Here is a 72,089-nt window from a genome sequence, read left to right as displayed (position 1 = left end):
TGGGGGGGGGTTTAAACTAACTCTGCAGGGGCATGGGAACCCAGACTGTAGCTTTAGGGTGCAGGACCTGGAGTGTAGGGAGGTTAGGAATATGGCATCAATCTTAAAGGAGGGTGCCTGTAAACAGAAGAGTGGCTTGAAGTGTGTATACTTTAATGCCAGAAGTATACGAAATAAGGTAGGTGAACTCGCAGCGTGGGTTGGTACCTGGGACTTCGATGTTGTGGCTATTACGGAGACATGGCTAGATCAGGGACAGGATTGGCTGTTGCAGGTTCCAGGGTTTAAATGTTTTAGTAGGGTCAGAGGTGGGGGCAAAAGAGGGGGGGGTGTGGCTTTGCTTGTCAAAGATAGTATTACAGCGGTGGAAAGGAAGATGGACGAAGATTTGCCATCTGAGGTAGTTTGGGTTGAGGTTAGGAATAGGAGAGGTGAGGTCACCCTGTTAGGAGTCTTTTACAGGCCTCCTAATAGTCCTAGAATCGTCGAAGAAAGGATTGCGAAGATGATTCAGGAGAAGAGTGACAGTAATAGGGTGATTGTTATGGGAGACTTTAACTTTCCTGATATTGATTGGGAAAGCTATAGCTCAAGTTCGTTAGATGGGTCAGTGTTTGTGCAATGTGTGCAGGAGAGTTTCCTGACACAATATGTAGATAAGCCAACAAGAGGTGAGGCCATACTGGATTTGGTTCTGGGTAACGAACCAGGCCAGGTATTAGAACTAGAGGTAGGTGAGCACTTTGGGGACAGTGACCACAATTCGGTGATTTTTACTCTAGTGATGGAGAGGGATAAGTGTGTACTACAGGGCAAGAGTTATAGCTGGGGGCAGGGAAATTATGATGCGTTGAGGCATGACTTAGGATGTGTGGATTGGAAAAGTAGATTCCAAGGCAAGAGCGTAATTGATATGTGGAACTTGTTCAAGGAGCAACTATTGAGTGTCCTTGATAAGTACGTACCTATCAGGCAGGGAGGAAAGGGTCATGTGAGGGAGCCGTGGTTTAATAAGGAGTTGGAATCCCTTGTTAAATGGAAGAGGGCGGCCTTTGTAAAGATGAAGCGTGAAGGTTCAATAGGGGCAATTGAGAGTTATAAGGTAGCCCGGAAGGACCTGAAGAGAGAGCTAAGAGCAGCAAGGAGGGGACATGAAAGGTCCTTAGTTGGTAGGATTAGGGAAAACCCTAAGGCTTTCTATAGGTATGTTAGGAATAAAAGAATGACTAGGGAAGGAATAGGTCCAATCAAGGATAGTAATGGGAAGTTGCGTGTGGAGGCTGAAGAGATTGGGGAGGCGCTGAATGAATACTTTTCGTCAGTATTCACTCAGGAACAGGACATTGTTGTCGATATGAATACTGAGGCACGAATAAGTAGAATGGATGGCTTTGAGATATGTAGAGAAGAGGTGTTGGAAATTCTGGCAAGGGTGAAAATAGATAAGTCCCCTGGGCCTGATGGCATTTATCCTAGGATTCTCTGGGAAGCAAGGGAGGAGATTGCAGAGCCATTGGCCTTGATTTTTGTGTCCTCTTTGTCGACAGGAGTAGTGCCAGAGGACTGGAGGCTAGCAAACGTGGTTCCCTTGTTCAAGAAGGGGAGCAGGGATAATCCTAGTAACTATAGGCCAGTGAGTCTCACTTCTGTTGTGGGCAAAGTCTTAGAGAGAATTGTTACGGATAGGATTTATGCACATCTGGATAAGAATGATGTGATCAAGGATAGTCAGCATGGTTTTGTGAAGGGCAGGTCGTGCCTCACAAACCTTATTGAATTCTTTGAGAAGGTGACTAAGGAGGTAGATGAGGGGAAAGCGGTAGATGTGGTATATATGGATTTTAGTAAGGCGTTTGATAAGGTCCCCCATGGTAGGCTACTGCAGAAAATACAGAGATATGGCATTGAGGGTGAGTTGGAGGTTTGGATTAGGAATTGGCTCTCTGGAAGAAGACAGAGGGTAGTAGTTGATGGCAAAGGTTCATCTTGGAGTGCCGTCACTAGCAGTGTTCCGCAAGGATCTGTTTTGGGACCATTGCTGTTAGTCATTTTTATAAATGACCTGGAGGAAGGGTTAGAAGGTTGGGTGAGCAAGTTTGCGGATGATACGAAAGTCGGAGGAGTTGTAGACAGTGAGGAAGGATATGGCAGGTTACAGCGGGATATAGAGAAGCTGCAGAGCTGGGCAGAAAGGTGGCAAATGGAGTTCAATGTAGCTAAGTGTGAAGTGATTCACTTTGGTAAGAGTAATAAAAAGATGGATTACTGGGCTAATGGTAGACTACTTGGTAGTGTGGAAGAGCAGAGGGATCTTGGTGTCCATGTACACAGATCTCTGAAAGTTGCCACCCAGGTAAATAGTGCAGTGAAGAAGGCATATGGCGTACTGGCTTTTATTGGTAGAGGAATTGAGTTCCGGAGTCCTGAGGTCATGCTGCAGTTGTATAAGACTCTGGTGCGGCCGCATCTGGAATATTGTGTGCAGTTTTGGTCGCCATACTATAGGAAGGATGTGGAGGCACTGGAACGGGTGCAGAGGAAGTTTACCAGGATGTTGCCTGGTATGGTAGGAAAATCCTATGAGGAAAGGCTGAGGCACTTGGGGTTGTTTTCATTGGAGAAAAGAAGGTTTAGGGGTGATTTGATAGAGGTGTACAAGATGATTAGGGGGTTAGATAGGGTTGACAGTGAGAACCTTTTTCCACGTATGGAGTCAGCTATTACAAGGGGGCATAGCTTTAAATTAAGGGGGGGTAAATATAGGACTGATGTTAGGGGTAGGTTCTTCACTCAGCGAGTCGTAAGTTCATGGAATGCCCTGCCAGTAGCAGTAATGGACTCTCCCTCTTTATGGGTATTTAAGCGGGCATTGGATAGGTATATGGAGGATAGTGGGTTAGTGTAGGTTAGGTGGGCTTTGATCGGCGCAACATCGAGGGCTGAAGGGCCTGTACTGCGCTGTATTCTTCTATGTTCTATGTTCTAAGCTGGTGCTATATTTCCTTGAGCATTGGATGCTGAGGGGGTGACCTTATCGAGGTTTATAAAATCATGAGGGGCATGGATAGGGTAAATAGACAAGGTCTTTTCCTCACGGTAAGGGAGTCCAAAACCAGAGGGCCCAGGTTTAAGGTGAGAGAAGAAAAATTTAAAATGGACCTAAGGGGCAACCTTTTCAGACAGAGGGTGGTATGTGTATGAAATGAGCTGCCAGAGGAAGTGGTGGAGGCTAGTACAATTACAGCATTTAAAAGGCATCTGGATGGGTATATGAATAGAAAGGGTTTGGAGTGATATGGACCAAGCTGGCAAACGGGGCTAGATTTGTTTAAGATATCTGATCGGTATGGACAAGTTGGACGAAGGGTCTATTTCCATGCTGTATATCCCTATGACTCCAGGACTCTATACTTCCTCTCACCCCTTCGAAATTGAAAATATATATGGATTGGATGTAAAATCTCTCTCGATCCCTGCACTACTTAGAAGAGTATTAAGAAAGTAGGAGAATACTTAAGAGGGAAATCAGGAGGGCAAAACGGGGACATGAGATAGCTTTGGCAAATAGAATTAAGGAGAGTCCAAAGGGTTTTTACAAATATATTAAGGACAAAAGGATAACGAGGGACAGAATAGGGGCCCCTCAAAGATCAGCAAGGCGGCCTTTGTGTGGAGCCACAGAAAATGGGGGAGATACTAAATGAATATTTTGCATCAGTATTTAGTGTGGAAAAGGATATGGAAGATATAGACTGTAGGAAATAGATGATGACATCTTGTAAAATGTCCAGATTACAGAGGAGGAAGTGCTGGATGTCTTGAAACGGTGAAAGGTGGATAAATCCCCAGGACCTGGTCAGGTGTACCCTAGGACACTATGGGAAGCTAGAGAAGTGATTGCTGGGCCTCTTGCTGAGATATTTGTATCATCGATAGTCACAAATGAGGTGCCGGAAGACTGGAGATTGGCAAATGTGGTGCCACTGTTTAAGAAGAGTGGTAAGGACAAGCCAGGGAACTATAGACCAGTGAGCCTGACCTTGGTGGTGGGCAAGTTGTTGGAGGGAATCCTGAGGGACCGGATGTACATGTATTTGAAAAGGCAAGGACTGATTAGGGATAGTCAACATGGCTTTGTGCGTGGGAATAGTGTCTCACAAACTTGATTGAGTTTTTTGAAGAAGTAACAAAGAAGATTGATGAAGGCAGAGCAGTAGATGTGATCTATATGGACTTCAGTAAGGCGTTCAACAAGGTTCCCCATGGGAGACTGATTAGCAAGGTTAGATCTCATGGAATACAGGGAGAACTAGCCATTTGGATACAGAACTGGTTAGAAGACAGAGGGTGGTGGTGGAGGGTTGTTTTTCAGACTGGAGGCCTGTGACCAGTGGAGTGCCACAAGGATCGGTGCTGGGCCCTCACTTTTTGTCATTTACATAAATGATTTGGATGCAAGCATAAGAGGTACAGTTAGTAAGTTTGCAGATGACACCAAAATTGGAGGTGTAGTGGACAGCGAAGAGGGTTACCTCAGATTACAACAGGATCTGGACCAGATGGGCCAATGGGCTGAAAGGTGGCAGATGGAGTTTAATTCAGATAAATGTGAGGTGCTGCATTTTGGGAAAGCAAGTCTTAGCAAGACTTGTACACTAATGGTAAAGTCCGAGAGAGTGTTGCTGAACAAAGAGACATTGGAGTGCAGGTTCATAGCTCCTTGAAAGTGGAGTCGCAGGTAGATAGGATAGTGAAGAAGGCGTTTGGTATGCTTTCCTTTATTGGTCAGAGTATTGAGTACTGTTGGAATATTGTGTGCAATTCTGGTCTCCTTCCTATCAGAAAGACGTTGTGAAACTTGAAAGGGTTCAGAAAATATTTACAAGGATGTTGCCAGGGTTGGAGGGTCTGAGCTACAGGGAGAGGCTGAACAGGCTGGAGCTGTTTTCCCTGGAGCATCGGAGGCTGAGGGGTGAGCTTATAGAGGTTTACAAAATTATGAGGGGCATGGATAGGATAAATAGACAAAATCTTTTCCCTGGGGTCAGGGAGTCCAGAACTACAGGGCAGAGGTTTAGGGTGATAGGGGAAAGATATAAAAGAGACCTAAGAGGCAACGTTTTCACACAGAGGGTGGTACGTGTATAGAATGAACTGCCAGAGGAAGTGGTGGAGGCCAGTACAATTGCAACATTTAAAAGGCATCTAGATAGGTATATGAATAGGAAGGGTTTGGAGGGATATGGGCCAGGTGCTGGCAGGTGGGACTAGATTGGGTTGGGATATCTGGTCGGCATGGACGGGTTGGACCAAAGGGTCTGTTTCCATGCTGTACATCTCTATGACTCTCTGACTCTACTACTGAGACAAGATTAACACACTAGATATCTCTCTAAGGGAGATTTTCCTCAAACCCACTTTGTCAATGCAAATTGTTGGTATTTGTTTTTGAGAACTAGCTTACTGGGTATAGAAACTGGCTTCTTGGTGATAGTTAATTGACTGATGTTTTTCATCAAGGTCAACTTTGCTTCTTTCATTGTTGTATCAGCTGAGGGTCGGATATCAGCTCCTGAGACTTGGTTCTTCGTCCAGATCCTCCTGGATTCTGCTCTTTTCCATGTGTCTTGCCTCTTTCCCTTGACCATTGAGGAACATTGTATGGTGAGGTCATGAGGGAAACTGGAGGGGGAAGAGACAGTGGGTCAAGGTGGTACGACACGCTCTCAGAAACAACTGAGGAACCTGCATAGTATACTGTACCTCATCATTCAACCAATAAACAAAGTGTTCAGCAAAAACAGCAATAAAAACCTCCAACCACAAATCAGAGATCTTATTGAAATAAACTTCTTCAGAAAAGAAAAGGTTTCTCCACGAAGATTAGAAAACTCTAATCTTTGTAATAATCCCTGTTCACGGGCATTAATTAAATTCCTTTTTCAACAGCAAAAACAGAAATGACCTCCCAAGTGCTTTCTTTTGTTTAGAGAAGGCCAAAATATTTGAGTTTTGGAATCAATACATTTTAGATTACATTAATGGAAGCATTAATGGCATCAACTTACGCTGATGATTCAAAATAACTCTCTCTTGGATGAGGTATGAAAGGAAAGCCTTGCTCAGGTTAGTGTTAAGAACTCCAGTGGGCAGCCAGGGGCAACCTTCAATTAACCAATTAACCTTCAGTTAACGACATTGAAACTGATCACTCATCTTACTGAAGAAAAGTTCTGAAGGACGGTCACCCGACTCAAAATGTTAACTCTTCTGGTTCTGGAGCTTTACTTTAATATTAAACCACTCAGAACTTTCTTTCTCCCCCCTTGACTGTTCTGGAGACTGCAAAACTATATTGTTCTTGCAGCATCTCTCTCCCTGAGTGATGTGCCCCATCAGAAAGAAGCCTGTCCACTCACTGCTCTGCTGGATGGCCTGTATGAAAGGAAACTGTTTCTGTCTCCTTTTCATAGGACATCCTGTCAGTAGACAATCAAGGCACCTGGAAGGACACAGCAAGCCGGGTAACATCAGGAGGTGGAGAGATCAACATTTCAGGTATTAACCCTTCTTCAGGACCTGAAGAAGAGTTAGTACCCAAAGTATCGCTCTCTCCACCTCCTGATGCCACCTGGCTTGCTGTGTTCATCCAGCCCCCTGTTTGTCTACTTGGTCTCTAAAGGATGTCCTGTTGCTAGGCAGCAGCCCAATTTCTTCCTTGCTTCCAGCTTCTTTTGCTAAAACACTGAGCTATTCATCTCATTCAAACACACGAAAATAAATGTTTCCAAACTCTCTCTAACCACTCGCAGAACTCAAAAATGAAAAATATAACCCTGCCCTTCTTAACACAATAGCGAAGCAAAATTCTTTTCTTTTAAGTTTACACATGGTTCTGTCCACTTCAGAACCCAAGTTTCCCTATAATGATAGATTATGAGACTTCATCCCCCAGGTTACATGAATATAAAACAGAAAACTGGTCTGGGTACCACCAAGAGAAAAGAAGGAGCCCCAAAGCTGTACCAAAACCTCTTCTGTGCCTGAAATGGATCATGTGGAAGGGCTGGTAATGGTAATGTCACTGGACTAGCAACCCAGAACCATACAATAGAAATCATGCAACACAGAACGGGACTATTTGGCCCATCTTGTCCATGCTAACACAAAGACACTGAGATGAGGGGTGACCTTATAGAGGTTTACAAAATTATGAGGGGCATGGATAGGATAAATAGGTAAAGTCTTTTCCCTGGGGTCAGGGAGACCAGAGCTAGAGGGCATAGGTTTAGGGTGAGAGGGGAAAGATATAAAAGAGACCTATGGGGCAACTTTTTATTGCAGAGGGTGGTACGGGTATGGAATGAGCTGCCAGAGGATGTGATGGAGGCTGGTACAATTGCAACATTTAAGAGGCATTTGGATGGGTATATGAAGAGGAAGGGTTTGGCCGGGTCGGGTTGGTGGGACTAGATTGGGTTGGGATATCTGGTCGGCATAGACGGTTTGGATCGAAGGGTCTGTTTTCATGCTGTACATCTCTATGACTCTATATCCTTTCCAATCCCATCTTCCTGCACATGGCCCATAGCGCTGTGGCTTACAGCACTTAAGGTACAGAGTTTACAGTCCCTGCCTCCACCACTATCTCCGTCAGCGAACTGCAGGCACCCACCTGCCTCTTGGTAAAAAAGCTTTTCCTTATGTCCCATCTAATCCCAGGGTTCTATGATAATGAGTCCAAACTTCGAATTCAGTGAAAGGATTTAAGTCACAATTAAGATTTTACTTATGGCATTGGTACAATAAACCACTTAAGAGATATAAAACAGACTTTTCTCAATTATGGAGACACTTTTTCTGACTGAATGAATTAGATAAACTACAGCATTATATTCCCAATTATATATGCAACAACAGTGTCATAAAACACAGAGTGTGAAGGAGGGTACTTTAATTAAAGGGCTTCAAGAGAGATATGGATAATAATCTGAGGAGAAATGTATATGATCTGTAGGACTAGGTGCGTAACTTTCACAGAATCAGCATGGATACAATGGACCGAATGGCTACTTTTTGTACTGTAACCATTCTATGATTCTAACCTTGACACACTTATGTTTATGTTTATGAACATGAAAATACATCCTTTGGGAGCCACAACAATCCAAGATACAAACGGAGATTTGACAGAAGTTTCTGAACAACCTGTGTGACATCATCAGCTGGTTACCGACTGGATTCTGGGAAGGGATGACAAACAAATGACAGCAAACCCCTTAGGGATGAACAAAAGGGTCTGCAGCTTAACATCACCCTGAGATGAAGAGGAGTGCACAAAGTAAATAAAGCCTCTCTGTTGCAGTGTAAAAGGTTGATGGTCCTAATTCGTGTTGACTTTTGAGTTGGCATGACAACGCAAACAATTCAGTTCACACGCCAAAAAAATACACCTTGCATTAAAAAAAGCAGCCGATTTATGTTCAGAATGGCAGGACATCATGCAAGAGAGGGTTGCTGTTTTTAAAAATGTCAACCTAATGTGACATACCTTCACGGCGATCACAAATGGATACCAAATAGGAGCAGGAGTCGCCATTCAGCCCTGTGTCTGCTCCACCATTCAATAATGCCTTGGTCCTCAGCTGGGTCTCAAACCCCTGACCTACCCCCGCCACATCCCGATACAAGAATATAACCACTCGTCACAAAATCCATGGCAGGAGCGGGGTTAGGGTGCAAACAAAAAGTCGATCATTTCCAATGATTTATTGGAGGGGATTTGGAAGAGGCTGCTTGAGTTGTGGTCACAAGACCCAGCCCCAGGTTCACTCTCTCCGGACAACCACGATGTGGAGGAGCAGGTGTTGGACTGGGGTGGACAAAGTTAAAAATCACACAGCACCAGGTTATAGTCCAACAGGTTCATTTGGAAGCACTAGCTTTCTGAGCACTGCTCCTTCATCAGGTGGTTGGACCTGTTGGACTATAACCTGGTGTTGTGTGATTTCTAACTCTCGGGATAAGTCATTTAGTAATGAAATTTTACGTCACGACTCAAACAAAGGAAGTTATTATAGTTATATTATTAACAAACATCTTCTGCGTATAATCCTACTTTATGGCAGGAAACTGTCTAACTTTACCAGTAAAATTAAAGCAAACAGTGGACAGCATTTGAATTAATTCAGTGAAAATTTTAACAGGTTCCAACTGTATAAATGCAGCTGATTTCCAGAGACGTCTTATCTTTCTTTTATCCCCTGAAACACTACCTTCGTCCTGGTGGAGACACTGCTCTTTGAGCCTTGAACTTTTCCACCCTGCCCCTGATCTATAATTTAAAAATACTTACAATTAAATTAGTGCTTTTCACAGCTTCTCCTCGCTTGCTGTGTGAAAAGCTGAGATGTTTTATAACTGTCACCTTTTGACAAGGAGGACTGGAAGAGCGGTATATTTAAGTCCCCAAAGTGTTTTATTCAGAAAATCTCAGCCGATAATGACCACAGCTGTAGATGCTTTATGGCCCATTGGGGAGAGTGGGTGGAGGGACGGGAGGAAGAGAGAGAGAGAGGACCCAGATTGACTGTACCATCAACAAATGCAGCTGGGAAAGAAAGCAGCGGCCCTTTGAAAGCCTTCATTGCGGTGCTTAAAGAAAACAAGATAAATTATGCTCCCATTTAAAAGGATGACGTGGAATTCAATAAAGACAGACTACAGGGCATTACCAGACCCAAAGCCTTTCTTTGCTGCTAGACAGCTTATAAGAGAAATGAGCAAAATTAGCCAAAGAATAAAGGATACAGGAGCCAAGCCGAAGCACAAAGGAACCTCCCAGTAAAATGTTTGGGAATCTCACAAAACAGTGAAGTGCATTAACTCTTCCAGTCCTGGTTAACCACGTTTGGACCATCAACGCATTGTGCAAAGTTGAGAATGAAAGCTTGTAGTCTCAGGATAAAGGGGGTCAGCCATTTAAGGCCAGGACGAGAGGGACCTCTTCCTCAGAGGGTTGGGAGAAACCCAAAGAAAATATCTTGCCCCACCCCCCCTCCCATATCCCCTCTTCTTTTGACTGCAATAAACTAGTCCCATCTAAAAGGAGAGGTGATGTCCTAGTGGAATTATTGCTGGATTATTATTCCAGAGACGCGAAAGTGAGGACTGCAGATGTTGGAGATTAGAGTCGAGAGTGTGATGCTGGAAAAGCACAGCATGTCAGGCAGCATCCGAGGAACAGGAAAATCAATGTTTCAGGCAAAAGTCCTTCATCAGGAATCCAGAGACCCAGGTTCAAAACTCACTACAGCTGATGCTGGAATTTAAATGCAATAAAACTCTGGAATTAAGAGTCTAATGATGTCTGTGAATCCTTTGCTGATTGTCAGAAAAACCCATCTGGTTCACTAATGTCCTTTAGGGAAGGAAATCTGGTCTGACCTACATGTGACTCCAGACCCACATTAAGGTGACCCACATTAACTCAACTGCCCTTCTGGGACAATTAGGGATGAACTGGGCAGCCATACACTCATCCGATGAATAAATTAAAACAAACCCCTGAAAACACCAATCTCTTCTCATATTGTTGGGTCAAACCAAACCATGGTAATTTGCTTGGATGAGGGAATTGGACAAGCTACACATCGCCATATTGGGTCACAGAGCATCTACCGTCAATAAAGGAGAAGAGGCACAGGCCTGAGGAGAACATGAATAGAACTGTAATGATTTACCAGTCGCCCTACAGACACCTGCAGCCAACGCACACCAGAAGGATGGAGCAAGACTGTTATCAGCTATTCCAGTTCCTCCACCTTCCAAGAACTTCCAATGCGATAACATGCACAGTGTCTTTGCAGAGCTGATCAAGAAAGAAACGCTGTGGTTATTATGGAGGTCCATCCTGAGCAGCACTGTAACTCAGGACTCTATGCTCTGTGGTTGTTCACAGGGATACACATCAGGTACACCTGGAGAACCAATCACTCCCTCAATGTTAGCAAAATGAAGGAGCTGGTCATCAACCTCAGGAAACAGGGTGGAGGGCACACCCCTGTCTGTATCAGTGGTGCTGAGGTAGAGATGGCCAAGCATTTCAAGTTCCTAGGAGGAAATATTACCAACAATCTGTCCTGGTCCATCCACATCGATGATACAGTCAAGAAAGTACATCAACGCCTCTAATTCCTCAGAAAGCTAAGGGAATTTAACATGTCCACATTGACTCTCACCAATTTTTACAGATGCACCATAGAAAGCATTCGGATGTATCACAACCTATTATGATAACTGCTCTACCCAGGGTCACAAGGAATTACAGAGAGTTGTGAACATAGCCCCATTCATCACAAAACCCAGCCGTCCTTCCATCTGCACTTCCCACTGCCTCAGCAAAGCAGCCAACATAATCAAGGACCTCTCCCACCCCAGTTATTTTCTCTTGTACCTTCTTCCATTGGGTAGAAGACACAAAAGTTTGAAGACACATCCTAACAAGATTTAAGAACAGCTTCTTCCCTGCTATTATCAGACTTATGATTGGACCTCTCATATATTACAGTTGATCCTTCTCTGCACCTTCTCCATTGCTGTAACACTTAATTCTGCATTCTGTTCTATTACCCGGATGTACTTATGTAAGGTATGATTTGCCTGGATAGCACACCAAAACAATACTTTTCACTGTATCTCAGTACATGTGACAATACGCAAATCAAATCAAATTAGTGAAAGGCTCTCTCTTGTCTGAAATGTGTTGGTCTTCCAGTACAATGAGCCATCTATGACCATCTATGAACAATCCAAAGTCCAGGACTATGTGCTGAGGATATACAAAAGCTTGAATCAGTCTTACAAAGGGGAGAGGTCATAGTCTGTGTGATTTGGAAGAACACAGAGCTCTTCATTCTGTATACACCAGTGAATGTTTTTTTTTCATTCACAGGATGAGGGCATTGCTATCTAGGCCAGCACTTACTGCCCATCCTTAATTGCCCAGATGGCAGTTAAGAGTCAACCACATCGCTGTGGGACTGGAGTCCCATGCAGGCCTTGAACCTGGTGACTTGTCAGAGCATTGCGTAGAGCAGTTAAGAGTCTACTACATTGCTGTGGGTCTGGAGTCACATGTATGCCAGATGTGAAGGCTTGGTAGATTTACCTTGGAAGGTAAGGATGGCAGTTTCCTCCCCTGATGGACATTAGGGAACCAGATGGGATTTTCCAACAATCAGCAATGGATTCATGGTCATCATTAGACTCTTAATTTCATTTTTTTTTATTGAATTCAAATTCCACCATCTGCCGTGGCAGGATTTGAACCTGGGTCCCCAGCACATGACCTGGGTCTCTGGGTTAACAGTCCAGTGATAATAGCACGAGGTCTTTGACATAAAATGAAAACAAATATTGGAAATAGAAGATGTATAAGTGTGTTATGTATTGAAAGAAATTGAACAGCATTGCACTTTATGTCAAATCAAATTAAAAACTTATATCATGCATTTGACAATTTGAGTAAAGAATATATTTTGGAAAACTAACATGACAACATACATATGACTGGGGAGATGATGCCATCCTGCTAATGTCAGAGCCCCAGGTGAGTGCCTTGGGGATATGGGTTCAAATTCTGTCGTGGAGGAGTTTAAAATTGGATCAAACATTTCGGGAATTGAAACTAGTCTCAGTAATCGAAACCATCAAATAAAGACTGATTGTTCTGAAATCTCATTGGTTCACGACTGGCCTTTACGGAGGTAAATCTACCCAGCCTTCACATCTGGCATACATGTGACTCCAGACCCACAGCAATGTAGTAGACTCTTAACTGCTCTACGCAATGCTCTGACAAGTCACCAGGTTCAAGGTCAATTAGGGATGAGCAATAAATATTGACCCATGAAAAAGTTTATTTTTTTTAAAAATCCAAAATCATTGAGCACAAAGGGAGATCACTTAATCCATCATTGTCAGTGCCAACACTTTGAGACATTTATCCATTTGGTCCCTCTCCAATGCTCTTTCATCACAGTCTGGTAAACTTACCCTTTTCAGTGACTTACCCAAGGAGTGAACTTAAAGAAACGTTGAGTTCTTGATGGTGAAACCTGGATTGTTTTTTTTCACTCAAGAACAATTGGGTTCTTCCTCTGAAAACGCTTGGCAACAGCGGGAGCCAAAATGATCAGCAGTGCTGCACTTATACAGAAAGGAAGATTGAATACTTCAAGAACCCAAAATAAATAGATCAGAGAGCAAAAGAGGGAAGAAGAAAACAGCAGATCCTGAAAATGCCCAACACCAGCCAGAAGCCTTATGAGAACCCCATCTTGCAGTGTGTACCATCTACAAGATGCACTGCAGCAACTCAGTAAGATGGTTTAGACAGCACCTTTCAAACTGGTAACCTCCACCATCTAGGAGGACAAGGGTCGTAGGTACATGGGAGCAACACCAGGCTTCCCCCTCCAAGTCACTCACCATCCTGACTTGGAAATATATTGCTGCTCCTTCGCTGTCGCTGGGTTAAAATCCTGGAATTCCCTCTCTCAGGGCATTGTGGGTCAACCAATAGCACAAAGTCAACTCACCACCACCTTCTCGAGGGCAACTAGGAATGGGCAATTAGCGCTGGCCCAGCCAGTGACACCTATATCCCAAAATCAAACCTTAAAAACTTTTGATGTTGAGAAGTCATTTCTTTTAGGTGGGGGAAGGAGGTGTACTTAAATAGAAAAATGATCTGACAGTAGTCACTGTTGAACACCACAGATTAAAACTTGCATAGACAGAATCCAGGCAATGTACTTTCTCTAATCATCACAAAACCTGCACACATTGATTATTTGTTTCCGGTGTAGACATAAATATATTAAAAAATTACTGATGAAGAGCTTATGCTCGACACTTCAACTCTCCTGCTCCTCGGATGCTGCCTGACCTGCTGTGCTTTTCCAGCAACACACTCTTCACACTCTGATCTCCAGCATCTGCAGTCCTCACTTTCTCCCCTAAAACCTACCCAGTCATGCACCGACCCAGTTATCCCTTAACAGATAACCACCACCTGTTCTAGTTCCAAATGCTCTCTGGCGTCCCCAACTGACCCAACTTGATGATAAAACAAACTTGACCACTTAATTTATTAATATTCCTAGTTTGAAAATCAAAACCTATTTTATTATGAATCAGTTGCTCTATAAAGGACCTAAACAGTGTTGATATGGTACAGTGGTAGTGTCCTTACCTCTGAGCTGAAAGGTTCAGGTCCCGCCTGCTCTAGAGGCATGTGTCATAATTTAATGAACCCGTTTAGAAATGTTATTTGAAAGAATTAAACATTTTAAAATGCAGAACTGTGAAAGCTTGAAAAACAGGCTGTACACACTCATTGCAAAATCACCTTAATAACACTGGCAGAATTGGAGTCCATTTGTTAACTGCTTTGTCTGTAAATGCCCTGGGTACTGAGGGTTTTCACACACTGCAGTTAGCACTGCCACCAGGGAAGCTCCATTCCACGCTCAAGGTTATGAAGCGGGTGGTAAGTTTTATTGTGCTCTCTGGTTCAGGAGAAAACCCAATATATTGGGGATTGGGTAACAGAATGGGGAGAAAGTTTTAAAATAGCGGCTTTGACAGAGCAAGATATCTGCTCCATCCAATTAAATGGAAGAGGAGACGACATTTGCTGATGGATGAATGGGATTGTAACTAGAGGTCAACAAGACAGCAACAAACAGACGAGACTAAGGATGCTGTGTGCAGGATGTTAACAGAGCTCAGAGGCTGGGACCACAAGGTAATCGAGTGGATCCACACGAGAGGTGAAAATGGCCTACTCCTGACCCCATATTTGGACATTTTCTATTTCAAATCTGAAAGGAGCACAGGGGTTTACTCAAAAAGCTCTCTCAGTATTTTATATTTAACTCACACTGTCACAATTTCAGCAGACAGGGATTGCTGTCACCAATCTCCAACTTGATGACCCCGAATACCACTGTTCACACTGAAAACGGGAGATTGCCTTCTACAGGGAGTGGCTGTCCTGTGGCAAACATCACACTAATTCAACCTAGAACACTTTTCAAGATCAAGTCCAAATAGTCAACAGCCCTTTTCTGAATCCACTTTGTTCAGAGACTAAACGTTAATGTCATCACATAAAACACATTATTTCAGAATATTTCAGTAGTTCAGAACAGGCCTGAGGAGGCAAGTCAAGGCTGAAGGAAGGTGGTGGGTGGTCAGGGTGTGGTTATAGAAACAGTAGATACGGACAATGGAAGATTTTATCAGATACATGCACATTACCCCTTCCTCTTTCTCTCCTGCTCTTTGTCCGCCTTCAGTTGTAAGTCTCTCTCCCTACTCCATGGTTTCTCTCTGTTAGAAAGGGGTGCTGGGATTCTGAAGTGGACCCAGGAAAGTCAAAGAAAAAATGTTATAGAATGGCTGTTTTGTGCAGAGCATGAACTCTCTAGAGCAAGGGGAACAGGAAAACATTCATTCCCAGCCATTTGGTCCATTGTACCCATGGCAGATTGGGTTGCTCAGCTCCTGGTCTGTATCTGAACTCAGCATGAACAAAGCCATGACCAATGGGAGTATAGAGCCCTCCCCTGCATGTATCATTGCAGTGAGGAGATGGTACACATTGATGTGAGATCACACGAGGCAGCCAATGGTGACCGTGACCTCTGGCTGTTCAGAAAGACATCTCTCGCTTCCTTTCTCTAACCCAGGCTGGAGGAGGGCGATGGGAAGATGGAAGCCAGCAAACCGCACACTTCCTCTGGCCACTGTCCCCCTCTGCAGCAAATGTGGCAGAGACCCTCACATCAGAGAGGGGCTCCTGGACCAGATTGACTGTCACAGTCACACAAGATGAAAGACTGCCAAAGGTGACAGCCAATAAGCCTAGTTCCTGAACAGCACAAAGACACAGAATAAAATTGCCCAGTTCAAATTTGAGCAAGATCAAAACAGTTATGCTCCCCTGTTTATTGAATTCTTTTAAAATTAAACGAAGGACTGAAATATCTGGGGTAAAGGTGATGATTTTATGGCCTTGGTGATAACTAGCCAGTTAACGGATGGTGGAGAGATGCAATTGTGACCAGGGAGTTCCGAAACCATGGTAAAGAACTGGCAAGGGAGAGGGCAGATTGGAATGAGGAGCTAGCAGCTTTTCAATGTGTCACCATCTATGTTCACTTCGAGGTGCTTTGAGTGATTGTTAAAAGGATGTCAACTAATTGACTCAAATTAGTTTAGCACCGGCTGGGCAACGTTTAAGGTTTCAGAATCATGCAACATAGCAACAGCACAGAGAGAGAGAGAGAGAGAGAGAGCGTGTGTGAGAGAGGAGACAGAGGGAGAATTAAGGAGGAAGAGAGTAGGCGTGGGGGGGATGGGGGCTGGTGGAGAAAGGGAGTGAGGAAGGAAAAGAGAGAGAAAAGGACTGATACAGAGAGAAAGTGAAAAAGGAGACAGAGAGAAAAATAGTAAAAAAGAACAAAAAAAGGGGAACCTACCTGATGACAATAATTGAACCAAGAAATGAGATAATAGCTACAAGTGCAATATTATGACTTTGACAACACTCTGAGAGGTTAATTTCTTTCTTGCCTTGATATTGGATTCTGAAACCAGGAACTCACATTGTTGGTTTAATTATCCTGATTGATGTTGGTGAAATCTCCCTGATTGTTCCTTAATGACAAGTAAATCCCCCAAGAGAACTGCAAACTAGATTAAAAAGGATTGTCCCTTCGCATTCAGTCAGGCAGCCAGAGACCCAGAGAGTGCAATCTGTGTCCGCTCTGGGACCTCCAGACCACCAGGCTAAACTACTTATTGTGCTTACAGTAATCTCATTACAGCTACCCTTCATTCACAGGCAGCCTTCACTTGCCAGCTTTGGATTGGAGCTCCCCCCACCCAAACCTGGAGCATAGAGTAATCCCTTTAACTGAAGCACTTGCAGAAACAAAAGTGGTTTCAGTTTGACGCAGTCCAGGAAGCAGCTGAATGGGGAGATGAAAACTGTCACAGTGACTCCAACCCACACCTGTCTCCTGTTGTCTCAGGCCCCTCACACCTCCCTGAATTCCACAGCACATCCTGCGCACGTTCCTGCTTTCGGGTACCCCGGCTGGTTTTGTGATAGTATCATGTTGCTGCGCAGTGTGTCCCAGGTTTTGCTGGGAAGGGGACAGAAATTAGACAATTTGTGCCTCTGTACCTTTAGCCTGGTGAAACTAAACACTCCAGCACAGCTTCCATCAAGTTACATACACCCTCCCTGCATCGTGTCTGTCCAGCCCTATTACAATTGTATGTGTATTCAGATCCCAGCTCCTATTTCGAAAATCAGATGAATACAGGCCCAGTTGAGCCACTCTTTCTTCATAAGACAGTCTTGCCATCCCTAGTCAATTCCATAATGTTGCACTTTAATTATCCAATAAACTTGCTGCAGAAAGTTAGGGTACGTACTTATCAGTGCAAGGACTCTTTTTGCAATAACAACAAAAATTCGCATGGTACCTTTAGTATCATAAAACATTCCAAGACATTTCAATGGGAGTGTTTTAAAATAACACGTGACACAGAGTTACATAGGGAAATATTATTGTCAGGTAAGAACTAGTTTGGTCAAGGAGATAGGCTTAAAGGAGGAAAATAATGCTCAACGTGAACATCTGTGACCATGAAAACAAAAGCTCTCCAAGCTTTGGATGTTTTCCTCTTATCAAAAAGAGGGAATCTAGTCAATTCCTGATCCTTCTAACTGAAAACAGGCTAATGCTGTTCAATATTTACTCTGATCATAAAATTGGCACAATGGAGATGATTTCCCAGGAACACAGTCTCTCCCCCTTTACACACACTGGTCTCAAAGAAAATGGCTGCAGAAATACTGACAATTTAATCATTAAACCCTGTTAGACCAAAATCTACATGCCACTAGTTCAAAATCCAAACTTTAAAATAAAATGATATTATCCCCTCTCCTCTTTCAAAAATCAAATAAAAAATCAGCTGAACTACTCTCTCCTCATAGGACAAGGGAGAAAGTGAGGACTGCAGATGCTGGAGATCAGAGCTGAAAAGTGTGTTGCTGGAAAAGCGCAGCAGGTCAGGCAGCATCCAAGGAGCAGGAGAATCGACATTCCTGAAGAAGGGCTTATGCCCAAAATGTCGATTCTCCTGCTCCTTGGATGCTGCCTGGCCTGCTGCGCTTTTCCAGCAACACATTTTTCAGCTCTCCTCACAGGATAGTCTTGCAATCCCCAGTGCCAGACTAGAGACCCTCTGCTGCACTCCCTCTGTGATAAGTCTGTCCTTTCTTGGGTAGGGAGGCCAGAACCGCATGGTGTGGACTACAGAACTACAGTAAGGCATCCTTACTTCTGACCGCAAATCCTTTGTCAATGGATTTCTCTTCCTAATTGCTTGCTGCACCTGCCAGGCCACTTTCATCGACTGGTGTACAAGGTCACCCTACTGCACAACCACAGTCCCTAAAAATATCACCGTTTAAATAATACTCTGCTTTTTTGTTTTGCACACTGAAGTGTATACCTCAACATTTAGCTACGCTGTACTGCAGAGAGGAGAGCCAATATTTTGGAGACTTGTGGGTGCTGGAGCAAGTCACAGAGATGGGAGGGGATGAGGTATTGGAAAGGTTTGAAACCAAGAATGAGAACTTTAAAAGCAAAATGTTGCTCAAGTAGGAGGTAATGCAGAATAGGAATGGAAACAAGTCAAGATGCAATGGGGAATGGGATTGGGAACAAGTCAAGATGCAATGGGGAGTGGGATTGGGAACAAGTCAAGACGCAATGGGGAATGGGATTGGGAACAAGTCAAGACGCAATGGGGAATGAGACTGACAAGTCAAGATTCAATGGGGAATGGGATTGGGAACAAATTAAGATGCAATGGGGAATGGGATTGGGGACAAGTCAAGATTCAGTGGGGAATAGGACTGGGAATAAGTCAAGATTCAATGGGGAATGGGATTTGGAACAAGTCAAGATTCAGTGGAGAATAGGATTGGGAACAAATCAAGATACAATGGGGAATAGGATTGGGAATAAGTCAAGATTCAATGGGGAATGGGATTTGGAACAAGTCAAGATTCAGTGGAGAATAGGATTGGGAACAAATCAAGATACAATGGGGAATAGGATTGGGAGTAAGTCAAGATTCAATGGGGAATGGGATTGGGAACAAGTCAAGATTCAGTGGGGAATAGGATTGGGAACAAGTCAAGATGCAATGGGGAAAGGGATTGGGAACAAGTCAATATTCAAAGGGGAATGGGATTGGGAACAAGTCAAGATATAGGCAGCAGAAGTTTGAATGATGTCAAAGTTACAAAAATGAGAGGAGCCAGGAGGTTTTGGCATAACTAAGTCGAGAGGACTTTAGCAAATTGGTTGAGACAAAGTCAGACATCGTAATACGATGGAAATGGGCAGTCATAGTAATGGCATAGATACCTGAGCAACGGCTCACCTCAGGGTCAAATGTGACACCAAGGTTGCTAGCAGACTGGTTTAGAATCACAGAAGCAGAAACCGGTTACAGCACAGAAAGAGGCTATTCAGTCCATCATACCTACACTGGCTGAATTAACCTATTCCAATGCCACTCAACAGCTCTCAGTCAGTAGCCTTGTAGGATCCAGTATATCAGATGCAGAATCTCAGCCTATCTAACCTTTCCTCATTGCAGCAAATTTCAACTTCTGACAACATTCTTTTAAATTTCCTGTGTACTCTCCCTGGAGGTGTTATCTCCTTCCTGGGTAGATAGATTAGGAGGAATGACAGTAAGCAAGCAAGGGGCAGACAATTTAAGAAGGAAATTCATGACTGTCAGCAAAACTACATCCCCGTAAGGAGGCTAACCAAGGAGAGTATTAATTTGAAAACAAAAAGCATATAAAAGGAGGCAAATGTCAAAAAAAGCCCAAAAGACTGGGATAAATTCAGAACTCAGCAAAAGATGACTAAAAAGGTAATAAATGGAGAAAATAAATTACAAGGGCAAACTAGTGAGGGATATAATGATAATAAGAGTTTCTTTAAATTTATGAAAAGGAAGAGAGGTCAAAATTAACATTGGCTCCTTATAAAAGGAATCTGGGGAGACAGTCTTGGGAAACTAGGATATAGTAGAGAGTTAAACAAATATTTTGCATCAGTCTTTATGATGGCAGGTACTTCGATAATCCCATTAATACTAAAGAATATAGGATAAGAATTAAATCATCATCACTGGAAGAGTATTATCAGACAAACTAGTGGGGCTAAAGTCAGATAAGTCCCCTGGCCCTGATGGCTTGAAACCTGGGACCCTAAAAGAATTAGCTACAAAGATAATGGATGCAATGTTGGATTCTGGAGATGTACCAAAGGATTGGAAACTACTAATATGACATCCCTATTCAAAAAGGGAGGGACGGAGAAAGCAGGTAATTACAGGGCAATTAGCCTGAGATCTATTGTTGGAAAAATATTGGAATCAATTATTAAGGAAGTAATAGCTCCCACACAAACAACAATATGACAATTGATAGGAAGATCTTTTTTATCCCCCAGTGGTGATCGAGGGTTAATATAGACACCAGGGTCGCTCCGTGTCCCTTTGGGATATGACAGCATGGCATCTTTCATATGTGCCAAAGGCCTCACTTTATCATCCACCTGAAAAATGGCACCTCTGACAGTGCAGCACTCCCTCTGTATCACAATGGAATATTGACCAAGGCCTTTTCCCTAAAGATTCTGGACTCAGAGGCAAACGTGCTACTCACTGAGCTGCAGTTGTTAGAAACCTTTAATTAATGCTCAGGTTATCAGCTTTCACAGTTAACCATTCATTTTAGATAGAGAGAACAACTCACACCTAGACTTTAAAGTATTGGCAGCTCAGTGGTTAGCACTGCTGCCTCACAGCACCAGGGACTTGGGTTAGATCCCATCCTCAGGCAACTATCTGTGTGGAGTTTGCACATTCTCCCCCTGTTTGTGTGGGTTTCCTCCAGGTGATGCAGTTTCCTCCCACAGTCCAAAGATGTGTGGGTTAGGTGGACTGGCCATGCTAAATTATTCATAGTGTCCAGGTACCTGCAGGCTGGGTAAGTCAGCCATGGGAAATGCAGGGGTACAGGAGTAGGGTAAGGGGATTGGGTCTGGGTGGGATGCTCTTCGGAGGGTAGGTGTGGACCAGATCGGTCAAATGGCCTGCTGCCACGCTGTAGGGATTTTATTAAAGTAACCGGAGGCTAATTAAGGCCCATTCTACCCTTTATGTAAACATTTCACTTGATGTTATCCTCAAATGGGCTAGGTTTTCAGATAATTCTCCCTTTAAGTACGGAGGAAATGATCTCTCTCATCAACCCCTCTAGGTAAAACTTCAAGAACTTTTCAAGAAACATTTTATTTACATTTTAAAAATCTCAAGGCACTTTTATATAGCGACACAATGAGATATCTGAATGCGAAGGGCGATGCGAACCTGAGAAAGGAGCATCTTTAATCCTGGATGGATGCAATACCAGTCTTCAATTGGACTGTGGACTGGGGATTGGAGTAAAACATTTGGCTTGATATCCAGCTTTGAATCAGAAAGGTTTTGAAGCATCCTGTTGGCTTTGAGCATCCTCTAGTGCCCAGATTGAGAACTGCACCAGAAAATTGGAATGTAACAATTAAATTTAAAATTACCTTGCTTTAACTGCTAGTAGAGTTTAAGCCAACTGCTTAACATTGCCGGGAAAAGTGCAGCGAGGCCAGTGCAACAGCGTATTAAAGGACATTTGAATGAGAGGACACAAACAACTTCGTAACTGAGTCTGAGCCCATCAGCAGAATACAATATCCTACTCTCAAGGTAAGTGTGAACCAACACCGGGAGCGTGCTTAATTGGGCTAAGGTGATGCCAGGGCAAGACCTGCTGCCTTCACTCCAATTATGTCCAGAGTGCGAAGGCCTAGAACAGTCAGTTGTCTCTGGAACTGAGAAGACTCTAGGAAGATGGGTCTGGGTGGGTTACTGTTTGGGAGGTTCGGTTGGGTCGAAGGGCCTGTTTCCACACTGTAGGGATTCTATGTATGTGATAGGCCACATGTTCCACTGATTGACTCCCCTCAGAGAAGAAATCCCTCCTCACCTCCATATTAAATGTGTGATTCCTTATTCTGAGATGATGTCCTCTGCTCCGAGATTCTTGTATGAGGCGAAACAACCTTTCTGTATCTACCCAGGCAAGACTCCCAAGAATCTTGTATTTCAATAATATACCTCTCTTCCTTCCAATGAATACATTCCCAATCTATTTAACCTGCCCTTATAAGGCAGACCTTTTCTACCATGGATCAGCTGAGTAAATCTTCTCTGGACTGCCTCCAATACTGGTATGTCTTTCGTTAGATAAAGAGGCCCAAGACTCTGTTCCAGATGCAGTCTGACTTAAACCTTGTACAGTTTTAGCAAAACCTCTCCATTTTTATATTCCATTCCCTTTGATTCCATTAGCCATCTCTATTACCTGCTGAAGTCATAGAGTCATCAAGATGTACAGCACGGAAACAGACCCTTCAGTCCAACTCATCCATGCCGACCAGACATCCTAACCTAATCTAGTCCTATTTGCCAGCACTTGGCCCATATTCCTTTAAACCCTTCCTATTCATATACCCATCCGGATGCCTTTTCAATGTTGTTATTGTCCAGCCTCCACCACTTCCTCTGGCAGCTTATTCCATACATGCACTACTCTCTCTGTGAAAAAGTTGCCGTTTAGGTCCCTTCTAAATTTTTCCTCTCTCACCCAAAACCTGTGCCCTCTAGTTCTGAACTCCCCACCCCAGGAAGAAGACCTTGAATCTATGTGCTAGCTTTTTGTGATTCTTGCACAAGACTCTCTGTGCTGCAGCTTTCCACAACCTCCTTTCAAATAATCTTCAGATCCTCTACTCTTTGCGCCAAAATGTATGACCTCACATTTTCCCATATTATATTCCATCTGGTTAAAGTTTTTGCCCACTCACTTGTGCAGACTGTTATCCTTAGCACTTGCTTTCCCACCTATGTTTGTATCATTGCAAACTTGGTGACAGTACACACTTTCTTCAAGTCATTAATACATACTGTAAATAATTGTAGCCCTAGCACTGAGCTCTGTGGCATTCCATTAATTACAGGTTGCTATTCTGAAAACATCCCCCTTATTACAGCTCTCTGCCTTTTGTTAGTTAGTGAATAAATCCTTTATCCATGCTAATATACTACCCCCAACATCATGGGGTCTTATATTAAGTAGCCGAATGCGTGACATCTTATCTAATGCCTTCTGAAAGTCCAAATATATTATGTGCACTGCTTACCCTTATCTATCCTGCTTGTTACTTCTTCAAAAGAACTCTAATAAAATTTCACCTTCATGAAGCTGTATGGACTGTGCTTTATTGTATTATGAATGCCTGCTACAAGGACACCAGGAAGCAAGATATGAGGATGGCAGATGCTGACACTGAAAACTGGGAGACAGCAACTGACAAAGAGACAATAAGACAGTAACTTGCCAGGTTCCTTTGACAGCACCTTGCAAACCCGTGACCTCCACCACCGGGAGTGTGACAGATACAAGGGAACACCAGCACTCCCTGCACATTCCCCTCTATGTCACTCACCATCCCGACACAGAAACAGGAGTAGGCCACTCAGCCCTTTGAGTCTGCTCTGACATTCAACACAATCACAGCTGACCGTCCAACTCTGTACTCTGTTGCTGCTTTCTCCTGGTACAATTTGACGCCTTGAGCCCCAAGAACTACATTGATCGCTTTCTTGCAAACTTTGAAGTATATCTGCATTCCTTCACAGTCACTCAGTCAAAGTCTTGAAACTCCCTCTCTAACACCTAACCCCTGAAGGACTGCAGTCATTCAAAGAGGCAGCTTACCATCTTCTTGAGGACAATCAGAGATAGTCATACAGCCCAGAAACAGACCCTTCAGTCCAACTAATCCATACCATGTACCCAAACTGAACTAGTCCCATTTACCTGCATTTAGCCCATATCCCTCAAATTTCTCTATTTGTTTACATAGTCAAAAGTCTTTTAAGTGTTGTAACTGTACCTGCATCGATCGCTTCCTCTGGCAGCTCATTCCTCACACGAATGACTCTCAGTTTTAAAAAGGACAATGAGGGGCAACTTTTTTTTTGTTTTTTACACTTTCTCTTCTCACTTTAAAAATATTGCCCCTCGTTTTGAACTCCCCCGCCCTAGGGCAAAGACTCTTGCTATTCACCTTATCTCTGCCCCTCATTTTATAAACTTGTATAAAGATTACCCTGCGACCTCCTAAGCACCATTGAAAAAGGTCCCAGCCTATTTTTATAACTCAAACTCTCCATCCCAGCAACATCCCGCTAAATCTTTTCTGAACCCTCCTTAATTTAATAATATCCTTCCTATAACAGGACAATCTGAACTGCACACAGTACTCCACAAGAGGCCTCACCAATGTTCTGTACAACCTGAACATGACATCCCTACTCCTATACTCAATGGTCTGAACAATGAAGGCTAGTGAGCTAAGTTCCTTCTTAACCATGCTGACTACCTCAAATCTCAAAGAACCCCTAGATCTCTCTGATCAACAAAATGTCGAACGAATTGCTAGCCTGGGCTAGCAAATTGCCAAGAATGAAAGACAGAGAAAAAAAAGCTGTCTCTTTGGAAGAGTATTGAAAAAGGTGAGCAGAAGTGAGAAACTCAGCTGGTTGAGAAGACAGAACCCAGTGAATTGTGTACCTCCTTAAGGACAGTCACCCTGTGCAGCAAATACAACAGAGACTGCTGTGTCAGCATGGGGACACCCGAGCCATACCGGGTGATGCTTAACACAGTTTTCACCAAACAATTGTCTTACAAAACTGATGGGGATGATTTGGTGTTGGACTGGGGTGGGCATTGTTAAAAATCACATAACAACAAGATTATTTGGAAGCACTAGCTTTCAGAGCACTGCTCCTTCATCAGGTAACTAGTGGGATAGGATCATTAGATGCAGAATTTATAGCAAAAGATCACAGTGTCGTGCAATTAAAATGATATATTGAGCAAACCTAGATTGCTGTCAAGAGTGTGGTGCTGGAAAAGCACAGCAGGTGAGGCAGCTTCTGAGGAGCCTAGATTGCTGTTAAATCTTTCATCTCTTAGAATGGGTTTGATTTCGGTTCATTAATATGTAAATCCCAGAACTTCTTTTAAGTCACATTCTCGAGATAACTTAAGGTTTTATAAAAAAAGGTGACATCTCAGCTCTGACAATGTGTGTTAAAGGTCTGAGGTTAGAGTCTGTCTGTATCCTCACCTTGAGTCAGACTGGTTCTATTTCCAAAGTAGGAATTTATAAAATGTTATATGGATTGATTGTCTGCATTGACTGCCTGAGGGGTGTGTGTTTTGTGAGCAAAAATAGAATGTACTTGCAAATACAAATTCACTCCACAGACTTGTATGTGTGTGTGTGTGTGCGTGCGCGCATGTGAAGGAGAGAGAGGGTGAGTGTGTGCGTGAGTGTGGGTGCGCATGAGAGAGTGTGTGTTTGCATGTATGGATGTTTGGTAGAGAGTGTGTTTGAGTGTGACCTGAATATAAGCCTGTAAGAGGATGTGTGCGTGGGTGTGAGTGTTGGGGGGGGGGGTGTATGTGTAAGTGTCTGAGAGAGTGTGTGTGGATAAGAGAGAATCTACATGAGTGTGCATGTATGCTTGTGTGTATGTGTGAAAGTGAATAGTGTAGTGAGGTCACCTGTAGTGTGACATGAACACAAAGTTCCAGTTGAAGCCATCCCCATGGGTACTGAACTTGGCTATCAGCCTCTGCTCAGCCACTCTGCATTGTCGCATATCTCGAAGTCCACTTTGGAGGACTCTTACATACTCACACATTCAGACCCTCTCTCATACACATGATCTCTCAGATACACACACATCACATACAACCCCCATGCACACTCTCATAAGCTTATACTTAGCTCACACTCACATGCAGATGCAAACACACACTCTCGCGCACTCACACACACACTCATACTCTCTCTCTCCCACACACACACACACACAACTCATACTCTCTCTCCCTCACACACACACACACGCACTCACACTTTCTCTCTCCCTCACACTCACACACACACACACACACACACACCCTCTCTCTCTCCCTCACACACACACACACTCACTCTCTCTCTCTCTCCCACACACACACACACACTCACAGATATATCTATGGGTTGAATTTGCATTTGCAGAATTGTATTTGCAGATACATTCTATTTTTGCTCAAAAAGTGCACAACCTGCAGACAGTCAATCCATACAATATTTTATAAATTTCTACTTGGAAATAGAACCAGTCCAACTCAAGACTGGGATATAGAAAGGCTCTATGGGGTGACATGGTGGCTCAGTGGTTAGCATTGATACCTCACAGCACCAGGGTCCCAGGTTCAATTCCAGGTCCAGGTGACTGTCTGTGTGGAGTTTGCACATTCTCCCCCTGTCTGTGTGGGTTTCCTCTGGGTGCTCTGGTTTCCTCCCACAATCCAAAGATGTGCAGGTTAGGTGAATTGGCCATGCTAAATTTCCCATAGTGTTAGGTGCATTAGTCAGAGGGAAATGGGTCTGGGTGGGTTACTCTTCGGAGGATCGGTGTGGATTTGTTGGGCCAAAGGGCCTGTTTCCAAACTGTAGGGAATCTAATCTAATCTAACCTCAGACCTTTAACACATTAGCAGAGATGTCACCTTTTTTTAATAAAACCTTAAGTTATCTCGAGAATGTAACTTAAAGAAGTTCTGGGATTGACATATTAATGAACCGAAACCTGCAACCCATTCTAAAAGATGAAAGACTTAACAGCAATCTAGGTTTGCTCAATATATCGTTTTAATTGTATGACACTGTGATCTTTTGCTATAAATTCTGTGGCTTATGATCCTGCCCCACTAGTTACCTGATGAAGGAGCAGCACTCTGAAAGCTAGTGCTTCCAAATAAACCTGTTGGACCATAACCTGGTGTGGGATTTTTAACTTTTTACAGAACTGAAGCAAGTATAGTCGCCTCAGGCGACTCTCTGTGTGGAGTTTGCACATTCTCCCCGTGTCTGCGTGAGTTTCCTCCGGGTGCTCCGGTTTCCTCCCACAGTCTAAAAATGTGCAGGTTAGGTGAATTGGCCATGCTAAATTGCCCGTAGTGTTAGATGAAGGGGTAAATGTAGGGGAATGGGTCTGGGTGGGTTACGCTTCAGTGGGTCGGTGTGGACTTGTTGGGCCGAAGGGCCTGTTTCCACACTGTAAGTAATCTAATCTAATCTATAGTGTACAGTCCATAAGGGAAACTTTGCCTGAGTGAGACAGAGACAAAACAAACATCTTTAATTATTTCTGGAAATATGGTTCAAGCTGAGAACCTGGTGCAGAGGGTAAAGTGAACTACTGTATAAGAAGGAAAGTAAACTTTATTGCAAGAAGTAAAGTGTGCTGAGTGGGGATGCTTTTCTCTCATACTCTTTCTCAGTAAATTCTTTGGTTAATCAGAAACTGCCATTAGAGACTCTTTTTTTAAATTGTTGTAAGCGAGAGACACGTTTTACTTTTAAAGTAGTAACTATATTTGGATTTAACGGAGAAATGCCAGGAATAAGGGAAAGTCAGTACTAACAGGATAAAGTAATGCAGAGCAGAATAAAGTTAACATAAGGGACATAAATATGGCAACACAGCTCAGTGGAAGATAGACTAGGTTGTTAAGTACATTCAAGGCTTGGACGGACAGCTTTTAAGATCAGTTTGGGAATCAAGGGTTCTTGGGGAAAAAGGTCATGAAAGTATTGAGGATTATCAACCATGATCTCATTGAAGGCCACAAATGACTTGATGGGATGAATGGCCTTCTTCTGTTCCTAGATCTCATGGTCTTTAACACATTCATAATCATTGTCATATAGGAATGGATGATCAGGACATCATGGCCTTGTTGGATAAACAACTCCTCGGTTTTAAAGTTCTGATCTTTTACAAATCCCTCACATGGCGTTGTCTCTCCACTGCTCTGTAATCTTTTCCAGCTCTGCATCGTCCAACATCTGTGGTCTTCCAACTCCAGCCCCTCAAGTCTTCAGCACCCAGATCTCAGGTTCTGACAGCTACCCTCTGAACCTCTAATTCCTCCAGTAACCTATTTATTTGACCACATTTATAAGGGCTTTAGTTGCATAGTAATAATTCCCCTACCTCTGAGGTTTCAGTTCAAACCTCAACTGCACCAGAGGGAGGTTGTAACACTTCCTAATAGATTGACTCAAAACATCTATAAATCACCTATCCGAATAAACTTATGTACTTTGGGAAATTTTGTATGATACTTCTGTGGAGCACATTGGAATGTTTTCTGGATGTTAAAGGTGCTATATAGATGTAACTTATTTAATCTGTCAGAATTTGATGAATCAGTGATTCTGGGAGTCACAAACAAACCTTTACCGGTCACTAATTAATTATAGCTAGTTGGATGAATAAATTATCAATAATCTCTCAGAAATTTTAGCAATTGGAAGATAAGTGGGAATATCTCAATTAATTCTCCCACCCCCTCGAGCGGACCACGAGGGTAACTCTCCCCCTCCAGGGGACCCCAGGGGTAACTCTCCCCCCTCTCACCCTCCAGGGGACCCCAGGGGTAACTCTCCCCCCTCTCACCCTCCAGGGGACCCCAGGGGTAACTCTCCCCCCTCTCACCCTCCAGGGGACCCCAGGGGTAACTCTCCCCCTCCAGGGGAACCTGGGTATAGCTCTCCCCCTCTCCCCTCCAGGGGACCCTGGGGGTAACTCTCCCCCCTCTCACTCTCCAGGGGACCCCAGGGGTAACTCTCCCCCTCCAGGGCACTCCGGGGGTAACTCTCCCCCCTCTCCCCTCCAGGGGACCCCGGGGATTACTCCTACCACCCCCCCCCCCAGTGGATCCCCTGGGTATTGACCGGAAGTGACCTGTCCAAATGTTGACACATGAAATTGAAAGTTTGGTTTCCATGGCGACGTGATGTAGCGGCTCCGAAGTGGGACTCCCACAGATTCACTCCGAGAGGCGATGCTGAGGCTGTGCCGGGACCATGGAGGTGCCCCGAGTCTGTGTGAGTTACACCGAGAGTGAATGACCCCGTGTGTCTGTGTGTGAGTTACACTGAGAGTGAATTACCCCGTGTGTGTGTGTGTGTGTGAGTTACACCGAGAGTGAATTACCCCGTGTGTCTGTGTGTGAGTTACACCGAGAGTGAATTACCCCGTGTGTCTGTGTGTGAGTTACACTGAGAGTGAATGACCTCGTGTGTCTGTGTGTGAGTTACACTGAGAGTGAATTACCCCGTGTGTCTGTGTGTGAGTTACACCGAGAGTGAATGACCTCGTGTGTCTGTGTGTGAGTTACACCGAGAGTGAATTACCCCGTGTGTCTGTGTGTGAGTTACACCGAGAGTGAATTACCCCGTGTGTCTGTGTGTGAGTTACACCGAGAGTGAATTACCCCGTGTGTCTGTGTGTGAGTTACACCGAGAGTGAATTACCCCGTGTGTCTGTGTGTGAGTTACACTGAGAGTGAATGACCTCGTGTGTCTGTGTGTGAGTTACACTGAGAGTGAATTACCCCGTGTGTCTGTGTGTGAGTTACACCGAGAGTGAATGACCTCGTGTGTCTGTGTGTGAGTTACACCGAGAGTGAATGACCCCGTGTGTCTGTGTGTGTTACACTGAGAGTGAATTACCCCGTGTGTGAGTTACACCGAGAGTGAATTACCCCGTGTGTGAGTTACACCGAGAGTGAATTACCCCGTATGTCTGTGTGTGAGTTACACCGAGAGTGAATTACCCCGTGTGTGAGTTACACCGAGAGTGAATTACCCCGTGTGTCTGTGTGTGAGTTACACTGAGAGTGAATGACCTCGTGTGTCTGTGTGTGAGTTACACTGGGAGTGAATTACCCCATGTGTCTGTGTGTGAGTTACACCGAGAGTGAATTACCCCGTGTGTCTGTGTGTGAGTTACACCGAGAGTGAATTACCCCGTGTGTCTGTGTGTGAGTTACACCGAGAGTGAATTACCCCGTGTGTCTGTGTGTGAGTTACACCGAGAGTGAATTACCCCGTGTGTCTGTGTGTGTGTTACACCGGGAGTGAATTCCCCCGTGTGTCTATGTGAGTTACACTGAGAGTGAATTACCCTGTGTGTCTGTGTGACCCTGTGTGTCTGTATGAATTATACTGTGTGAATCAGTCAGTCAGTCAGTGACTTATACTGAATTACACTGTGGGAGATACATTTTGAGTGAGAGGGTGGGTTATACCGTGAGAGTGAATTATACTCTGTGTGATCTGCCCTCTGTGTTGGAGAGCTGGCTTTTTTGTATCCACTGCTGAGTGTACCTTGTGTGCATGCTGAATTGTGTATTACAGTCCTTCCAACACCCACCTTCCTCTCATGTTATGGCCTGGAGCTATGGATAATGACATGATAGCCTCCACTAGTGCAGTTTCCACTTTCCATCCAACATGTAGTTGACTAGGAATTCCTCCCTCCCTTAATACCTGCCACTGGTGTGCGATTGACAAATTGGCATTTGTTTCCCCATGTCATGAATGGAGTCAGGGGCTCCATCCAATGCACCACGTGACTGCTTTATAGAAAGTGTGCAGATGCTTTTAAAACAAGTTGGCAGACCTTTGAAAGGATGATCTCCCAGTTTCACGTGAGAATGACTGACGCACAGTGCAGGTGAGTCAGTGACTATATTCAGAGATTGAGAGACCGCAGTCCCTGAGATCCAGCACTAGGCAGTTAGTACACAGTGTAAAGCTTAAACTATAACAGTGAATGTGTCTCAAAAGTTAATAAGACCACATTTGAAAATTCTGTGTAGTTTGGATGTTGTCCTATAAAAAGGGCACAGGTTTTTTGGGGTGTTGCCTGATGTTAGGAAATACAGAAACAAACTCTAGCTGAGATAACTTCACTGTTGGAGTTTGTGATTCATGTAAAAACCATGCAAACAATAAAACATCATTTTACTTGTACACGCTGTAGGCATGGATGGCAAGGCCAGCATTTGCTGCATATTCCTAATTGCCCATGAATTGTTTGGCCATTTCAGAAGGCAGTTAAGGGTCTGTGGATCTGGAGTCACATAGAGTCAGGAATGTGGTGCTGGAAAAAACGCAGCAGGTCAGGCAGCATCTGAGGAGCAGGAGAGTTGATGTTTCAGGCATAAGGTCTCCATCAGGAATTCCTTGGATGCTGCCTGACCTGCTGTGCTTTTTCCAGCACCACACTTTATCGACTCTGACTCTTCAGCATCTGCAGTCCTCACTATCTCCTGGAGTCGCATAGAATCCCTACAGCATGGAAATAGATACTTTGTTCCAATTTGTCTGTGCTGACCAGACATCCCAAACTGACCTAGCCCCACTTTTGCCAGCATTTGGCCCATATCCCTCTAAACTCTTCCTCATCATATACCCATCCAGATGCCTTTTAAATGTTGTAATTGTACCAGTCTCCACCATTTCCTCTGGCAGCTTGTTCCATACATGCACCATCTTCTGCGTGAGAAAAGTTTCCCCCTCAGGTCCTTTCCCCCCCTCTCCTTAAACCTAAGCCCTCTCGGTTTGGACTTTTTCCTGCCCAGGAAAAAAAGTACCTTAACTGTTCTCCCTATCCATGCCCCTCCTGCTTTTATAAACCTCTATAAGGTCACCCCTCAGCCTCCGCCGCTCCAGGGAAAACAGCCCCAACTTATTCAGCCTCTTCCGAAAGCTCAAACCCTTGACCAGATTGGGTAAGGGCAGGAGACTTCCCTCCCTAAAGGGCATTACTGAACCAGATGGTCTTTTACAACAACTGATGACTAGCTTTCAGTTCCACCAGCTGCTGTGGTGGGATTTGAATTATGGATTACGAATCAGTGACGTTATCAGTACAACCCCAAAACTCTAAGAGAAGGTGTTTGAGGAAAGTGGTTAAATGGATATGGGGACAAAGCAGGTGCATTGGATCCAAATATTGCTCATGTTAAGGACAAACATGAACATTGAGCTGAATGGACTCTTTCAGTCTTGTGGTTTCTATATAATTAATCAAACATGCTAGCATGTATCAAATTGTTGATTCATTGTAATATGAACTAAGAACAGGAATAGGCCATTTGGCCCTTCGATCCTGCTCTGCCATTCAATAAGATCATGGCTGATCTTAATACTAACTAACTTCTGCTGCCGCCTTCAGACTTATGCACATGGACCCTCCGATCTCCCTTCCCTGCATAGTCCTTTATGCATCATCTCATAGGAGAAAGTGAGGACTGCAGATGCTGGAGATCAGAGCTGAAAATGTGTTGCTGGAAAAGCGCAGTAGGTCAGGCAGCGTCCAAGGAACAGGAGAATCGATGTTTTGGGCATGAGAAGAAGGGCTTTCTGAAGAAGGGATCATGCCCAAAACATTGATTCTCCTGCTCCTTGGATGCTGCCTGACCTGCGCTTTTTCAGCAACACATTTTCAGCTGCATCATCTCATACTCCACGTATTAAACTCCATCTGCCACTGTCTGCCCAATCTGCTAGCCTATCGGTGCCCTTGATGATTTTAGGGTCCAATAGGGTGGCACAGTGGCTCACAGCGATAGAGACCTGAGTTTGATTCCACCCTCGGGCGACTGCCTGTGCGGAGTTTGTACATTTTCCCTGTTTCAGGCTGGGTTTCCTCCCACAGTCCAAAGACTGTGCAAAGTTAGTTAGGTGGACTGGCCATGCTAAATTGCCCATTGTATTCAGGGAGGTGCAAGCTAGGCTGGTTAACAATGCGAATTGCAGGGCCACAGGGATAAAATGGAGGTTGGGGTCTAGGTGGGATGCTGTTTGGGTGTTTGTGTGGACTCAGTAGACAAAGTGCAGTAGTCTGCTTCCATATTGTAAGGGGTACTGATTCTACTTTGCAGTTGGTTTGTACAGCTTCTGTGTTTGCTCTACATTTGAAGTTGATAATTGCTGCTTAGTGTGGACCAGACCTGCTATTCCTCTCCTATCCCTGCTCCTTTGATCCCTGAGTCAGAAACAGGGAATTCCACCCCTAACGTCATCACAAACAAGTCTACAATCCATGGACTATGGCGGCTCTAACAAAGAAAGGCAGGGTATGTGTACAGCACCTTCCAGGAGCACCTGATCTCTCAATACAGTTGATGAAATATTTTGGAAATCTAGTTACTTAATGTAGGAAGAGCATCAACTAATTGATAATAAGCTTCAGTTTTATTGTTAAACCTGAACCTGCAGCATTGCATGTTTGTGTTTCAGTAAAAGACCAAAATTCTTGTTAAAAACCAAAAATTTTTTTAAAAGTACGATCTACCAAGCCAGATTTCACTCTGGGATCTGATTTGTTGAGCAATAATGCCATCTGGGAGCATAACACATGTAAAAGTAATTCTTCATTCATTCAATCTCTTTCTCTCTCTCTCTTTCACATATCTCCCTTTTGTCTTATCCCACTCATTCCATCTGTAACCTATCCCAGTTCTGATGAAAGGTCACTGACCATTAGCTCTGTCTCCACATAGGCTGCCTGACCTGATGAGTTTCTTCCCTCTTCCACCATTTCCTGTCCTCAATTCTAATTTGCCAACATCTGCTTTTCCTTTATTAAGAGACAAAAAAAACCAGCAGATGCTGGAATCCAAAGTAGACAGGCAGGAGGCTGGAAGAACACAGCAAGCCAGGCAGCATCAGGAGGTGCAGAAGTCAAAGTTTCGGGTATAACCCTTCGACATTTTGGGTGTCGTGAAACATTGACTTCTGCACCTTCTGATGCTGCCTGACTTGCTGTGTTCTTCCAGCCTTCTGCCTGTCCACTTTATTAAAACATTACTCACTTGTGGGGCTATCACTAACGAAGCAAGCATCGATTGCCCTTCCCTGTTTGCCCTGGAGGAGGTGATAGTGAGCCTCCTTGTTGAACTGTTTGCAGTCCATTTGGTGTAGGAGGCGAACATTGTGAGAAAAGATTGGTGAAAAGGCAAAGCTTTATTGAAGTAATGATTGCATTGACATGGTCAGTGTAACAAAGAGTTGCCAACCCTGGCAGCAGCAGGGAAGCGAGCTGGAGTTTTCATCACATGGACTGTCTTCTGCCAACTGCTCTGCTGTTTTTCTCTCTCAATTGGTTGCCTGACATGTCTGACATTGTAGTATGATACCTTCTTGTAACCTATTAGAAAGCAAACATGTTCTTTATTGGATAGTTCCTGAGTGTTTGGCCAAGATCCTTTATTTCCCCTACTCTGCCCTTTTAGTGAAGTGTTGAAAGAAAATGCTTTTTGTTTTGGCCCAATGATTAATCTCTTGGTTCTTCTGCCCTCACCCGACCCCAACAACTCCAGCGTGGTCTCGAACTAGGGGCCACTGTTTAAAAATACGGGATCACCCATTTATGACAAAGGTGAGAATTCTTTTCTCACAGAGGACTGAATCTTTAGAATTGTCTCCCTTAAAAGGTGATAGAAGGAGAGTCTTTGAATATTTTGCAAGACAAGGGATAGATTCTGGATAAGTGTGCAAGTGAAAGGTTATCAAGGGTAAGCAGAAATTGGCCATAATCTGATCAGCCATAATCTTGTTAAATGGTGGAACAGGGGCTAAGTGGCCTCCACACACTCCTAATTGAGATGGTTCAATGTTCCTGGAGGTTAACCTTCAGTTCTGCATGAATCACCTCTTTGGAAACCATTGCATGTGATCTTAACCCAGAGATGGTTAAGAAACTCATGGAGCAGTTTAAAATAATTGGGAAAAGCCCAGGCCCAAGTATATCAATTGGCCACGGACAAAATCACTTCCAGTGAGATAATGAGGAAAGGTGAATGTTGGCGATGCTCCACTATCCCAGGTTCCCTGGCTGCCGCTCCCCTGTAGCTCCCATCGTTGGTGTTTGTGACAATCATTGCTGGGCAGAACATCAGCTCCCAAATCCTGACTTTCTGGGGAGGGGCCTGAGGCACATAGATGCTTGGACAGCCAACGTTTTGAGGTGAGTTCAATCTTGGAGCGTGAACTTCAGTCATTAAGTCTTTATTTCCATTGATTCCGACACAGGATCTTCCAACTGACTCTTACTACATTGGCGAAAGGAGGGAGGATGCCCTGCAGAGACGACGCAAATATATTGAGGTTACCTCGCGATGAAATATCCAGCGAAATTCCTTCCCCGCCCTACCCCTGATCTGTTCCCCACACCACCAACACCACAAGGGACTGTCTTGTGAGAAAATGTTTAGATGAGGCCTGTACTCATTAGAAGCAGAACAGTGAGCAGTGACCTTACTGAAAAAAAAATATTCTGAGGGAACTTGACACAGTAAATGCAAAAAGGTGTTTCACCCTAGTGGAAGAGTCGAGAACCAGAGGGCATAATGTCAGAATAAGTAGTTGATTCATTTTAAGACTAAGATGAGGAGGAATTTCTTCAGAGTTTAGTGCATCTGTGGAATTCTTTACAACAGAGGGCTGTCGAAGGTGGATTGTTGGGTATTTCCAAGGCTGCATTGGACAGAATTTTCAACAGGAAAGGCCTAAGGGTAATTGGGAGAAGTCAGGGAAGTGGGTTTGAGGATTATCAGATCAGCCACAATCTCATTGAAAGGCAGAGCAGAATTGATGGGCCAAATGGTCTACCTCTGCTCCTATACCTCATTTGATTTAATTCACTCTCCTCCTGCTCGTTGTTTGAGATCCAAGCTGCAATGGTTGTGTTATCAGCAAACCTGTAAATGGAATTGGTGCAGATTTGGTCACCCAGTCGTGTGTGTGTGTGTGTGTGTGTGTGTCTATAAGGAGTATAATAGGGGGCTGAGTACACAGCTTTACAGGGGATTGAGGATTAGCCTTGAGAATTATAGTGGAGGAGGTGCTGTCACCGAACCTTACTGACTGCAGTCTGTTGGTCAGAAAGTCGAGAATCCAGTTACAGAGGGAGGAGCAGAGCCCTAGGTCCCAAGGTTTGGAGTTGGGTTTGTTTGCAATTATGATGTTGAAGGTGGAGTTTAATCAATAAATAGGAGCCTGACATAGTTATGCTTGTTGTCCAGATGTTTCACGGATGAGTGTAGGGCCAGGGAGGTGGCGTCTGCTGAAGACCTGTTGCACCAGTAGGCCAGTTAGAGAGCCAGGCAATCTGGGAGGCTGGAACTTTTGTGAGGAATGACCTTGGAGCTCTTCATAATGATGGATGTCAAAGCCACCAAGTGGTAATCATTGAGGCACACTGCCTGATTTTTCTTTGGCACCGTGATGATGATAGTCTTCCTGAAGTAGGTGGGGACTTCAGATTGTAGTATGGAGGGGTCGAAGATGTCTGTGAGTACTCTGCCAGCTGGTCCACACCGGATCTGAGTGCACGGCCGGAGAGTCCACCTGGGCCAGTCACTTTCCATGGGTTCACTCTCAAGAAGGTTTATCCAATGTTGATGGCATTGACCGTGAGTACATGTGCATCTGAGGCTATTGGGATAGGTGACATTGTTTCACTGACCTTCTGTTCAAAGTGAGTATAGAGTGCATTGAGTTCATCGGGGAGGAATATACTGTTACCCGCAGTTCTGTTTGACTTTGCTGTGTAATGTCGCGTAAGCCTTGCAAAAACAATGGGTGTCCGTGTGGTTGGTCTATGGGTCTTGAGCTTACTTTGGTACTGCCTCTTGGCATCTCTGATGCCCTTATGAAGGTCGTACCTGGGTTTCCTGTATAGGTCAATGGCAACCGCTTTGTACACCTCAGACCTGGTCTTCAGTAAGAAGTGGATCTCCCAGTTCATTCATGGTTTCTATTGGGGAACATTTGGATTACCGTCTTGAGCACGCAGTCATCTACACGCTTACTAATGAGGTCTGCATAGTTGTTTAGGTTGGCCACTGAGTTCTTGAATCTAGATCAGTCCATCGACTCTAAGCAGTCCCATAGAAGCCCTTCAGTTTCCTCAGGTCAACACAGCATTACTTTATGTACTGGGTCATCACACTTCATTTTCTGCTTGTGGGCTGGGAGGAGGAACATAGCGTTAGACCATAAGACATAGGAGCAGAAATTAGGCCATTCAGCCCATCGAGTCTGCTCCACCATTCAATCATGGCTGATAAGTTTCTCAACCCCAATCTCCCGCTTTCTCCCTGTAACCCTTGATCCCCTTTACAATCAAGAACCTATCCAACTCTGTTTTAAATGTACTCAATGACCTGGCCTCCACAGCCTTCTGTGGGAATGAATTCCATTGATTCAACTCTCTGGTTGAAGACATTGCCCCTTATCTCTGTTCTAAAAGGTCTTCTTTTTATACTAAGGCTGTTCCCTCAGGTTCTAGTCTCTTCTACCAATGGAAACATCTTCCCAACATCCACTCTGTCCAGGTCATTCAGTATTCTGGAAGTTTCAGTTAGATCCCCCCTCATCCCTCTAAACTCCATTGAGTATAGACCCAGAGAACTTAAATGTTCCTCGTTCACTAAGCCTTTAATTCTTGGGATCATTCTTGTGAACCTCCTCTGGACCTGCTCCAAGGCTGATACATCCTTCCTGTTCACAATACACTAAATGTGGTCTGACCAGACCTTTATAAAGCCTCAGAAGTACATCCCTGCTTTTATATTCTAGTCCTCTCTAAATAAATGCCAATATTGTATTTGCCTTCCTAACTACTGACTCAACCTGCAAGTTTACCTTGAGAGAAGCCTAGACTAGAACTCCCAAGTCTCTTTGCATTTCAAAGTGCTGAATTTTCTCCCCATTTAGAAAATAGTCCATGCCTCTCTTCTCCCTACCAAAGTGCATGACCTCGCACTTTCCCACATTGGATTTTATCTGCCATCTCTTTGCTCACTCTCCTAACCGTGTCTAAATCTTTCTGCAGCCTCCCTATCTCCTCAATGCTACCTGTACCTCTACTTGTCTTGTAATCATCTGCAAACCTAGTCGGAATGCCCTCAATTCCTTCATCTAGATATTAATGTATAAAGTGAAAAGTTGTGGGCCCAACACTGACCCTTGCGGAACACCACTTGTCATCTGCTGCTACCCTGAGAAGGACCCTTTTATCCCCACTCTCTGCTTTCTGCAAGTCAGCCAAGCTTCTATCCATGCTAGTACCTTGCCTCTGACACCATAAGCCCTTTTCTTACCCAGCAGCCTCCTATGTAGCACCTTGTCAAAGGCCTTCTTGAAGTCCAGACATATAACATCCACTGGGTTTTCTTGGTCTAATCTGCTCGTTACTTCCTCAAAGAATTCTAGCTGATTTGTCAGGCATGACCTCCCCTTGATGAAACCATGCTGACTTTGCTCTTTTTACCATACGCTTCCAAATAATCAGAAACCTCATCCTTCATAATGGATTCCAGGATATTACCAACTACCGAGGTCAGGCTAATCAGTCTGAAATTTCCCATCTTTTGCTTTACTCCCTTCCTAACAGGGGGTTACATTTAGCAATTTTCCAGTGTCCTGGGATTCTCCCTCTCTTCAATGATTCCTGGAAGATCACCATAAACACCTCCACTATTTCTTCAGCTATCTCCTTCAGAACTCTAGGGTATAGTCCATCTGGTCCAAGTGATTTATCCACCTTCAGACCTTTCAGTTTTTCTAGTATTTTCTCCTTGGTGATGGCTACCATACCCACCTCTGCCTCTGACTCTCTTGTATTTTTGGGATGTCACTCATGTCTTCCACCGTGAAAACTGATGCGAAGTAATTGTTCAGTTCCTCAGTCATTTCTTTGTTCCCCACTACTATCTCTCCTGCGTCATTTTCCAGTGGCTCAATGTCCACTTTTGCCACTCTTTTGCCCTTTATTTTTCTAAAGAAACTCTTACAGTCTTCCTGTATATTACTGGCTAGCTTGCCTTCATATTTAATCTTCTCCCTCCTTATTTCCTTTTTTGTTTTTGTCCATTGTTGGCCTTTGTGGACTTCCTAACGCTTTGGTTTCCACAGCCCTTCACCACATTATATGTTTTCTCTTTTGCTTTTATGCTGTCCCTGGCTTCCCTAGTCAGCCAATGGTTGCCTCATCCTCCCTGTACCAGCTTCTTTTTCCTCAGGATGAATCTCTGCTGTGTCTCCCAGGTTACTCTCGGAAACTCCTGCCATTGCTGTTCCACTGTCTTTCCTGCTAGGCTCCTCTCCCAGTCAATTCTGCTCAGCTCCTTCCTCATGCCTCTGTAGTTGCCTTTATTCAGCTGTAATACTGTTACATCTGATTTCCCTATCAAATTGCAGAGTAAATTCAATCATATTATGATCACTGCCTCCTAAGGGTTCCTTCACCTTAAGCTCCCTTATCAAGTCTGCCTCATTGCATAGCACTAAATCCTGTTCGCTAGTGGGCTCCACCACAAGCTGCTCCAAAAAGCCATCTTGTAGACATTCCAAAAATTCTTTTTCTTATGATCCATTGCCAACCTGACTTTCCCAGTTTATCTGTGTATTGAACTCCCCCATGATCCCTGTAATGACCGGCCCTAGATCTGATTTACCAAAATGCAGATGAGAGATGGAGTGGCAGGCATCTCTGGTTGTGCAGCAATGGTCAAGAATGTTCGAACCTCGGGTGGGTCAGGAGATGTGTTGGTGGTCTTTTGGTACCATGTTCTGGAGGTTGGCCTGGTTGAAGTCACCAGCTAAGATTTGCCTTTACTTGACTTCTAAAGCAAGATTGTCCTGCCCTACACATCTTTCCCACACAAGAAGGAAGCTGACTTGTACGCAACCAATACAGGGAGGACAAGAATCAAAGATTCAGCATGGTACAGCACAGAAGGAGACCATTCAGCACAAAGAACACAAAAACAAAAGAAGCGATGAGTTAGGAGCAGGAATAGGCTTTTCAGCTCCTTAAACTTGCCCTGTCATTCTATAATGTCACAGCTGGATGGTTCAACTGAGGCATTCGAGATATCATTGGACAATTGGCAGCAGGCAATTGCTAAACATAAGCAAAAATTAGACCAGACAGAAATTAATTCTTCAGCTTAAATAGCAATTCATAATTCCTTGTTTGAGAACATTACATAGAGTCAAAATCTAGCACTGCACAACACAGCGTGACGCTCTGATGAAGGGCTTCTGCCCAAAACGTCAACTCTCTTGCTCCTCGGATGCTGCCTGACCTGCTGTGCTTTTCCAGCGCCACGCTTTTCAACCTTGACTCTCCAGCATCTGCAGTCCTCACTTTCTTCTAGCGTGATGGTTCAGCCTAACTATCCCCTTAACAAAGCTGCATCCAAATACCTCTCACCCCATTGAGTGCATTCTCATAGCAGCACAGAGGCAGGAGGAGTTTCTGCAGCCCTTTCAGCCTACTCAACTACTCTATATGATTGTGGCTGATCATTCAAACCCTGTCCTTTTTTTGTGTTTTCTCCCAATTCCCTTTCATCCCTTAAGCCTGAAGTATTTCTAGTTCCTTGCTGGAAACGTTCAATGTCTTTGCCTCAGCTGCTTTCTGTGGCAGAGAATTCCGCAGGCTCCCCACTCTCTGGGTGAAGGAATTCCTCCTTACCTCAATCTTAAGTGATCTAGTCCTTCAACGTTTGGGAGAAGATTTGTAGCTCGGGTGCTCGTTGTTGTGGTTCTGTTCGCCGAGCTGGGAATTTGTCTTGCAAACGTTTCGTCCCCTGTCTAGGTGACATCCTCAGTGCTTGGGAGCCTCCTGTGAAGCACTTCTGTGATGTTTCCTCCGGCATTTATAGTGGCCTGTCTCTGCCGCTTCCGGTTGTCAGTTCCAGCTGTCCGCTGCAGTGGCCGGTATATTGGGTCCAGGTCGATGTGTTTGTTGATAGTCAGTGGATGAGTGCCACAGTCCTATAACTCTGGCTCATTGGTCTAGGGCTATGATTCTTACTCAGGGTCATCTACCGTGCTGACTTGCGTGAGGTGCTGGGTTCAAATCCCAGACGAGCCCGGGTTTCTTAACTTGACTTGTGCAAAAATGTCCGATTAATTTTATGGGTGGCATGGTGGCACAGTGGTTAGCACTGCAGCCTCACAGTGTCAGAGACCTGGGTTCAATTCCCGCCTCAAGAACTCTCTGTGTGGAGTTTGCACATTCTCCCTGTGTCTGCGTGGGTTTCCTCCGGGTGCTCCAGTTTCCTCCCACAATCCAAAAATGTGCTGGTTAGGTGAATTGGCCATGCTAAATTTCCCGTAGAGTTAGGTGAAGGGGTAAATGTAGGGGAATGGGTCTGGGTGGGTTGCACTTTGGTGGGTCGGTGTCAACTTGTTGGGCCGAAGGGCCTGTTTCCACACTGTAATCTAATCTAAATCTAAATTTGCCAGCACTTGACCCATATCCCTCTGAACCCTTCCTATTCATATACCCATCCAGCTGCCTTTTAAATGTTGCAATTTTACCAGCCTCCACCACTTCCTCTGGCAGCTCATTCCATACACACACCACTCTCTGCATGAAATCGTTGCCTCTCAGGTCCCTTTTAAATCGTTCCCCTCTCACCTTAAACCCTCTCACCCTTTAGTTTTAGAATCTCCTATCTTCGGATAAGGACTTTGGCTATTCACCCTATCCATGCCCCTCAATTATAAAATCTCTATAAGGTCACCCCTCAGCCTCATAACTTCATGTCAACCTCATTATACTCCATCTGCCATACACTTGCCTACTCACTTAACTGGGTCAAACCAGACTGAAGTGTGGCTGTATACTCCTCATAGCTCAGCCTTCCACCCAACTTGGTGTCATTCATAAGAGATTTGAATTTAGTTCCCTCCTCTACATCATGAATGTATACTGTTAATAGCTGGGGGTTCAAGTGCTGATCTGTGTGTGGTACTCCATTAGGCACTGCCTGCCACCTGGAAGAAGACCCATTTATTCTTACTCTTTGTGTCCTGTCTACCAGCCAGTTCTCTCCACATGTCAGTACACTACCCTCAATTCACATGTTAATATCTGTTGTGGGACCCTCCTGAAAGCCTTTTGAAAGTTTAAGTACACAACATCCACTGGCTCCCCCTTATCAACCCTCCCCCTTGTCACTGGAGCTCTGCTAAACTTAAGAACATTCAATCTATTGGAAATGTTTCTTTGCATTTTGCTCTTGATAGAAGCCAATGGAACAAGCAAGCGGTGATCAGAAGGACATCTCTTCATATCTAAGGGAGCTGCCAACAGAAGGTGAGTACAGTGACCGTGGGTCATGAGCATGCTGCTGAACTGATAGTACACAGTTGAGGGGAATGCAGTGGTATTGCAGTAATGCAACTGGATGTGTCATCCAGAGACCCAAGTTAATTTTCTGGTGGCACAGCAACTGGGGAAATTTAAACTCAATTAATAAACCCTGGAATTAGTCCCAGAAATAGCTCTGTCCCCTCAAAAGGATTTGGATATGGGGTTCAACTGGATCTTAACTAATTTTGTGGGCTGGAATTTCATTGGATAATGATGTCAAGGGATGTGGAGTGAAACTGGGGCATTTGGATCAACTGTAAGGTGGAACAGGCTCAGTGGGGCTGAATGGTCTCCTCCTGTTCCATGTTCTTAGGTATTGTCCTCAAACATATTTGCTGCAAGATCAAAGCTGAGTAATTGATAGGTATCTCGTGTAAAAGGTGGAGATAAAGCATGAGAATTTTCAGCTTTAATCTAAAGTTGTTCCCATGGGTTCACAGAATCATAGAACTGTTACAGAGGCCATTCTACCTATTGTGTCTGTACTAGCTTATCAGTGTGCATCATTGCCTAGAGCCAATCTCCTGCCTTTTATGCAATCTCTTGCATATTTTTCTATCTCAATAATCACCCAATACTTTATTGAACGTCACAATTGAACCTGCCTCCTCCAAGTTTTCAGAGTGAATTTCCCAACTTCTCACTGCGTGATCAAGTGTTCCTTTCTCAAATCTCATTTTTGTTTTTCAAAAATATCTTTAAATCTATACCCTCCTCTTCCTGTTCCTTTGATAAGCAGGGGACAGTTTCTCCCCGTCCGGTCTATCCAGTCTGTTCCCCATTCTCTCAGATCTCCTCTCAGCCACCTTCTCTCCAAAGTGAACAGTCCCAACTTCTTCAATGTGGGGTTGATATGATCCCTGAGAGCATGGAGGAAGCTGGGTTATCCTGCATTTAGGGCCAGATCTGCCCATCACTCCCTGCACTGGGTTGGTTGAGGTGTGATGGGTGGGGAGGGTAATATTTTAGTGCCAAGGTTGTGCTATTGCCAGTGGGATTTTACTCATGATGGCACATTGAAGGAGTAGGCATCCAATGGGGATAACCTGGAGATCTTATTCTGCTTCTTGTTTTTGCACCTTGTGCTCAATGGAAGAAACCCCCCTCACTCTTGCTCTTAAAAAAAACCCTTTTATCCCTTCACCCTAAAACTCTCACCAACCCCCACAATCCGAATCATCCTACAGTGTAGAAAGAGGCCATTTGTCCCATCGAGTCTGCACAGACTCTCCATAGAGCATCGCACCCAGATCCATCCCTTCCCAACTCCACATTTATCATAACGTGCATATCCCTGGAAATGCACACAGACAAAAGGAGAACATGCAAACAGTCACCCAAGGCTGGAATTGAACCCAGGTCCCTGGTACTGTGAGGCAGCAATGCTAACCACTGTACCACCATACTACCCCTGCTTTGAGGCACTTCTATACTGGCCATCTATGTAATGTCATAGAGTCATAGAGATATACTGTGCAGCACAGAAACAGATCTTTTGATCCAACTTGTCCATGCAGATCAGATATCATAAATTAATCTAGTACCATATGCCAGCTTTTTGCCCATATCCCTCTAAACCCCTCCTATGCATATACTCATTCAGATACCTTTTAAATGTTGTAATTGTACCAGCCTCCACCACCACCTCCGGCAGCTCATTCCTCTGTGTGAAAAACGTTATCCCCTCTCACCTTAAACCTATGCCCTCTGGTTTTGGACTCCCTTACCCTGGGGAACAAAAACCTTGGTTATTCACCCACCCGTGCCCCTCATGATTTTATAAACCTCTATAAGGTCACCCCTCAGCCTCCGACACTCCAGGGAAAACAGCCCCAGCCTATTCAGCCTCCCCCTAAAGCTCAAACCCTCCAACCCTGGTAATATCTTTGTAAATCTTTTCTCAATCCACAGTCTAACACCTTTTGGTCAATGCTCATGAGCAGTTACTGATGATGCCAGGGTGACCCCTGTCCCCTTGCCCACCTCCATTTGAAGGTTACTTTTCATTCCTTCTGAGAACAAAACCTTCTCAGTTTCCCAAACAATAACAGACAGAAAACAGGGTATGTTTTATGCCAGATCAGTTGTTGAAGCACGCTCAATGGGCATTGTGACCTTTGTATTTTATTGTATTTTCCCCCTTTGTTTTCCCACGCCATGAATTTGCAAAGTTAATTAATGTGAACATAGCTCTCAAATCAAATCCCTTGCAACACAATAAATACATAAGAAAATTCAGTTGTTAGAGGACCCCAATTTCCAACAACACTCCCTGGTTAGGACAGTGCAGTGGCGTGTACAGGATTGTGGACAAATCTTTGTACTAGCATTTGGATCCCATGAGCTTCTGATTCAAAAGTTTGCATTTGGCCAAAAGTTCTTTACCAGAGCAACCTCTCCACCCATTTCGACTCTGGCCAGTCCCTTTGCGCCATCAGAGATTCAGGATTAGTGAAGTGTTAGTGTCTTCCTCACTGAGTGTATGTGGAAATCCGTGGTGACAGTGTTGGAATCAGTTTGACAATGAGAGGTCTCATTCATGATCAAAGGCTCTGTGCTGGGCAAGTGCCTTTAATTCCACCAGAGGGAGCCATTGGACCACAATGTTTGTTTTACTTTGGACCATCACTCTGCCAGAACATTAGATTAGATTCTCTACAGTGTGGAAACAGGCCCTTCGGCCCAACAAGTGCACACTGACCCTCCGAAGAGCAACCCACCCAGACCCATTCCCCTACACCTAACACTACAGGCAATTTAGCATGGCCAATTCACCTAACCTGCACATCTTTAGATTGTAGGAGGAAACCAGAGCACCCAGAGGAAACCCACGCAGATGTGGAGAATGTGCAAACTCCACATAGACAGGTGCCCAAGGCTGGAATTGAACCTGGGACCCTGGCCCTACGAACCACTGTGCTACCCCTAATACAAATATCCCTGCTTTCCTCAGGTTCCCAGCTCCCCTGGGTCTGTCCCAGCAGGATCCAGGGTGACGTGAATCTGTTTAGTTTCTTAGCTTGGGGTTGATGAATTAACAGTCAGTGGGGATTGGTTTGTGTCTTGGGTTGATCATTGTTGAGGAATGCACAGGGCCAGTTAGACCTTCATAGAAGGGTACAGAACATTGTTGGATGTGAGAGAAGCTCCTTTCTTACTTGCTTTTCAGTGAGGCTGCCTCATGGATCTGTTACTGTGAGATAGTGCTTTCTGGACAATATCAGTCTGTGTGGCATGGGAGAGAAGCCTGGAATCTCTCTCTCTCTCAAATAGACTTGTTAAATCCAATCCTTCCTTGGATGGGAGCAGTGAGTGATGCTATCTCCATGTGGGTTGTAATCGGTCAGTGCTGCAATGGGAGTAGCTGGCCACATCTCTGGAGTGTGGTCTGAATCCCAAACTTTGGATCCAGGGAACATAAGAAATAAAAACAGGAGTGGACTATTCAGCCCCGTGAGCCTGCACTGCCAGTCTTGCCCTCACCTCCAGTTTCCTCACATGTGTGAGTTGATGTAGGGAAACGATTAGATTTAGAGCATTTGGTTTTCCAGGAGGCATTTGAAAAATGTGCCATATAAAAGGTTATTGCAGAGGATAAGAGCACACGAGATTGGGGTGATGTACAGAGGAACCTCGATTATCCTAATTTTGGATTATCTGAAGGAGATCTCGAGGACCCGATAGAAACGTTACATCAAAGAGGTGTTTCTAACACCGATCTCACCTTTTGTTTACAATGATTAAAAACAAACGCAGCTTACTGAAGTGCTGCCGAGAACAGTCCTGGACATCGATGGGAGCCCAGGTACCGTCTCCAAATAACTGACCACCCGCCTTCCCTCTCTCTCCCCTCCCACACTTTCCCTGGAGTTCTACACAGGGGTGTACCCTAAACCTCCCTTCCCCAGATAAAATCTCCAATATTGTCCTGTACAGGGCAAAGGTGGAACCTGTCAAAAAGTTGCAGTAAAATGTGTCTGTGTCCGTGTGTGTGTGTGTGTGTCTGTGCGTGTGTGTCTGTGCGTGTGTGTTGTGCGTGTGTGTTGTGCGTGTGTGTTGTGTCCGTGTGTGTGTGACTTTGATGAGACTCACCGCCAAAAGGCAGCAGTACTCTTGCTGTCAGTGTCCAGTCCATCTGCCCCCGGGTGAGGTGGGGGATGCTGACAGTGGGGGGGGGGGGGGGGGAGAGTTGGATGGGATTGGCGGGTGGGGGTAGACAGGAGAGTGGGGGCTCATGCGCAGTGTGCTGTTGCCTAGTCTCCTGAACAGGGGGAGCGGACTTATCAAGTGCTCGCTGTGTCAGTCCCATTGAACTGTTTGGGAGGGGGTGGGGAAGTGGGGGGCTTGAGCAATGCTGCAGGTCCCTTACACACAAGTGTGTGTCTGCTCAGAAACAAACTCTGAGACGGAGAGTGGGAGCAAGGCAGATACAGCGAAGAAAAAGGAAAACAGAAAACTCCCAGCCCCAGGAGAGGCATTGAAACAATTAAACGGATAATCAATTATCCAAACGATATATTGCCCGCCCATCTTGTTTGGATAATTGAGGTTCCTCTGTATTAACACAGGTTGAGGATTGATTGGCACACAGAAAACCAATTCGGGATGACACAGAAAACCAATTCGGGATGAATGAATCTTTTTCAGTTTCGAAAGACATTGCTCAGGGAGTGCCATCAGGATCAGTCCTAAGCCTTGGAGTGTTTAGATTAGATTAGATTACTTACAGTGTGGAAACAGGCCCTTCGGCCCAACAAGTCCACACCGCCCCGCCGAAGCGTAACCCACCCATACCCCTACATCTACATCTACCCCTTACCTAACACTACGGGCAATTTAGCATGGCCAATTCACCTGACCTGCACATCTTTGGAGTGTGGGAGGAAACCGGAGCACCCGGAGGAAACCCACGCAGACACGGGGAGAACGTGCAAACTCCACACAGTCAGTCGCCTGAGGCGGGAATTGAACCCGGGTCTCTGGCGCTGTGAGGCAGCAGTGCTAACCACTGTGCCACCGTGCCGCCCAAATATAAACAATGATTTGGAGGATGGGGCAGAGTATAAAGCAGTATCATTTCTATAAATGTATGTTATTTATAAGTAAAAGTCCAGACCAATATCATATAGTAATACAAGTAAACCCAAGGAAGGTAAGGGAAGGAGAGTGAAATTAATGAAGTAAGTTTAAGACCAAGCAAGGCATGGTGGGGAGCTCGTATGTTCCGGGATCTGGGCTTCCTTGTGCATGAAACACAAAATGTTAGCATGTGGGTGCAGCAAATAATGAAGAAGAAAATATTGGCCTTTATTGCTCATGGGTTAAAGTTTAAAAATAGGAGGTCTTGTTAAACCTGTACAGTGTTTGATAAGGCCACACTTGTAATTCTGTGTACAGTTTTAGTATCATTATTTACAAAAAAATGATACACTAGCATTGGAGGTGGTTCAAAAGAGATTCACTAAGCTGATTTCTGGGATGACTTGTCAAGAACAGCTAAACTGGCAGGGCCTGTATTTATTAGAGCTTAGAAAAATGAGGGATGATCTTATTTAAACATTCAGGATTCTGAGGAGTCAGGAGTGTGGTGCTGGGAAAAGCACAGCAGGTCAGGCAGCATCCAAGGAGCAAGAGAATCAACATTTCAGGCAAGAGCCCTTCATAAGCCCTCCCTCATTCCTGATGAAGGGCTTATGCCGAAAACGTCGAAAAGCACCTGCTGTGCTTTTCCAGCACCACACTCTCGACTCTGACCTCCAGCATCTGCAGTCCTCACTTTCTCCTGAGGATTCTGAGGGGGCTTGACAGGTTAGATGTTCAAAAGGTGGTGGTATGGTGGCTCAGTAGTTAGCACTGCTGCCTCACAGCGCCAGAGACCCGGGTTCATTTCCAGCCTCTGGCAACTGTCTGTGTGGAGTTTGCACATTCTCCCGTGTCTACGTGGGTTTCCTCTGGGTGCTCTGGTTTCCTCCCACAGTCCAAAGATGTGCAGGTTAGGGTGAATTGGTCATGGTAAATTGCCCATAATGTTCAGAGATGTGTAGGTTATGTGCATTAGTCAGGGGTAAATGTGGAGTAATAGGGCAGGGAAATGGGTCTGGGTGGGTTACTCTTCGGAGGGTCAGTGTGGACCTGTTGGGCCAAAGGGCCTGTTTCCACACTGTAGGGATTCTATGTTTCACAAACTAGCGATAATGGGATAATCACTGAAAACTGAGATGTGAAGGAATTTCTTCTCTCAGAGAGGGTAGTGAATGTCTACAATTTTCTACCCTGCATACTTCTGGAGATTAGTTCACTGGAAGTGTTTAAAGGGGAGGGAGGTAGATGTTTGAAATATCGAGTGGTTGAGGAATTGGCATGAGTGAGGAGTTAGGGCCTTGGCCAGACCAGCCATGATCTTATAGAATGGTGGGACAGGATTGAGGGGCTGAGCAGCCTTCTCCTGCTCCTATTTCATCTGTTTCTATGCTCCTGCCTGTTTCCCATAACTCCCCCCCCCCGACTTGAATTCAGCAATCTGTCTAACTCACTCTTGACTGTACTCAGAGCTTAAAAACTCTTCAGAATAATGACCTTCTGGAGAGGAAGGTTTCCTCCTCATTCCCATGTGAAATGGGAGTGGCCTTATTTGGAAACATTTTCATTTGGTTCTAGATTCCCAAAAAGGGAAAACATCCTCCCAGCCTCGGAATGTTTTCAGTAAGATGGCCTCTTGCTGCCCGATAGTGCTATCCATTAAAACAGCATGTAATTAAATTGAGTGATTTGATGTGGTATGGTGGATCATGAGAATGGTCATTGCTGTCTGCTGATACAGAGCAGGGTTAGAAACTTGTTGACCATGCACTGTCAGTTGCTTTGATACTAACCACAAAACTCGATGTAAATACCTCCACCATTTCCCTGTGAATTGTAGTCTGCAAGAACTGATCATAACGATTAAGGGTGAGATGGAAGAGTAATGGTAATATCACTAGGTTGGTAATCCAGAGGTACTGATTAAGGTACCAGGGAGATGGACTCAAATCCTACTGCAGCAACTGGTGAAATTTAAATTCATTTATTTAAAAATATCAGGAAAGTTAGTGTTAGTATTGACAATCATGTCAGCTTTCATTATTTGTTGTGATGTCCTTTCACAAAAGAAATCTATCATCCTTACCTGATCTGACTGATGTATGACCAGGCACAGAAATGACAGACTCTTGGCTCAACCTCCCAAAAAGCGAGTGCCCTAAAACCCCTGGACTCCCAGGCCCAACGTCAGACTCCAGACCCACATCAATGTGACTCACCCTAAAGTGCCCCCTGAAATGGTCTAACAAGCCATTGAGTTCAAGGCCAGTAGAGATAGGACGCAATGCCAGCCTTGCCAGCAATGCCACCCCAAGAAAGGACAAAGAAAACAAATAATGAACTCAAAACATGGGCATCTTTCTGCCAACGCCTATTACCACCAATATCTGTGCTGTCTGGAATCTGATTTCCGATTATACTTCCCACCGTCTATAACATTTGTAGAAAAAGTTTGCAAGGTGGTTGATTCCAAGTCTGGAGGGAATTGATGCTCACAGCTGAGAGTGACCCAGACTGAGGAGAGAGTCAGACAATGTGAAGAAACTTGGGAAGTCTAGACTGAAGCAGCTTCTCGTTTTCACCACTTTGTTAATTCAAAGTCAAGAAAATCAAATAACTTTGACTATCACGTTTGAGATATACAACTAAAGTGCCTCATTTTGTCATTTGTTCTGAGAACGTGGGTGGTGATGGGCTCCCTTCTTGAACCGCCCCAGTCCATTTGGAGTAGCTATATTCACTGTACTGTTACAGAGGGAAGTTCCAGGACTTCGACCCAGCCAAAGTGAAACAACAGCAGTATATTTCCGAGTCAGGATGGTGAGTGATGTTCCCCATTAGATAGACTCTTTAAGTATAGGATTGACATGATTATAATCTCCAGTGAAGATTCCTGATATATTAAATCAGTGGACTTCATACTTTTGTGGAATGTGGAGTATCCATAAAACAAGGATTTGTTGCCCATCCCTAATTACTCTTCAACAGGGTAGCTTTATCAACAATTTCAGAGGACAGTTAAGACATCACATCACTGTGGGTCACATGTAGGCCAGACCAGGTAAGAATAGCAGACATGATTCCTTCAAAAATATTAGTCAGCCTGACATTTTTAGGACAGTCTGTGATCTGTCAGATTTATAATTCAATGAATTAATATTCCACCTGTTGCCCATCCTATGGTGAGATTTGAATCCACGAGGCCAGGACCTCTAGATTATTAGTAGTAGCATGCTGTATAACTATTGAATGTTTCAGTTGAATTTCACAAATGCTCAGCTTGATCATCAGGCTCATTTCAGCCACAATCAGTGAATCAAGCCAATCTAGGATTAGTACACGGAAAGTCACCCTGCTAAATGGGACTAAATGAAAACGGGGCGGCATATATAATGTGGGCTGAAGGGCCTGTTTCCATTCTGTAAACCTCTATGGCTCTAAACTGGGAGTCACTCTGGAAACCGGACAATCCATGGGATTGTCAAAAGGTCAGGGAAGTGCGCACAGTCCAGAGAACACACTGGGAATCGAGAAATCTAGCCTGAAAGCTACAGCATAACAACAGGGAACACCAAAGTAACTTTAATTGCACTCTGCTCCACAGCAGACATCTGACTTCAAAACAATAGTGAGCATCCGGTGCAGCACTCATCCTGCAATGCAGACTCCAATTATAATGCGGAGAGACTGCAGAGTGGAAAGAACAATCCTCACTAACCACTGCTCTGTTCCCTTGTTCTCAATAAATATTTCAGATGGTTTAGAAAGGTAACTGTCTGACAATCGAGGTGCCTTGTTAAATCTCTGTGGTGCACATGTATGCCCCGTATAGTTATAAATTATGAATTGCTCTCCTATTTTGATTTGCCCAGTGCACTTTCAGTACTGTGCTACATTCAAATGGAAGCTACTTGGATGGGGGAGGAAAAAGTGTTCCAAAGTGTTTCATTAGTTTTATTTTAGTTTGCCACTGCACTTCAGAACTAAGTAGTACCATTTTCATTAGAACGCCGATGCTGCTAACTTTTGCAGAAACCCTTGAGAATGAACTTGCAGGTATACTTTGCAAAGAAATGTCACATCTTACATGTAACCTTGGGAAGCCCCGGAATGCTTTGCATCTGATCGAGTCCTTGAAAAGCTGCTGTTAAAACAACTGGTATATCAGATGAAGGCTCCTTTGGCGGCATCTTCCAAACCCACAGACTCTGCCAGGTGGAAGGACAACGACAGCAGATACATGGAAACACCACCACCCCCAAGTTCCTCTCACGGTCACAAACCACCCTGACTTGGGAAATATCATGTCCCTCCTCCAGTGTCGCTGGATCAAGTTCCTGGAACTCTTAACAGTATTGTGGCTGTTTCCACACAACATGGACTGAGTGGTTCAAGACAGTAGCTCACCACCACCTTCTCTAGGGCAGCTAGGGATGGACAATAAATTTGATACTCATGTCCCAAGAGCAAATCAAATAAGGAAATTGCAGAAATAAATTTAAGGTTCTGAGGGGGTTTGGTGGAGTAGATGTCTCTGCTTGCGGGTGAATCTTGCGCTAGATAATCTGGTTACAAATAAGGAGATGCTCATTTAAAACTGAGATGCGAAGGGATTTCATCCCCTCCAGAGGATAGTCAATACCTGGCAATCTCTACCCCAGGAAGTTGGGGAGGCTACACTGAAAGTATTTAAAGGTGAAGTAGATAGAGTTATGAATTATCAGAAAGTTGAGGGCTATGAGGAGCTAGCACAAAACAGGAGCTGAGGTTCAGGACAGATTAGCCATGATCTTTTCGAATAGCAGGCAAGGCTTGAGAGGCTGAATAATTTTCTCCAGCTTCTATTACTTGTGTTCTTGTGACAACCAGTTTGTAAATGGCAAATTCCCCAGAGATAAATGCTCAGACGATCTATCTTAGTCATTTTTGGTAACAATAAACCTTGGGCAGGGAGATTGCCCCAACTTTCCTCATCAGTGTGTAGTTGGGATCTGGGACACACTGCCTGGAAAAGCAATTAAGGCAGATTCAACTCAAGAGGTTGCAGATTTGCAGAAAAAGGGCAGGAGACTGATGCCAGGGTGAAATGCTCATATAGCCAGTGCAAACACAATGGTCCCCTTCTGTACTGTAAAAATGCAGTGAATTAACACCACTGGGTCTTCTGTATCAACCAGAAAGGGCAGAGGGAGCCATGAAGAAATGTCAAATGTAGGTGAACTGTGTAGCTTGATTATATTTTAGTTCTGACATGAGCTCCTGAAAAGTGTCTCATGCAGTGGTTGTTCATTTCACTTGCAAAGTTTGTTTGAAGCACCCCTTGAAGGGAATCTGCAGATGGCCACAAGATCATTCTCTTTGCTTGCAGGAATTTGCAAGTGGCAGCCATTCCTGTCCTCAAATGTCCCTGCTCTGCTGGGCATTCACACCACAGCCAGCAACAGCCTCCTGTCATCAGCCCAACCTCACATTCTCACTCTTCAAAGAGCTCACTTAACAGTTTAACTTCACCTTGTACCTGCTCACTACCTTAGCAACACTGTGTGAAAGTGTGTGTATCTGTTTGAGAGTGATATGTGACAGTGTGTCTGTGTGCAAACGTGTGTGTGTGTGTGTGTGTGTGTGTGTGTGTGTGTGTAGTTATGTAAGAGAACGTGTGAGTCTTTGTGTGACAGTGTGTTAGAGAGTGTGTTTGTAAGTTGTGTGCAAGTCTTTGTGTTAAATTGCATGTGTATGAGAATGTGCTTTAGTTGTGTGTGTGAGTGAAAGTATGCGTATGTGTGAGTGTGTGTTTGAGTTGTCATGACTTGGAGGAGCCAGTGTTGGACTGGGGTGTACAAAGTTAAAAATCTCACACACACCAGGTTACAGTCCAACAGGTTTATTTGGAAGCACTAGCTTTCAGAGCGCTGCTCCTTCATCAGGTGGTTGTGGAGAATAAGATCATATCCACAGAATGTATAGCCAAAGAAGTCCATTGTCATGGAGATGTGATACAATAAACAATGTTAGATTAAAGATGACAAATCTGTGAGCATGATCTTTACCTCCACAACCATCTGATGAAGGAGCGGCGCTCCAAAATCTAGTGCTTCCAAATAAACCTGTTGGACTATAACCTTGTGGTGTGTGTGTGTGTGTGTGAGACAGACAGACTTGTGAGTGTTTGTGTGTATGCTTCATTAAAACACTGAGCCTAGTTTCTGCGACCTGTGATCTGATTGTAAATGAGATATGGAGCTCACCTCACACTCTCATCTGAAGCAGATGCCATTTCGCCAGTCCCCAGAGATCTTGGGATTGGCATTTGACCCGGTCTGAAATCAGCCACACTACTCACCCACTCTTAGCACTTGGTTATTTAAGATGTGCCGCAGTCTTTTAACAAAAGAGGAATCTTTCCCAGAATAGAGGACAAATTCCTTAAGCTTCTCCCAGTTATCTCCAAATGATCAGGCAGCTGATTTTAGTAGAATGCCTCACTGAGAAGTTGCACCTTCAGTAATGCAACCCTCCCTCAACACTGGCAGCTCAATGTGGATTGCATACTCAACATAGGTCAAGTGGGACTTACTCCCAATGAGGAGAAAGTGAGGACTGCAGATGCTGGAGATCAGAGTCAAAAAGAGTCAGGAATGATGAAGGGCTTATGCCTGCAATGTTGACTCTCCTGCTCCTTGGATGCTGTCTGACCTGCTGTGCTTTTCCAGCACCACACTTTTTGATTCTTGCTCCCATTGAGCTCAGGCTGACACCAGTGGTCTTGTTCCTTCAATTGCCATGCTGCAGCAACTAAATCCTCCATTGCTTATTCTTTCATGGGACTTGAGTATCGCTGACAATGCCAGCATTTATTGCTCATCCAAAATTATCCTTGAATAGATGGCTTACTATAGGGCGATCAACATTCCATCCCATTGCTATACATTTGGATTCATAAATAATCCTGTCCCAGTGCCCTGTTTAAATACCCTGCCCCAGTGCCCTGTTTAAATACTCCATCCCAGTGGCCTGTTTAAATACCCCATCCCAGTGCCCTGTTTAAATACCCTGCCCCAGTGCCCTGTTTAAATACCCCATCCCAGTGCTCTGTTTAAATACCCTGTCCCAGTGCCCTGTTTAAATTCCCCACCCCAGTGCCCTGTTTAAATACTCCGCCCCAGTGCTCTGTTTAAATACCCCATCCCAGTGCCCTGTTTAAATATCCCATCCCAGTGCCCTGTTTAAATATCCCATCCCAGTATCCTGTTTAAATACCCCACCCCAGTGCCCTGTTTAAATACCCTGCCCCTATGCCCTGTTTAAACACCCCATCCCGGTGCCCCGTTTAAATACCCTGCCCCAGTGCCCTGTTTAAATACCCCATCCCAGTATCCTATTTAAATACCCTGCCCCAGTGCCCTGTTTAAATACCCCACCCCAGTGCCCTGTTTAAATACCCCATCCCAGTGCCCTGTTTAAATACCCCACCCCAGTGCCCTGTTTAAATACCCCACCCCGATGCCCTGTATAAATATCTCAATGCTTCATTTAGTTACCCTGCTCCAGTGGCATGTTGTAAATGTAGGATAACCTGAGCAAATGTGGTTATTTAAGAACCTGACAAACTCATATATGTAGACATATATACATAGGGGTTGTCAGTATGTATTAGTTGTCTATGTACTGGCAATCTCAAATATAAACGTATATATGACTAACATATCTGGCGATACTGTATAGCACCGTTGCCAAAAGAGCATCAATAAGGGGCAGAGATTTTTAATCCACTGCAATCCTGATATTGTTCTGCAGCAATGCCAAGGAATTCTCTAGCACTCTGTCCAAGCTCTTGTTGTTAAACATTTGAACAACCCCCTGAGAGGGAGTTTGATTTCTTGCAAGTTGACTGGTAGAATTTAGGCTCCACTGTCTGACTGGGATCCAGGTCCTGCACGTACTGGTGTAGACAGTTAAGTGTAACAATTCCCCATAGTCACCCATTGAAACCGATGTAGAGCTGGCTACGCACTGGGAGATTTTCACATGGCTCTGCACCAAGGGACGCTGTTCAGTCCTACGTTCCCAGTTTCTGGTTTGCTAAGTGACCCCACGGACTGCCTGAGATATTGTCAGTTCGGGACTCTTCGTCTCTAATTGAGACATTGAATAGAAAGACTGCCACAATCTGTGCAGAGAATGAGATGTGGAATGATCTTGGTAGAGCTGGATATAAATATATGACTGGGCATGTGATATCCATGCATCAAACAGGTCTCAGGAGGAACCTTGACAAGTGTTTGAGCATTGTGCCTATATTAAAATCGTTCTTCACTCTGTGTGTTTCCCCAGTTAACCGAGAGCACGGGGAAGGTGATGGATTTACACCGAGATTCCAAGATCGCTTTGCAGGCAGGACCAAGTGCAACATTGAATTCAAAGCATCTGGGTATCTGTGGAATGCCAGCTTGTTGTCAGTTTAGTTGAGATGAAAGAGTTAGCCCGTGGGCACCCAAGAACCTAACAAACTCATATATGTAGACATATATATATATCGACAAACTAATACATACTGACAACCTCTATGTAATGACAATCTCATATATAAACTTATATATGACTAACTTAGATTTGGCGATACTGTATAGCACCGTTGCCAAAATAAGGGGCAGGGATTTTTAATCCACTGCAATCCTGATATTGTTCTGCAGCAATACCCAGGAATTATCTAGCACTCTGTCCAAACATTTGAACAATGAGGGAGTGAGGGGGTAGGGAGGGTTGGGGGTTGGTAGGGAGTTAGCATCGATGTACACTAACTCTGGAAGACTCGGAGGGCGCTGACAGATTTTGATGTCTATTATTTTTCAGACATTGAGAAGGACCAAGTGGAGGTTCAGGCCAGCCTGCTGTCGCGGGTGGCCGGAGGCTTTCTCGGAGCGACCAAGGGGGCTGTCGGGGCCACGATGGGCGGAGTGGCCTGGCTGGGCATCAAAGGCTACACCGTAACCAGGACAACCGTCACCGCGGTGCCCTCATTGGGCATCGGCCTCATCAGAGGCGGGGCCTCCAGCCTGGTGGGCGGGGCCTCCGCGGTGGGATCCGCTGTCAAGAGCAAAGTCCCATTCGCCGGCAAGAGGAAAGACAAATGGGACTGAAGGCGGGACACTCTCGCTTCCCGGGGCAGGAACCAGGCTAAGTGGGACAGCACATTGTTTTCCTGAGACTGCAAACAGAAAAGGGGGCTCTGTTTCCTGGCGTTAATCGTGCCCACATGCGACTTGTGTTTTACTTTTGTGTGGAAAATGCTGCTAAAAGCACTTGTGATAAATGCCCCCGCTCTCGGTTTCACGTTACTGGTGATTAGAAATGCAATCAGGGAACATAAAACTTTGCAAATCCCTATGGTTGGATGTAGTATTGAAAGCTGGACACCGTCTAAGGGGGGTGCACCCAGTGTTTGCCGAAAAGGTAGCAAGATTTAAGCTTGTTATTCTAAACTAAAAGGTAATTGACAAGTGAATGGAAATTGGGTGAATTTAGCACACCAGAGAATCATTTTGCAAAGTTGCCAGTCTTATTTTTAATACGTCTATTTGAATGAAATGATCAGTTACTGTGTATTTTAAAAAAAAACAAAATCAAGATTCATTCATCCATTCCACAGAATTGTTATGGAGTAGAGAGAGGCCATTTGGCCCATTGTGCTACACCAATTCTATTCCTTGATGCCAATTTACTGTCTTTCTGCCATCTACCTGCATACCATATCTATCATCTATGAATTGCAAATCCTGGGTTTAACGGGCTCAGTCCCTACTGTAAACAGGTGAAGTAGTCCTACCATAGTCCTAACAGACCATTTGAATGCTTCCTCACTAAAGAGCGTAGTTTACAAGAGGGTCATCACAAGGTTCCTGCCTCTACCACCATTTCCACCAGTGAGTTCCAGATACTTACCACCCTTATTCACACATCACTGGCGTTTTCATCAACCTGTTCTCACTCCTACAGTCCTGGGTCATTGCTCCAGAATAAATCTGTAAAATAACCTTGGAATTTGTCTGGTGTAGGTTTCGTGTGTGTTCCAGCCACCAATCTGCGACTGAAAGAATTAACCTACATTTCTAGAGCGCCTTTGACGTCCTCAGGACCTGTAGTGCTTTTCTGTTACTGAGGTCCCCTTTTGGAGTGCTGTGGTACAAGAGGTCTGCCAAAATTGTACACAGCAAGCTCCAACAAACACCAATATGATCCTGAATGAATAATATTAATACGTGAGTGAACACTGATCAGGCCACAAGAAAGACTCCCTTGTTTTCCCCTGAAACCGAGTCATACAATTTTTTACACCCACCTGAGAAGGCAGACGTGGTCTCAATTTATCAGTTAGTCTGAAGAATAGGATCTTGAACATCAGTATCATCCCATACCAACAGCTTGATCTTTGTCCTGGTGTTGAGGTTCTCTTGAAAACTATGTGACTCAGAGATGAGAGTGTTATGTACTGAACTACAGCTAAAGTTCACTAATGTGCTCTAGAGGTGGAAATCTGCCACCTTACCTAGTCTGGCATACATGCAACTCCAGACTCACAGTAATGTGATGACTTAAACACCTTCTAAACTGGCCTGGCAAGCCATTCAGTTGTATTAAATATTACAAAGGCTGAACAAATGAATTGAAGCTGGATGGACCATGTTAACTTAGGCACTGGAACTGCTAATGACAAACCCAGCCCTATCAACTCTGCAATTCAATACCTCCTGATGAAAGACTTTTGCCCGAAATGTCGATTTTCCTGCTCTTCGGATGCTGCCAGACCTGCTGTGCTTTTCCAGCACTACTCTAGTCTTGACTCTAATCTCCAGCATCTTCAGTACCCACTTTCATCTAATCCAATACCATGACCCGATCTCTAACATATAGCCCTGTATCAACTTCAAGCTTAACTCACCAGCTGCACACACTCTCTCTCTCTCTCTCTCTCTCACCTAACCCTCAGTTAATCCCAAGGCAATCCCACTGACCTATTGGCAGTAGGTTAACCTGAGGGTCACCACAGCCTAGAGAGTTTGAGAAGGAAAATCCTTCCTGGTAATCTCAGCTGGTGCAGGAATTGAACTCATGGTGTTGGCATCATTTTACATCACTAACTAGCCTGCAGCAGCTGAACCCCATACAGAGAGGACACTCCTTTAGTAATAACCAGCATTCTTTATGTCTCTTCAGAGGTTCATTATGAAGTTGTACTGAGGTCCAAGTGAGGCTTCCTGTCGGAGGATGGTCTCAGACCACAGCTTTCCAAAAGATGCTGCCACTCTCCAGAAATGTATCTGAAATTTAAACTTGAAATTTAGTAAGGCTGAGTTATAGAGTCATAGAGGTTTACAGCACAGCAAGAGGTCCTTCATCCCATTGAGTCTATACAGGTCATCAAACATCTTTATAATCTAATCAAATTTCCCAGCACTTGGTTGTTGCTTTGTCATAAATAGCATTTCGAGTGTGCATCTAAACACTTCTTAAATGTCAGAATGATGCTGCCCCTACCACCATTTCTGCCAGTGAGTTCCAGGTACTCAACACCCTCTAGGTGAAAATATCTTAAATCAATGCCCACTAGAACTCTAGTAATCCCAACCACTAAGGGAAAAGGTGTATCCTTATCGACCCTATCTATTGCCCTCACAGCTTTGTATACCTCGATCAGTTCCGCACTCAGCCTTCTCTGCTTCAAGTAAAACAACCTTAATACCATAAGATAGAGGAGCAGACTTAGACCATTCAGTCCATCGAGTCTGCTCTATCATTTGATCACAGCTGATATGTTTCTCAACCCCATTCTCTTGCTTTCTCCCTGTAACCCTTGATTCCCTTACTTATCAAGAACCGATCTGTCTTAAATACACTCATGACTCGGCCTCCATGGCCTTCTGTATAGCAATGCGTTCCACAAAGGAACTAAGTTTGAAACGAAGTTGGACAGCATGATTTTGATGTTAGGTGCACTGTAGAGAAGAATACATTTTGTGTTGCACTGTGAGCAGGGACAGCTTTCACACAAAATAGGAAGTTCAGCTCCATATCAGTTGAGAATTGCAGCATTGCCATGCACCTATGTCTGTGTAGTACAAATCTGAATACATAGTTTTACATAAGATATTGGTGTTTACAGTGAAGGAGAGAGGGCTTTATGGTGGCACAATGGTTAGCACTGCTGCATCACAGCGCCAGAGACCCGGGTTCAATTCCCGCCTCAGGCAACTGTCTGTGTGGAGTTTGCACGTTCTCCCTGTGTCTGCGTGGGTTCCCTCTGGGTATCCTCCCACAATCTAAAAATGTGCAGGTTAGGTGAATTGGCCATGCTAAATTGCCCGTAGTGTTAGGTGCACTGTGAAGAACGAAACATTTCGTGTTGCACTAAATTGCCCGTAGTGTTAGGTGAAGGGGTAAATGTTGGGGAATGGGTTGTGGGTCGGTGTGGACTTGTTGGGCCGAAGGGCCTGTTTCCACACTGTAAGTAATGTAATCTAATCAAAAAAAATCAATCTTGAGATGCAGTATGTCCATGTTACTCTTCAATTTTTAAAAAAATTCACTTATAAGGTGTGGGCATGCTTGAACTTAGAACTGGGCCCTTCAGCCCATAACATTGTGCCGAACTTGATGCCAAATTAAACGAATCCCTTCTGCCTGCCCTTGGTCCATATCCCTCCATTCCTTGCATATTGATGTGCTTATCTAAAAGTCCCTGAAACACCCTTATCTTATCTGCCTCCATATACCTAACACCCTCTGTGTAAAAAAACTTGCCCCTCACATCTACTTTGAACTTGCCCCCCTCACCTTAAATGCATACCCTCTAGTTTTAGACATTTCATCTCCGGGAAAAAGATTCTGATTGTCAACCCTACCTATGCATCTCACTACTTTATAGGTTTCTATCAATGTCCCCTCACCCTCTGCCGCTCCAGAAAAAAACAACCTGAGTTTTTCTAGTCTCTCCTTATAGCTCATACCCTCTAATCCAGGCAGCATCCTGGTATACCACTTCTGCACCCTCTCCAAAGCCTCCACATCCTTCCTATAATATGATGACAAGAATTGAACACAATACTCTAAGTGTGGCCGAACTCAAGTCTTTTAAAGCTGCAACATGACATCCTGACTCTTGTTCTTGATCCCCCGATCAAGCTGTACACCTTCTTTAACATCCTACCTACTTATGTGGCCATTTGTTGTCCAAACCTATTTGCTCTTGAATGGAGTGATTTGCCAGACCCTTTCGGAGTCAGCCACAGTACTGTGGGTCTGGTAAGGCCAGCAGCAGATTTTTAATGGTAATTTCAGGAACACCATTGCTGAGACTAACTCGCTATTTCAGATTTTTTATTAGTTGAATTTCAATTGCATCAGGTGTGATTCGAACCCATGTCCTCAGAGCATTAGCCTTTGCCTCTAGTCCATTGACAATGGAATTACCATACCATTATCTCACAGTCAGCCCAAACTTCATTGCAGGTGATTCTGCTAAATGTTGTCATAGTTTCAACCAACATGTCTTCTTTCATAAAATGCTAAAAGTACTCAGCAGTTTATGAACATACCTGTGCAGACAGGAACTGTCAGGCACTTTATCGTCTTCAGACTCCACATTGAGTTTAACAACATGATTTTAACAATGTCAGACTTCAACCGTTGTGTCCGCTTTGTTTAATTTACATAACATATTGTGGTTTCTCTTGTTTCACTTTCGGACAGCAATACCTTCTGTTTCTCTGTAGGCCTTACTAATTCTGAAGAGGAGGACTGGACTAGAAACATTCACATTGTTTCTTTTTCTCCACAGATGCCGATATTCCCCCTTCTGTTCTTTATGATCTATCAGCCTGGTGGGTAGGGTCTCCAGCTTGGCAGGCGGGGTCTCCAGCCAGGTGGGCGGGGGTCTCCAGTCTGGTGGGCGGGGTCTCTATCCAGGTGGGCGGGGTCTCCAGTCTGGTGGGCGGGGTCTCCAGTCTGGTGGGTGGGGTCTCCAGTCTGGTGGGTAGGGTCTCCAGGTTGGCAGGCGGGGTCTCCAGCCAGGTGGGCGGGGGTCTCCAGTCTGATGGGCAGGGTCTCTAGCCAGGTGGGCAGGGTCTCTAGCCAGGTGGGCGGGGTCTCCAGTCTGGTGGGTGGGGTCTCCAGTCTGGGGGTGGGGTCTCCAGGTTGGCAGGCGGGGTCTCCAGCTAGGTGGGCGGGGTCTCCAGTCTGGTGGGCAGGGTCTCCAGCTTAGCAGGTGGGGTCTCCAGCCAGGTGGACAGGGTCTCCAGCCAGGTGGGCGGGGTCTCTGCCATAAAGTACAAAGTCCCACTCACTGGCAGTAGGAAAGACAAATTGGATTGGGGGGGGGGTGGGCACAGGGCCTATTGTTTCCCGGGGACATAACCGGGAGTAACCATAGAGTCATAGAGCTGTACAGCATGGAAACAGACCCTTCAGTCCAACTCATCCATGCCGACCAGATATCCCAACCCAATCTAGTCCCACCTGCCAGCACTTGGCCCATACCAGTGGAGTAACCAGGCAAAGTGAGCTATTTTCATAATTCTTCCCTCTGTTTTCATATGCGAGAATTTTGCAAAGTTAATAGCTTGAGATTTCAATGAGATTTCAATGAAATCTCAAGCTACATAATAAATACGAGGAAAGTTCATGTTTTAAGGGACCCCGATATTTAACTGGACAAATATCCCAGTTTGAGCCTTCTGACTGAGCTCCAGATGCAGTTCCTTACACACTGGATCAGGTGTGAGAGCACAGTTCAGGGAGTCAGATGTGAATTGTCACTTGCTATCTCTGTGCATCGAGAGTAGATCATCAAACTTCTGGGAGTTCTGGGAATCAAGGATTGGCAGTGGATTCTTGGATGCTCAAAGTGACCAGCTGGCTGTGGATTCTTACACTCTAGGACTAGGTATTCAGGTGGATCTGAAGATTTGCAGGACAGTGTCCATTTCTTTGGGTCGTCAACAGACAAATCTGAATAAACTCACAGTGCACCATGATTGAGGTCATACCAGGCTGTAGAGTCATAGAGTTATACAGCACTGAAACAGACCCAACTCGACCATGTTGACCAGGCTTCGCAAACTGAACTGGTCGCATTTGCCTGCATTTGGCCTATATCTCTCTAAACCTTTCCTGTCCACATAACTGTCCAAATGTCTTTTAAATGTTGTATTTTTAACCCACCTCTAACACTTCCTGTGGTGAATCCTTGTGATCTTGTGTGACTGTGCAATTATTTAATGTTGAATTTATTCACACATCACTGGACTTTTCATTAGTGGGTTCTCATTCCTACAGTCCTGGGACATTGCTCCAGAGTAAATCTGTCAAATAGTCTTGGAATTTGTGGAGGTTTCATGTGTGTTCCAGCCACTGACATGTGACTGAAAGTATTAAGCTGCATTTCTAAAGCGCCTTTCTCATCCTCAGGACCCAAAGCACTTTTCTGTTACTGAGGTATTCTTTTAGAGTGCTGTGGTACAAGCCATGTGCCAAAATTGTACATAGCAAGCTCCCACAAATGGCAATATGATCCTGATTAAATAAACTTGTTTGATGAGTGAACATTGACCAGGCCACAAGAGAGAACTCTCTTGTTTTCCCTTGAAATTAAGACATACAATCTTTTGCACCTACCTGAGAGGGCAGACAGGGTCTCAGTTTAACAGTTAGTCTGAAAGATGAAACCTCGAACATGCAGTACTCCATCAGTGTCATCCTGTATCAACAGCTTGATCTCTGTCATGGTTTTGGGTTGGGTTGACAGTAATTGACATTTCGGGCATAAGCCCTTCATCAAGAATGGTTCTGGGCTTGGTTTGAAAACTAGGTGACTCAGAATTGAGAATGTCATGCACTGAACTACAGTTAAAGGGTATCTGTTTTCTGTTGTCCTCTCGGATGGATGTCTGCCACCCTTACCTGTTCTGGCCTACATGTAACTCCAGACCAACAGTAATGTGGTGATTCTTAAATACCATCTAAAATGGCCCTGCAAGTCAATCAGTTGTATCACATGTTACAAAATCTGAACAAAGGAATTGAAGCTGGATGGACCACTTGGCGTTGACTTAGGCACTGGAACCGATAATGTTAAAGTCAGCTCTATCCACTCTGCAATTCAATACCACTACCTGATCTCTACCATAGCCCTGTATCAATTTCAAGCTAAACCCACTACCCACCTCCCCTCTCTCTCATAACCCTCAATCAATCCCAAGCCAATCCCACCAACCTATATTCTCACATAACTACCAATTCCAATCTAATGCTACTGCCCTGCTCTCCCCATTGCCTTGGATCAATATTAAGCTTATCCACCCTCTTCCTAAAGTTACCTATTAAGATCAAACTAGCCCTGCTGTACTGCTCTTTCTGCACATCTCTGAAACAATCACAAACTAATCTCACTGTCCAACTTTCTCACAGCCCTGTGCCAATCTTGTACTAATTGCACAGAGAAATATTAAGAGGTTGGAAAATTTAACATTCATGAAGCAGAGTTCTAATGCATGCTCTTCCTTTTTCTGTTTCACGCCTTGGGGGAGAAAAGCTACATTGCCGAACAAACGCAGAATTTTGTCTCTCAGCAGGGAATGGTTACGAATTATCTGGCTTGTTTCCCGACAGAAACACTCAGTGCAGTCCAGAAGACATATTTACATTCAACCTGGGCAGCAATAAACACCAGAGATGCATGCATTCTGGCAATCAATAAGACTCTCTTCCTGCCTTCTGATTTGTTTACAAGCTCATCAAACAACTCTGGAAATCACTGCACTGTAACCTCTATTTTATCAATATTTATCTGCGCTAATCAATTTAGTTTATCACACTTTGAAAAAAGATTGTCATCTAAAATGATACCTGACACCATGCTGTTAGTCATCTAAATCCTAGAATCATAGAGTCATAGAGTTTTTGCAATAGGCAAAGAGGCCCTTCAGCCCATATCTATACTGATCATAAAATATCTATCCTAATCCCATTTTCCAGCACTTGGCCCTTAGCCTTGTATGCTATGGTATTTCAAGTGCTCACCTAATTCTTTCCTAAAGGTCTCAAGGGTTCTAGCCTCTACCATGCTTTTAAGCAGCGAATTCCAATTACCCATCACCTTTTGGGTGAAAAACGTTTTCCTCAAATACCCTCTTTTTCTTAAAGCTGAAGCCCCCAGTTGTTGACCCCTCTATGAAAGGATAAAAGTTCCTCCCTTTCTACTCTGCTTGTGCCCCTCATACTTTTATACACGTTGTCCTATTGAATATTCACTGCAAAGATTGATTGGGTTCACTATTGATGTGATATTTACTTGCAATAGCCAATTATATTGTTTACTAATTTAAATATTGCTGAAAGAAGAAATCTAACCTCAAAACCTTGCATCTTGGACTCATCAGGACAGATGCAAGAATGCCAAATTTCAATGGGAACAACAATTTATACTGCCTAATCACACTGTGTTAACTAGTTGGCAAATTGGCTTTGAGTGACGAAGGTGTTGCCATGCTCCATGTAATAACTACACTTCCCAATTTCACTCTGCCCCATAAACTATGAGCAAAGCTATTTACATATCTCAATACCCAACTCCACCCGTCAAATTCACCGATGTCATCCCTGACTTATTGAGATAGACTGTAGGAATGGTTGACCAGTCAGCTTGATGGTGCTACCATTTCCCTGGGAGGAGGCCAAGAATCACTGTCTTCATGCAGAGGGGCACTGGAACCATGTAGTGTGTTGGCCGAGCTATTCCCATTGACAATGACAAATGCTAGAGACCACAGCGGGTCAGATAGCATCCATGGAGAGGAGCAAGCTAATGTTTCAAGTCTAGATAACTCTTCATCAAAGCTGATTAGGGCTCAAAGCGTGGTCATTCTGATACTGACAGTGGACTCACACTGACTTGTCCTGACTGGAGTACCTGTAGCTCTGGCGTTTGATGGTGATGTTTGTAATTCATGACTCGGTTGCCATGGTAATGACTGTCTTTCTTCCTCACCTTTTCGATCTCCACCACTTTGAGACATGGTTAAGGGGCCCATGGAAGAACCGGGAGTAGCAGGAGTGTAATCTCCTGCCCATCTACAGTCACTTGTTATTTACTCTGGATGTACCCTGAGCATCAAATTTCAGGAATTGGAAGCGAAGCCTCAATTCTGGATGGCACCTTTCATCCATTCTTCAGTGCTTATCAGAGTAACTAATGACCTAAGGTAAGTCTGACTTCATGAACAATAAACCTGAGTCCCAGGGCATAATGTAATAGTTATGTCCAGGTAAAAACAATGACTCATTTTTCAATGAGAGTACACTGTTGCTCTCTATCTGTCTGTGTCCTTGATGCATTGTTTATCAGTCTGTGAGAAACATCATGCCAAATTTGGCCCCAGAATGGCCCCATCATGCAATGGATGACACATCAGATGTAACAATGGTTGACAAGTATGGAGAGCGGTGGGCCAGGATTTCTGTTAAAGTGATTGTTGGAAATATTTGGTTGGTGTTCATCCCAGTACCAGGCCTAGTCTTGCTGGAGCAATTATTCAAACAACCTGTTGATTTATTAACTGATTGATCCTGTCCATGAATCACTGAAGCTCTGTATTGAGAAGGGGTGGTACAATGTTCTTCATGGCACTGGTTTTCTGGGAGTCAGCCTTGACACTATGGGCATGAATGATGTGACCTAAAAAAAATTGAAGCTAGGTTTCGGAAACTCATATCTGTGTTTAAATGTAAGGCCCACAGCTGGCAAGAGTTTCAGTACTGTCTTTCAATCTCCAAAGTTTTAGATCCATGATTGAGCACATTGTCCATGTGATTGGTGACCTTTCCAAAGCCTTCCAAAATGATGGTGACGGTATATTGAAAAATCTCAAAGGCTGAGGCAATTCCCAGTGGTGGCCCAAACATGATCCAAAGGGTCATTTAAATGTCACTAGTAATTGGATTGTTCTTTTAACCGTTGCTGCTCGAAGTCACTGTTTACATCCAGCTTGGTAAAGACATGAAACCTGTAAACTTTCTGAGGCTTTTGATTGCAGACACCATGGGCTAGATCTCCCTTTTCATAATCGTGTTCAACTGTGCAAAGTCCACACAAATGGATAGTGAATTGTTGGATTTGAGTACAGGAACCATGCCTAAGCATCAATAATTGGCTATGTTACTGGTTATATTAACCCCGGTGCAGCACAGATTCACCCTTTTTAGCCGATAATGTGGAATATTTATTGGTGTAAGGTACATATTGGCTTGGCTTTCAGTGTGGATGTAATATGGTAAGTCATGTGCACCTCATTCTGACCCGTGAATAGTTTTTGGAAATTCAAACTTGATTTTTTTCCTGGTTTGTTCTGGTTGTTTAGCTCCCGACCTTGTGACTAATTTGCAATTCTGAAGAAGCTTTCCAACACAATAATGAGTACTCCTGATCTTGAATGGTAGAGTTTGTTATTTATCTTCAGTTACTCTGAAATATAGCAACTGTCCTTTCACCTTCAGTTAAATGCTCCCTGGACTGTGACGTTGTACAGTTGACTGCTAAAGAAAATTAGGCTCAGTCATTGTTACGTATCAGAAAGAATTGACACTCCTGCATTGGTGTCTAATTCAAATTGTTTCTTTGGCCATTGTCCATAACTTTGACATTCCAAAAAATACTCCTTATGTTTTGCAACTTCACCCAAGCATTTCAGAATAGTCAGGATTCCAAGGTGAATAGATAAATGCTAATAGTTTTACTGCATTGTTAGTGTTACCAGATGACATCAGATGACATGGAACTGACAAATGAATGAAGAAGGTTCGAGTGAAGTCCTGCTGAGCTATGTCTCTGCAGAGTATAAATAGTTAATCAATGTTCCTCAGCTTGCAGTAGCCTAGTGTTCAATCTTGTCTTTCTCAGGCTCCAGAATATGCTTGAAATATTAGTATAACAATCACATCTGCTAAATGAATAAATAAAAGGCCAGCTGACCTTTTTCTTTTAATTAAGTGCAATATATTTGATGCAGTAATGATTTTAGGTAACTATCAGAAACCTCTCTGTTAGAATATTGCTCTGCTGGTTCTGTGGTTAGCACTGCTGCCTCACAGCATCAGGAACCTGGGTTCAATTCCAGCCTCAGGTGACTGTCTGTGTGGAAGTTACACATTCTCTGGTGTCTGCATGGGTTTCTTCCGGATGTTCTGGTTTCCTCCCACAGTCCAAAGTTGTGCAGGTTAAGTGAATTGGCCATGCTAAATTGCCCGTGTTGTTCAGGGAAGTGTGGGTTAGGTGCATTAGTCTGGTGAAATGTAGGGGTGTGGGTCTGGGTAGGTTGGTCTGCGGAGGGACAGAGTGGACGGTTGGGCCAAAGGGCCTGTTTCCACACAGTAGCAATTGTATGATTCTGAATGTGTTAGAATGATAAAATGCTGAAAGTAGTCTCCCAATACTGTTCGAGTAATTCATGGCAACACACATCTGAGAACAGCCATTACATCAACGTAAAATCTTCAATGTCACTTTTGTTCAGCATTTAGCAGCAATCTGACCCTCTGCATCAGAGGGTTATTGGTGCAAGGACAGAATCTATGCTGACTTTTTGATACTGCAATGTCAGCAAGTCAGTATTGAGGAAGCACAGGACTGTCAAAGGGTCAAAACTGAGGGGGTTCTACACTGTCAGGCGGTTAGTACTGAGTGAGTGCTACACTGTAAAGGAGTCAATATTGAGGAAGTACTGCACAGTTCAAGGGTCAGTACTGTGGGAGTATGGCACTTTTGGAGAAGTCGGTGCCATGGGAGTGCAACACAGTCAGATGTTCAGTATGATAGGAGTGCTGCGCTGATGAAGGGTCAGTACTGAAGGAGTGCTGCACAGATGGAAGGTCAGTACAGTGGGAGTGCTGCACCGATGGAAGGTCAGTACTGAAGGAGTGCTGCACTGATGGAAGGTCAGTACATTGGGAGTGCTGCACTGATGGAGGGTCAGTACTGAAGGAGTGCTGCACTGATGGAAGGTCAGTACAGTGGGAGTGCTGCACTGATGGAGGGTCAGTACTGTGGGAGTGCTGCACTGATGGAAGGTCAGTACTGAAGGAGTGTTGCACTGACGGAGGGTCAGTATTGAAGGAGTGCTGCACTGATGGAAGGTCAGTATTGAAGGAGTGCTGCACTGATGGAGGGTCAGTACTAAAGGAGTGCTGTACTGATGGAAGGTCAGTACTGAAGGAGTGCTGCACTGATGGAGGATCAGTATTGAAGGAGTGCTGTACTGATGGAGGGTCAGTACTGAAGAAGTGCTGCACTGATGGAAGGTCAGTATTGAAGGAGTGCTGTACTGATGGAAGGTCAGTACTGAAGGAGTGCTGCACTAATGGAAGGTCAGTATTGAAGGAGTGCTGCACTGATGGAGGGTCAGTACTAAAGGAGTGCTGTACTGATGGAGGGTCAGTACAGTGGGAGTGCTGCACTGATGGAGGGTCAGTACAGTGGGAGTGCTGCACTGATGGAGGGTCAGTACAGTGGGAGTGCTGCACCGATGGAAGGTCAGTACTGAAGGAGTGCTGCACTGATGGAAGGTCAGTACATTGGGAGTGCTGCACTGATGGAGGGTCAGTACTGAAGGAGTGCTGCACTGATGGAAGGTCAGTACAGTGGGAGTGCTGCACTGATGGAGGGTCAGTACTGTGGGAGTGCTGCACTGATGGAAGGTCAGTACTGAAGGAGTGTTGCACTGACGGAGGGTCAGTATTGAAGGAGTGCTGCACTGATGGAAGGTCAGTATTGAAGGAGTGCTGCACTGATGGAGGGTCAGTACTAAAGGAGTGCTGTACTGATGGAAGGTCAGTACTGAAGGAGTGCTGCACTGATGGAGGATCAGTATTGAAGGAGTGCTGTACTGATGGAGGGTCAGTACTGAAGGAGTGCTGCACTGATGGAAGGTCAGTATTGAAGGAGTGCTGTACTGATGGAAGGTCAGTACTGAAGGAGTGCTGCACTAATGGAAGGTCAGTATTGAAGGAGTGCTGCACTGATGGAGGGTCAGTACTAAAGGAGTGCTGTACTGATGGAGGGTCAGTACAGTGGGAGTGCTGCACTGATGGAGGGTCAGTACAGTGGGAGTGCTGCACTGATGGAGGGTCAGTACAGTGGGAGTGCTGCACTGATGGAGGGTCAGTATTGAAGGAGTGCTGCACTCATGGAGGGTCAGTATTGAAGGAGTGCTGCACTGATGGAAGGTCAGTACTAAAGGAGTGCTGTACTGATGGAGAGTCAGTACAGTGGGAGTGCTGCACTGATGGAGGGTCAGTACAGTGGGAGTGCTGCACCGATGGAGGGTCAGTACTGTGGGAGTGCTGCACTGATGGAGGGTCAGTACAGTGGGAGTGCTGCACTGATGGAGGGTCAGTATTGAAGGAGTGCTGCACTGATGGAAGGTCAGTACTAAAGGAGTGCTGTACTGATGGAGGGTCAGTATTGAAGGAGTGCTGCACTGATGGAAGGTCAGTACTGAAGGAGTGCTGCACTGATGGAGGGTCAGTACAGTGGGAGTGCTGCACTGATGGAAGGTCAGTACTGAAGGAGTGTTGCACTGATGGAGGGTCAGTACTGAAGGAGTGCTGCACTGATGGAGGGTCAGTACAGTGGGAGTGCTGCACTGATGGAAGGTCAGTACTGAAGGAGTGCTGCACTGATGGAGGGTCAGTACAGTGGGAGTGCTGCACTGATGGAGAGTCAGGACTGTGGGAGTGCTGCACTGATGGAGGGTCAGTACAGTGGGAGTGCTGCACTGATGGAGAGTCAGGACTGTGGGAGTGCTGCACTGATCGAAGGTTAGTACTGAAGGAGTGCTGCACTGATGGAGGGTCAGTATTGAAGGAGTGCTGCACTGATGGAAGGTCAGTACAGTGGGAGTGCTGCACTGATGGAGGGTCAGTACTGAAGGAGTGCTGCACTGATGGAGGGTCAGTACAGTGGGAGTGCTGCACTGATGGAAGGTCAGTACAGTGGGAGTGCTGCACTGATGGAGGGTCAGTACTGAAGGAGTGCTGCACTGATGGAGGGTCAGTACAGTGGGAGTGCTGCACTCATGGAGGGTCAGTATTGAAGGAGTGCTGTACTGATGGAGGGTCAGTACAGTGGGAGTGCTGCACTGATGGAGAGTCAGGACTGTGGGAGTGCTGCACTGATGGAAGGTCAGTACTGAAGGAGTGCTGCACTGATGGAGGGTCAGTACAGTGGGAGTGCTGCACTGATGGAAGGTCAGTACTGAAGGAGTGCTGCACTGATGGAAGGTCAGTACTAAAGGAGTGCTGCACTGATGGAAGGTCAGTACAGTGGGAGTGCTGCACTGATGGAGAGTCAGGACTGTGGGAGTGCTGCACTGATGGAGGGTCAGGACTGTGGGAGTGCTGCACTGATGGAGGGTCAGTACTGAAGGAGTGCTGTACTGATGGAGGGTCAGTACTGAAGGAGTGCTGTACTGATGGAGGGTCAGTACAGTGGGAGTGCTGCACTGATGGAGAGTCAGGACTGTGGGAGTGCTGCACTGATGGAGGGTCAGTACAGTGGGAGTGCTGCACTGATGGAGAGTCAGGACTGTGGGAGTGCTGCACTGATCGAAGGTCAGTACTGAAGGAGTGCTGCACTGATGGAGGGTCAGTATTGAAGGAGTGCTGCACTGATGGAGGGTCAGTACAGTGGGAGTGCTGCACTGATGGAGGGTCAGTACTGTGGGAGTGCTGCACTGATGGAGGGTCAGTACAGTGGGAGTGCTGCACTGATGGAGAGTCAGGACTGTGGGAGTGCTGCACTGATGGAGGGTCAGTACAGTGGGAGTGCTGCACTGATGGAGGGTCAGTACGAAGGAGTGCTGCACTGATGGAGGTTTATTAGAGTCATAGAGTCATAGAGATGTACAGTATGGAAACTGACCCTTCCATCCAACTCGTCCATGCTGACCAGATATCCCAACCCAATATCTTCCCATCTGCCAGCACTTGGCCCATATCCCTTCATGCTCTTCCTATTCATATACCCGTCCAGATGTCTTTTAAATGTTGCAATTGTACTAGCCTCCACTACTTCCTCTGGCAGCTCATTCATACACCTCTGAGTGAAAAAGTAGTCTCTTAGGTTTCTTTTATATCTTTCCCCTCTCACCCTAGACCTACCCCCTCTGGTCCCCCACCCCAGGGAAAAGACGTTGGTTTATTTATCCTATCCATGCCCTACATGATTTTGTAAACCTCTATAAGGTCACCCCTCAGCCTCCGACACTGCAGGGAAAACGGCCCCAGCCTGTTCAGCCTCTCCCTGTAGCTCAAATCCTCCAACCCTGGCAACATCCTTGTAAGTCTTTTCTGAGTCCTTTCAAGTTTCACAACATCTTTCTGATAGGAAGGAGACCAGAATTGCCCGCAATATTCCAACAGTGGCCTAACCAATGCCCTGTACAGCTGTAACATGAGCTCCCAACTGCTGTACTCAATACTCTGACCAATAAAGGACAGCATACCAAACACCTTCTTCACTATCCTATCTACCTGCGACTCCACTTTCAAGGAGCTATGAACCTGCACTCTAAGGT

At 44.7% G+C, this 72,089-nt stretch overlaps 1 protein-coding gene across 1 annotated transcript; it reads left to right on the top strand.

Annotated features, from left to right (window-relative positions):
- The first annotated feature begins 29,130 nt into the window (after positions 1-29,130).
- tmem263 (transmembrane protein 263) lies at positions 29,131-57,700 on the top strand. Its single transcript, XM_072552710.1, has 4 exons — positions 29,131-29,249; positions 35,250-35,324; positions 42,267-42,336; positions 56,323-57,700. Exons 1-4 carry the CDS (start codon positions 29,229-29,231, stop codon positions 56,607-56,609), a joined length of 453 nt encoding a protein of 150 aa, XP_072408811.1. The 5' UTR covers positions 29,131-29,228; the 3' UTR covers positions 56,610-57,700.
- Positions 57,701-72,089: the final 14,389 nt, after the last annotated feature.

The sequence above is a fragment of the Chiloscyllium punctatum genome, chromosome 32 (assembly GCF_047496795.1).
Source record: "Chiloscyllium punctatum isolate Juve2018m chromosome 32, sChiPun1.3, whole genome shotgun sequence".
NCBI classification, from domain to species: Eukaryota; Metazoa; Chordata; class Chondrichthyes; order Orectolobiformes; family Hemiscylliidae; genus Chiloscyllium; species Chiloscyllium punctatum.
The sequence above is the reverse complement of the archived record's forward strand: the minus strand, read 5'-3'. Positions and strand labels throughout refer to the sequence as shown.

Excerpts from the sequence above, each read along its gene's own strand:
- tmem263 (XM_072552710.1), top strand. The coding sequence starts at position 29,229 with ATGGAGGTGCCCCGAGTCTGT. Across the intron at positions 29,250-35,249 it reads TGGAGGTGCCCCGAGTCTGT|GATCTTCCAACTGACTCTTA; the intron begins GTGAGTTACACC and ends ATTCCGACACAG. Across the intron at positions 35,325-42,266 it reads GACGACGCAAATATATTGAG|AAGCCAATGGAACAAGCAAG; the intron begins GTTACCTCGCGA and ends TGCTCTTGATAG.